This window comes from Ambystoma mexicanum, chromosome 8, assembly GCF_040938575.1.
Source record: "Ambystoma mexicanum isolate Mex_15411 chromosome 8, UKY_AmexF1_1, whole genome shotgun sequence".
NCBI classification, from domain to species: domain Eukaryota; kingdom Metazoa; phylum Chordata; class Amphibia; order Caudata; family Ambystomatidae; genus Ambystoma; species Ambystoma mexicanum.
The window spans coordinates 813356654-813428742 of NC_090929.1; positions in this window are offsets into that span (position 1 = coordinate 813356654).

Consider the following 72089-nt stretch of genomic DNA (forward strand, 5'->3'; position numbering starts at 1 on the left):
AAAATCAAGTAATTGATTTCATAAAAATCATTACGGCCAAGAAAATGGAGAACCTCATTAGAACTGCAGCTTCAGGAATGGCTGCTTAGGTGCTGAGCTCCTGTGCCAACTGTAGCTATTTGAATACTATCCATCTTCATTATGGCTGAGGAATCACTTGTGATTAAAACTGTTCAACCAGCCAAAAGGCAGAAAGGAGAGGAGGAGGGACGTGATGACAAGATCTTGGACATGCTTCACAGATTGATGGCTGAAATGTCTGACATCAAGGCAAAGCTGATCACCTCTGAAGAGAGATACTTGGACCTTACCTCAAAGGTAGTTTCTATGGAGAAACACCTTACAACAGTGGATGACCAGGTTACTCGTTTGGCAGATCGAGTCAGACATCTGGAAGAGGTGAATGAGAAATTGTCATCAAAACTTTCTGAGCAAGAAAATGTTTCAAGGCGCAACAATGTGAGGATTGCTGGTTTTCCTGAAAATGCTGAGCATGGTAATCCTATTGCATTCCTGGAGAAAGCACTTGTTTCCATGCTGAATTTGGACCTGAAGCAGCCATTGGAAATTGAGAGGGCACACAGGTCGCTTGGTCAGAAGCCCGCCCTGGGCCAGAGACCTAGACATTTTATTGTAAAGTTTCTGAGATACCCAACAAGAGAGCTCATTCTGAGAAAATCCCGTGAAAATGGTGATCTTGCCTGGGGAGGACACAAAATAATGATTTTTGCTGATTTGAGTAAAGACATTATTGCGAAAAGGAGATGCTTCCAAGTAGCTAAGGAGAAAGCAAGAAGCAAACATCTTAAATACTATATGATCTACCCTGCAATACTCCGTATTGTGGTTGAAGGCAGAGTACATTCATTTATGGATTGCAGGCAAGCTGAAGCCTTTTTAACTGACCTGGATGTGGAACCTATGGAAGCAAGTACTGCACCTACTTCTCAAAAATCTACGCAACAACAGAAAAAGAAAAGAGATAAATAATAGTACTGAATTGCGCTTGTTTGTTTTATTTATTGTTGTGTGGTATTTATTTTTATTTTTACTTATACTGTAATATTTCTCTCAGAAATCTATGGTTTTTTTTTAATGTCAAACTGTTGTAAATTCGGCATGGCCATGCGAATCTGTTAGAAGAAGGTACCTTCTGTGTTTACTTGTAAGCGTGCCGTACGTGATGCGGTGCATGGCGTACTATGCATTGCTTACGGAGGCCTGGCGAGTGGATTGCGAGGAAGGGTCGGTCTTCAGCAATTGGAAGTAATGTAATTGGCCGTGACGGTGATGGACAAAGGGATGTGAACTTGGATGATCTCTAGGGTACATGGTCAAGCGTATTTTTTTCCTGTGATGAGCGGCTCTGACGGAAACAGTGATTTTCGATGTCGGGAAAAAGGTATGACTGAGTCTCTCAATTGATATGTATATGGAGCTGTTTACCGGTCGTTGGGGGCTGCTCATATCGCACAGCACCATCGTCTCACTTGTGCTGACACTGAGTTTTTTTTTACTCATTTGTATCTCACGCAGCCTTCCCATGCGTGTTGGCGCTCTTGTTCTTCATCTTGGTGTATGTTTTCTCTCCCAAGCTTGTTTGTGATCAGCAACTTGAGACATGTATGCAGCCTTGTACATCTTTACGCACGGCCCGTTACATGATGTATGGTAATGTTAGGAACAACCAGCTCCTACCAGTCCTCCAACTATGCGCCATACCTGTCTGTGTGGCTCTTTCAAAATGGGCAATAACTTTCAAGTAGGGGGTAAACAGTGAAATGGTGTGGTGCTGCCACCTGCAATGCAACGTCGATGTGTTTCTGTCAGCGGCATGAGCAGTGCATTTCACAAAGAAGGCACACCATTTCTTTCACCGTCATTTGTGGCTCGTTCATTATCAGTGCCCCAGGCTTGAGATTTGATTTGTCGGGGCTTTTCAATTCATAAAGATTCTTCCTAATAATCCGAGAAACACAGGAGGTTACTGTGACATTTATACAACCTGCACATTCTATGACTTCCTTTTCTCTCTCTTTTGCAATATGAGGGTAAATGTATTATTAGATCTTGTGGGATTTTGGTATCATTTTTGAAAAATGCTCATAAGAATGACATGTGATACAACTGAACATTTACCTTGGTGTTAGTGGATTGGTGGGGAAGTATATGTTTTTGCTTACTACTTGACATGTGATGCTTTTATGTTGATAATGTATTCCGGGGCGCCTTTTCTCTGGGTCTTGTGTGTCACTGTTTGTGCACTAGTTTCGGGAGAACCCTTGTAGTAATACATATTGTGGTTGCTGGGGTTAGTGCAAGTAGTCTATGGCACTGTTGTTATGGCTAAGCGGTTTGGTGGTGTGTGTTTAATTTTCTCATGTGATCTAGCAATCTTGTGCTGATGTGTGTACTGTGATAAGGTTGTCTATGTGCTTTTGTGTAGGGCTAATGTGGAGTACTACTCTCTTTCCCTTTCGCTTCTATTCAATCGTTTGTGCACTTGTAGTCACTGTGCCACTAGGCACGGACGAGACATTGTTTTATATATTTCTTGATTTGGTCATAGGTCGCTTGTTTTGCGTGGCTGCTGATGGATAAATGTTTGTTTGCAGTGGTGAGTTTGTCTGAGACTATATACATAGTAGCGCCAGCATTTTTGGAGTGATGGGTCTTTTGGGGTTTTGTTGAGGCTTTCTCAGGTTCCTGTTTGGGGGGGAATATTACTCGTTGTTCACGACTTGTACTTGTTGCACTGTCTAGATGGATAGTTTATACCTTTTAAATTTGGGCACAGCTTTCTGGAGGGTGGTCATGAATAGGTCTAGTTTTGTATATATTGTAACTCATAGTGGGCCCAATCGCTGTTGGGCTCTTTTTTGTTCAATTTACTTGTATCTTTGTGTCTTTTGTTTTGTTTGTCTGTTTAGCAAGACGTGTGTTGTTTTTTGCTCTGACTCGATTATCCATTGTCAATTGCTTATTGTTCATCATTTTGATGTAATGCACTTTATTGAGGTCATGTGAATGGTGATTCTGCTGATTTTTGCTTTAGAGGGAACTAAAGTATGGGCTTATTGACTATTGGTACTTGGAATGTTAAAGGTATGAGGTGTCCTTCTAAAAGGAAAAAAATTCTATCCAGATTATGGAGGGAAAAGATTGATGTGGTTCTATTTCAAGAGACACACCTTGAGGATGGCACTGAGAACCTTCTTACTAATTCTAGATATACGAAGGTGTGGTTGAATGGTTATTCTACTAATTCACGAGGAGTTGGAATTTTGGTTAGAAGGGGGTTGGGTGTAAGTGTTGATAAGATAGTTATGGACAATGCAGGTCGGGTCATTTTAGTTGATTTGAAATTTGAAGATTGGCTGTTTACAATCGGCTCAGTTTATGGCCCATGTGCAGTGGGGGGTCTCTTTTTTGATACTGTAAATAAACGTCTGGCTGACATGAGGGGAGAAGTAATCATTTTAGGTGGGGATTTCAATTGTGTTATGGACTTCAAATTGGATAGATCTTCGGCGTGCTCCTTTACTGGCCACAGATCTAGTAGAGAATTTTGTGATTTTGTGGATACCTTTGATTTGATTGACTCTTGGAGAGTCTTGCATCCGAAGAGAGTAGAGTATTCATTTTGCTCTCTGGTTCATGATTCCTTTTCAAGGATTGACTATTTACTTATATCAGATCATATGGCTGAGACGATAATCAAAGCTAGAATGTGTGAGCGGCATCTTTTGGATCATTCTCTAGTTTTGGTTAGATTGTGTCTTGCTCTGCACTCTCCGGATTCTGCTAGGTGGAGGCTAAAACCATTTGTTCTGAAAGAGGAAAAAGCATTACAATCGCTTTCTGGTTTTGTGTCAGACTATTTTGCTGTAAATAAGGGTTCGGCTGATAGTTTAATGGTTTGGGATGCGTTTAAGGCCTCAGCTAGGTGTGAATTGATTACTTGGACATCTAGAGTGAGGAAGGAAGGGGAGGCAAAAATGAGAGATCTTGAGCTGGATCTGGGTAAATCACAATCGGCTTATGCTTGTACTGGATCAGTGAGGGATCGTTTAAAGATGGAAAGGTTGTATGAGCAGTTGCGTCTGGAGTCTGAGATTCAAGCAGACCGTGGGACTTTTTATTCTAAACAACACTTCTGGGAGAGAGGGGATTCTGGGGGTAAATTGCTTGCGAATAGGTTGAAGTGTTTGTGCGAGAGGTCTTTTGTCCAGAAAATAAAAGATGAGTCTGGTAGGATTATTGTGAAAAGGAAGGATATTGGTGAGTCTTTTCCCAATTATTATGAATTGTTATACTCTCAAGAGCATGTGCTGGTAAGTCACCTGGCCCAGATGGACTGCCGACTGAGTTTTACCAATCTTTTGCTGAGCAGCTAGCTCCAGAATTATGTGAACTCTATAATCGGTTTCTTATGGAGGGTGTTTTATGTCCTTCAATGAGGGAGGCAGTGATTACGGTAATCCCCAAGGAGGGGAAAGATGCATCGAATTGTTGTAATTATCGCCCCATTTCACTTTTGAATGTGGATGCAAAATTATTTACGAACATTTTGACTTCCAGGTTGGATAAATATATGGGTTTGTTAATTGGTAGGTCTCAAGTGGGTTTTATGAAGCAACTTTATGGATATGATAATATTAGGACTCTCTTGGATATTTTGAATTTGTCATCCTCAGGAATTGATGATTTGATTTTCATATTTCTTGACGCTGAGAAGGCATTTGATAATGTGGCCTGGGCTTTTTTTAATTTTACTTTGGATAAGATGGGTTTTGGTCCCCTATTTATAAATGCTGTTGGGGCATTACAGTCGGGTATTAGTGCAAAGGTCTGGGTGAATGGGGTACTTTCATCTTCTTTTAGATTATTTAAAGGCACACGTCAAGGATGACCACTATCACCTTACCTTTTTAATTTGGCTCTTGAGCCATTTTTGTCATATATTCGGCAGTCGGATTGCCTAACCGGTTTTATAGTTGGTGAAGTTGAAGTTAAGGTTTTGGCGTATGCTGATGATTTAGTTATTGTTCTTAGTAATCCTGTAGAGGGGGGAAACATCTTGAAGAATATGATTTCTGAGTTTGGTGGGCTCTCAGGTTATAAAGTTAATTGGGAGAAGACGGTTGTGTTTCCAGCTCGAGACGCTCAGGTGTGTAGACGATTATTAGATTGGAATTGTAAATGGGAAAACTGTAGGGGGAAATATTTAGGTGTCTTTTTGTCTAGAGATGTGAAAGGTATGGCGGAGTTCAATATAGATAAGGTTCTGGAAAGCATGAGGACTATGCTCCGTAGGTGGAGTAGACTCTCTTTATCCATCTGGGTAAAGGTTAATGCTATTAAAATGGTGCTCCTACCTAAGGTTCTGTACATTATTCAATCGCTACCTTTAAGGTTTACGAAAAAAGTTTTGGGCCATGTGGATAGAGTCTTTCAGGGGTTTCTATGGGGAGTTTCAAGGAAACCAAGGATACCCAGGTATTTAATGGTTAGGAGTGTACATGAGGGGGGTTTTGGTTATCCTAACATTGAAAATTACTACAAAAGTTTTTTGATAAAAAAATGTGTATCCTATTTCTCGTTGAATGAATCAGACATTCCAGTTTGGGCTCACATAGAAGAGTTTAAGATGAGACCCTTCCGAATTGAATCACTGTACTCTCTTGGAAAGTTACCTAAATCGGTCAGTACATTGCAGGCTGTCCATGCTTCCAAAGATGCAGTCACATCATTGATTGTAAGTGGAGGGCAGGGACTTCATTTCTATGGGGAGGCCTCCATTTGGCAGAATCCGGGGTTGCAGATCAATGATAAGATGATAAGATGCTACGCTGGAGGAGTTGGATGAACAAGGGTATATTACTTATTAGAGACATATGGGATGATGACGGTATGATATCTTTTGAGTCTCTGAAGCGGAAGTTTATGCTACATAATAGGGAAATGGGGAGATATAGATTGTTGAGAGATTTGATTTCTGAGAGAGTATTAATGCTTACTGACCCGTTGTTACAAAGACCAGAAAGGTGTAGTTTTATTGTAGTTGCGCCTCGTGCAGTGTCTAGTTATTTGAGGTTGTTCCCGGAAGAAGAGAAATTTAGATCTTCATGGAATGCTCTTCGACTTATGTGGTGTGCTGACTGGGTGGAGATATTTCTATGCAGGATTGGGAGGTTCTATGGAAGGTTCCAGTTAGGATGAAAATTGATCTAAATTTACGATATATTCAACAGAGGATTTTGGGGCGTCTGTTTTGGACTCCAGTTAAAATGCACAGATTTGGCTTAAGGGAGGATAGTATGTGTTGGAGTTGTTCTACGGAGGAAGGCACTTTGCTTCACATGTTATGTAATTGTTCGAGGTTTAAAGGTTTTTGGAGTGAGGTTTTGGATAGAGTTGATTTGGTCGGGAACATCTCTTTTCCAAGGACACCATCATCAGTTCTTTTGAAATCACCATTGGGCACTCGTCACTTTAGGTATGCGACTCTGTGTTGGGCTAATACGGTGTTTTTGGTGGCGACTCGTCAAATTTTACGCCTCTGGAAGACGAGAAAGAAACCAAGTATTGATGAATGGTTATCGCAGGTGCAGTTGCTCTCAAGATTTGAGAGGATTAAGTATTATGCTTTACATAAAGAAGAATTTTATAAGGAACAGTGGGAGGCTTTTAATGAACTCTATGTGTGAATTAAGTGCTGATGGGCGATGGTTTTTGTTTCAGAGTGGTTAATTTACTATTGTGATCTTTTTATTGTGTTTGTCTTGTGTTGTGTGGTTGTGTGTTTGTGTTTTTTTTAAAACATTTTTTTTCTCTTGTTTTCCTCTGATTTTTGGCTAGTTATCATTTCAAATTAGGTTTGTTGCGATTAGTAGAGATAATTGATAGGTTTTTCTTATTTATTCTGTACTATTTGTATCAACTTGTATAATGCTTTTTTCGTTTTATTTGTCGTTTTCTTGTTATCATAATTGTTGTTTTGGAATGATATGTATTTCTTTTGATAAATCTTTAAATAAAGTTGTCGAAAAAATGTTTTCAAGAGAGACGGCATACCCTTATTTAAAGGCGGACTACCAGGGCCCAGTGAACTGGAGAGATCCAGATGACAGTACAGTGGGGGTACCCACTCGCAAAAAAGTGATAGTTATCAAAAAAATAAGAGAGGTAACCAACAAAGCTACAGCAAAGAAACAGAGGTTCTCAAAGAGGAGGGAGAAGAGGGAGACAAAATATGTTTTTCCAGTATCCACCATATTTTTACCCTCAAGGGTTTGCACCTCCAGGACAGATGCAACCGTAACCTCCACAGGAACTCCCTTTTCCGCCCTAGTAAATAGGCCCACCGCCATTAGGGAATGTATTTGAGACCAGGAGAAGGGCATACAGAAGATAAGCACCCCCTCTGCCATCTATAATTTGTCAGAAAAAGTATTGACACCCAAGGAGACTTATATACTTGAAAGGGGTTTCTCATTCATACCCATGAAGGATCCTAGCAAAATGGATGTGGAAGTAGAATTGAGAAATTTCTTTCATAAAATTAGACTTAAGGATTTTTTTGGTAATATAGAGAAGGACTCTGTTCACTTAGGGCCAATACTCCTTTTAAACCCCCGTCTAAGTTTACTCCCTCTTTGAATATGATATCAAAAGAAACAGCTATATTTGAAAAGGCTGTGCTCAGAGACTTCAATGCTATCTATGACAGTAAAAACAAAAACAAAGACAAAAATTGCTTTCATTTTTTGAAAGAAGACTGGGCAGGCCTTAAAAACTTACAATCAGACAAGTCCATTGTGATTAAAAAAGCAGACAAGGGAGGTGGAGTGGTAGTGTGGGATGCCTGCAAATAAGACCTCGAAGTTATGAGACAACTTAATAATCGTGAAGTGTATGTCAAATTGCAGGGAGACCCCACTCAGAGTATTTTGAAAGAAATTGAAAGACTGGGGAAGCATGCTTTAGAAAAGGAAATTATTAGTTCAAAAGAACTTTGTTTCTTGGTCCCTAGTAACACCAGGATTCCCCTAATCTACATGTTACCCAAAATACATAAAAGCTTGACGCCACCGGGCAGGCCTATAGTGTCTCTAAGTGGTTCCATTTTGGAACCCGTGGGCCAATACTTGAACTTTTTTCTGAAGCCCTTGGCTAAAAACACTCCTACTTATCTTTCGGATTCCTCAGACGTCATTAGGTTAGTTGAATCTTTTCCATTTAATAAGGACCAGGACCTGCTTATCACTTTGGATGTGGAGTCGCTATACTCCAACATTCCACAGGCAGACTCTTTGGGCATTATGAAAACATTTCTACAAACCAGGACAGACACCATCTCTGTTCCCAGTGATTTTCTGGTAGAGTTATTAGAAATTGCACTTACAAAAAATGTCTTCAGGTTCAAGAACACTTATTATATGCAAATTAAGGGGACGGCCATGGGGGCCTCTTTCGCTCCTAATTACGCCACCCTATATATGTGGAATTTTGAAGAATCTAACATTATGACAGACTCGAATCCCTTTAAAACTGCTCTCAAACTTTATAAGAGGTACATAGACGACATCCTCATTATTTGGGACAGCTCTAAGGGGGATCCCAACGCTTTCTTCCTATGGATCAATAATTTGAATCCCAATTTGCGATTTACAATTCAGACCAGCAATAAGGAAATTGCATTTTTGGATCTGTTAATCAAGGTGGACAAAAACGCCTTGGTAGTGGACCTCTATCGAAAAGAGTCTGATAGGAACACGATATTGCACCACCAGAGTTTTCATGCCCAATCCTTAAAATCTAACATTCCATATGGACAGTTCCTAAGGGCCCGGAGAAACTGTACCAAAATGGAAGATTTCATTAAGCAAGCATCGGCCATAGAAGAAAGACTAACTGAAAGAGGTTACCCCAGAAAACTGCTGAAACACTCAAAAAAACAAGCTCGGTATCAGCATAGGGAAGTCCTATGGAGAAAGGAAACCAAAGAAAGAAAGCTGGGGGATGACCAATTGGTTTGTGCTCTGACTTATAATACTCTACATAATAAGATCAAGAAGGTTATATCTAATTATTGGCATCTGTTACAGCTAAATATGGTTGATCTACCTAAACCTATTTATGCATTCAAAAGAGGCAGGAACATTAAAAATTGGGTTTCTAAGGTAGACAGAAACCATGTGAAAGACAATCAACCGACCTTACCTGCGACGTGGGCCATGGCCCCCATTGTGGGACATTACCCCTGTGGGAATTGCTCTAATTGTGCAAGTACCATGGCGATTTCTACCACCAAAATCCATGAAAGGGACTGGAAGCAGAGGCATCATACCCCCTGCCTCAGCCTTAATGTAATATATGCAATAATATGCCCTTGTAAAAAAGTGTACATTGGTAAAACATCTAGAGCAATTAAATTGCGCATAAGTGAGCATAAATCCAAAATTAGGACTGGTCAGTTGAATGCTCCTTTGACTATGCACTTTTTGGAGTTGAAACATTGCCCAGAAAATCTTAAATGGTGGGCGATTGAACAAGTGCTTGGCACTGATGCAGCAAATACGGCTGCACGCCTGTCCCAGAAGAAACAATGGTGGATATACCACACTAATAGTCTAAACAAGGGACTGAATCAGCAAGAAGAGTGGAAATGATGGCTGAATTTATGAAACTTCCTTTGTTTTGGGTGTATTCGCTTAACGGGATACAGAATGCGGGTTTCGTCCCCTTTCTCCCTTTCTCTCTTTCTTCCTTTCTTTTCCGCTATCAGTGGATTAGTCCCCTGTTTGCTTTTACCATGCTGCTCCTCCAGCTGTTGGACCAGCGTTGAGTAATTAAGCGAGTAGTCTAAGGGTCCGTCCTTTGTGTTCACTATTCTCTTAAGTGAAATAAAAGACGGCCTCTATTTCCCAGAATCCCTTGGCCGCCACCATCTGAACGCCGACGCGACCACGGTCGAGTTCCAGATCGATTTATGCACGCTGTTCGAAAGGTAAGCCTTGTTTAGATCAAGCGGGCTTGTACGTCCTCTGAGTGAAAGCGTAGCGTATTGACGTTAGCTTTTTCTATTGCTTGTTTTCACACAGTGTATGCGCGACGACTCATGAAGAGCCCAGCGCTCCCTTCTCGCTCAGTACGAATAGTTCCGCTGTTTGTAGAGGCAGTGTGCCTAACAAAATAAAGACTCTTCTCTGATGAGGATCAGTGGTTACAAACAAAGGTATTTGTTAGCCTCTAACTAACTCTATGCGGTTTTTCATGTAAAACTTTGGCGGCATTTTTACCATTGAAATTATCGCTTGCTTTCCTATTAGCCCATTTTTCCGAAGAGTGAACAACTTTGATAAACATTAGATGTGAATGGAGCTCAAGTTACCAGGCCATCGGAACACAAGTTACTATGCGAACCCAATGGGGTTTGTAGGTATGCATACAATTTTCTTTATTATTTTGTATTTCTGTTTTTCACTGAGTCACGACAGTTTTGGAACAGGGATAATCATAAAGTTTGAAATATGGCACTGAATAAAATGAATTCAAGATTCTGTGCGTCATATCTTTAACCTTTAAATAAATAAAGGGCCCACGTGGATTGCCTACAGGTTGCCTGCAGTTTTGAGGCACGTGTATGAGATATTTGCCTACATGGAGGTACTTAGCCAATATTTGGACCCTAACCAGGGGACACCAGATATAATTGATGGGTAGAGAGATAGATTAGTTTTATCTCTTTGTTAATATAATTGCGAGTACTACTGAGTAAAGGGAGACAGTAAGCTATTTTAATTATTTTTAATATGTGTATTTGTTTTACTTTTAAAATCTGTTAATATTCATCCGATCCTGATGAAGACTTATATATTTTGTCAAGTCGAAACTATTTACCAACTGGAAAGCCCGTGTTCTAAAAAAGATCTGCATTTATGGGCACCAATAGTCGATACTTTATTTGGAATGAACTATTGTTAGATGTATATGTGAAGAGATTGTGAAATGAATTGTACATTTCTCTGTTGTATCTTAAAATAATTGACATTTTTTTTAGGGATTTATTTAGACCAGTGGTCTTCAAACTTTTTTGGCTCGGGCCCCCCCTGAGCCAAGTTTGGGCAGGCCGGGCCCCCCTAAAAGTGCCGGATGGACAGTATATAGAAATCGCTATGAACTTTTGCGTGCCATCACCGCACCCTACTCCCAGTACAGACCCTGGGCTCTCCCCACCATACTCCCACCACTATCCCAGTTCTGCCGCCCATCCTGCTCCCACCACAGTCCCATAACACAAGCATACACACATCCATACACATTTAAATAAAAAATAAATCGCCATGAACTTGCCTTCTGCAGGGGCCTGCGCATGGTTGCTAAAATGCCCCGCTCCAGGTTGCTCTGCCCATATGTGCGAGGAGGCGCAGGAGCACCCCCTCGCACATACATACATGCAGTGCCCCAGCCAGCATTTCCAATGAGCTATGCAAGGCTGGCGAAGCAAAACACCCCCAACGTTGCATGGCTCAGTGATCATGTGCGGCTGGGGAAATGAACTGTCAAAGGCAAGCAGTGTTTCCCTTTAACAGTTCAGCCAGCCAGGAGCACTCACTCAGCTGGAAAAAGCAGCCGAGGGAGTGCTCAGTGTTTCACTGGGCTGGCTCCTCGGTTCCTCCATAATGGGTGAGGTGGCCAGTGGGTGAAGGCCCCCTCACCCATTAGGGATGAGTCGGCTGGCTTGGACTGGCCTATAGGGCAATAGGGCGATGACTGTACCAAAAATGCAAAATGCTATTGTAGGCCAATCAAAATGGGCCACTTTTTTGGCCAATGTGGGCCAGTTTGAGGAGTTGCTTCACTATGCAGCTAGTAGTTTTGACCATTGTTGCTGAATAAATATTCTTTAAATATCACAATTTGTTTACATTTGAATAAAAAACAACCCCTTGTGTACTATTCAAACAGTCTGTGACTAAAGGACTGAATATCCATTTGCAACTGCTGGCCATGTTTTCATTGGTGCCTAAGACCGTTGTATGGTCCAGTCTGACCATGTGAGCTGCCCCCTCCCATTTCCCCCAATCTAAAAAAAAAAAAAAATACATTTTTTTTTTTTTTTTACATTTCATGCTGGGCTCTGGCGCCCCCCCCTAGGGGCGCCCCACAGTTTGAAGACCTCTGATTTAGACTGAATGAATGAATGTTTGGATGCATGTTTTATAGAATGCTTTTATAACTAAATTGATTAAAATGTGTAATGTTTTTGCATTTAAATCAAAATAAAATGAAATAATGATTTGATTCGTTTAGCTTTCTGCCCTCCTTACCCTAGATAAAGCATTGATAGATATTGGGAACACAGTCTTTAAAGAAGGCATGAGCTAGTTAGCACTATCACGCTTACGTACACTTGACGGTCTATTTCTAATCAACTTTGATCAATATACACCCCATCTAAAAATCTATCCTGTTCCACAAAAAGCAAAACACTGTAAAAGAAAACTATTTCAAATAGAAATGCAACAGGATCTCACTGCAAATCCTCCAAAGAGAACAAAAGAAGCTAACACTTCATCAGTTACTACAACCAAAGAAGAATGTACTACTCAAAGTAACTCAGGTACTTCTTCAAAGAAGCAACACACACTCTTAACGAAATGACTTGGACACAGAACTATCTGGTCCATTCAAATTTTCAAAGATAACATGTGTAAATTGCTATGCAAATGTAGCAATAAATATTCTATTTCAATTGCCTCCAATTGTTGACAACATGTACTTGCACAATACAGACAAATTGTGTTTGCAAATGTTAGTCCTTCATAGAAATGCAAGCAACAATCCAGACAATACATATAGTGTTCATGGAATAAGACAAGAATTGGACTACTGTGCTGGAATGGTGAAATTTACTATAAACTCACAAGAAGATCCACAAGAATTTCTATTGTACTTACTACTAGTACTAGAAAACAAAAACATATCTATAAATGAAATCTTCCAGATTTCATACATGTGGAAACATACATGCACTCTGTGCAACAATATGGCACAGGAACAAATCCCTAATGAACGTTTTGTGTATGTATCCATACCTAACTGTGAATCCGTTCCATTTCAGCAGCTTGTACAAAATGCAAACCATGGCAGATTATATACTACCTGCAATTCAGATAATCGCTCCACCTTACAAATACAAACACATAGTAAATACGTAATACTAATGCTTTTACGTTACAATCCAGATGGTACCAAAAACAACTGCAAGCTGACTGGATTCACACATGGTCAAGTATCACTTTGTAAGAAAACCTTCACAACAATAGGTATAATCTACCATGCAGGAGCCACAACCAATGCAGGTCACTACACTGCATATATAAAAAAGAATTGTGGATGGTTCGAATTAATGATAGTACCATTACTCTAAAGCAAAGATTACCAACAAATCTTATAAACGCTTATTTAATATTCTTAAAACCAAAATGTAATAACTAATCTGTGCATAAACATTAATAAAACTTCAATTAGAAAACTATAAACAGAATGCGCCAACATGTATCTAACTGCCCCAAGATTCTGCAACAACCAAACAGATAAATCAATACCACTAAATTATAAGAAGAAATAAACAGTTAGAATACGCTAAAAGGTATCTAACTGCCTCAAGATTTTGCAACAACCAAGCAAATAAATCAATACCACCAATAATTAATCTGTGCATAAACATTAATAAAACTTCAATTAGAAAACTATAAACAGCTACAATACGCCAACAGGTATCTAACTGCCCCAAAATTCTGCAACAACCAAACAGATAAATCAATACCACTAAATTCTAAAAAAAAATAAACAGTTAGAATATGCCAACATGTATCTAACTGCCCCAAGAATCTGCAACAACCCAACAGATAGATTAGCAATTTGAGAATATAAATAAAAAACTATAACCAGTTACAATTCGACAACAGGTATCTAACAATCTGCAACAAGCCAACAGATAGAACATTAGCCAGAAACAACAAGTAAACACTGAAAACAAAGAAAGAAATTTACTGTACCATCACAAAAAAGTTTTTTTTTTTAATCCAACTTGGATTTTCTTCCCCATAGACCCAATGATTTAAGCAACAAAAACAGAAAATGAGCAAATTGCACAGTACACTGGTTTGTAAACTACTAAATAAGAGGGTCGAAATAAAGCAGAAATGTCTATTATTCAATGTAATATGTCATTATAAACTACCTACACTAACATGATCTTTTCTTTAATCACAGAAATTGAAAAAGAATATATCTGCTCCAGTTACCCACGTCATGAAAAAAATATATCCAATCACAAAAAATCAAACAGTAAGTATATTATAATAAATACAACTCATAAATACTGCTCCATAATGCAACCATTGAAACAAACTGTCAGGGTTCCATTTAGCTCTTCCTCATCATGTCTTGAACCAGGTACACACAAAAGGAAACATCCCCATGTCTCCAGCAAATCTACCTTAATTCCTGAGAATTTGAGATATCCTCGCTACGCTTCTCCTGCCTGTTGCCGACTTGGAACGCTTACTGGATTGTCACGGTTCTTCCTTCTGCATTTCCCTTGTCTGTTGCTGTCTTGGAACGCTTATTGGATTGTAAACGCTTATCCCTGCTACGCTTCTCCTGTCTGTTGCTGACTCGGATCGTTTACTGGATTGTCACGGTTCTTCCTGCTGCACTACTCCTGCCGGCTGCTGACTCGGAATGTTTACTGGACTGTCACGCTTATCCCTGCTACGCTTCCCTTACCTGTTGCCGACTCGGAGCGTTTATTGGATTATCACGCATTTGGAACATTCAACAGCTCATCACATCTAGACTCTGTTTCCGCTTGGGACCTTCAAAGAACACTGGGGTCATTGGCGCAACGGCGCAAAGATCAAGTACCTTTGTTTAGGCGTCCTCGTGCCGGCGGGAATAGATGAACATTGTTACCTCCGGAACTAACACTCCTATTGCTGCAACATTCCTTCAAGAACACCCCAAGGCACATAACACTCTTCTATAGGTAAGCAAACTGTATTGCATCAGTGTTTGCTCTTCATACTTTGCTTTCCCTCAGTAATTGCTACTTCCATTTTCTCAGGGTTACTCATCATACTAGTTTGGAATACATTAGTCAAACCACTCATTCCTTGATTGTGAGTAACAACTTCTATTACTGTTTAGTTTCATTGTCGCTCTGAACAATACATTAATCCTTGGTTTTTGTCTTTTGCAGCCAGCTGTGTGGGTACCAGGGTGTACCAAATATTTTCGGGCAATACTCACCTCAATCTGTCCTTTTGTACTCTTGAGGGGTATATTGTCAGAAAGACTCAATTGCTTCACGACGTGTCAAGCCACCACTTCTGATTTTAGCCCTTGGGCCTAACATATTCAGAAGCCTTATAAAATGGAAGAAGCCGCTGATCATCTGGCGGCTTTAACCCAAGTGGTGGCAGACCTTAGGGCCGACATGACAGCAGCACGATGCTACACAACGTCGTATCAATGAGTTACATGCTGGCTTGCAGTCAGGGGCTGGAGCATCAACCTCCGGTTCGGATTCTGCTGCAGGAAGGGCTCAACCTAGAAGTGAGTCAGGCCCTGTCTACATGGCAGCACAATTTCCGTTGGCCCCTCCAGAGAGATTCTTAGGGGATCCTAAGACCTTTTGAACCTTTATCAATCAGTGTCGGTTACATTTCTTGTTTAGACCCACGTCTTTTCCGAATGCTACCATGAAGGCTGCATTTGTTTTGTCAAACCTAGGCGGCACTGCTGCAGTATGGGCCAATCTCCTACTGCAACAAAGCAGTCCGTTACTTTATGACAGTGAAGCACTGATTACAGCCATGACACGTGTCTTTAATACTAGATATAAGTCACAGGCTAGGGATTTAGAATTACTTTCCTTGCAACAAGGAGGATCTTCACTTTTGGGTTATCTGGCAAAGTTCAATCAGCTAGTCGCTGAGACTGACTGGCCGGATGAAAAGAAAGTGGCATTGTTCTACAAAGGCCTTTTGGAAAGTATGAAAGACGTCTTAGCAACGGTACCTGTTGTGCCTACTGGGTTTCCAGAGCTGGGTGACCTTGTACTGCAAATAGACGCCCGCAAGGCAGAACAAAAAGGGGAAAAGAGAACACCTGCAGCTGTTCCTCCTGTAATAACCCCTGCCTCGACATCAGAACCGATGCAAATCGGTGCCATAAGAGGCCCGCTGACCCCCACAGAAAGGGAACACCGAAGGACAAACCATTTATGCTTCTATTGTGGGTCATCAGAACACTTTTTGAAACTTTGTCCCAAGAAACCTAAGGCGGGAAATGCCAAAGCTCGACAATAGAAGGGGTGCCTTTGTCGAGTCAGGTTGTTATGGACCCTAGAGCTTCGGTTCCCTTCTCTGTTTTGGCTACCTTGTCCTATCCTTCAAAGGAACCCTGGTCAGTTGAGCTCATTCTTGATTCGGGTGCCACAGGAAATTATGTGGATGCCCAATTTGTTCTTGACCATTCCATGCCACTGCTTTCAAAAAACATGCCAGAATTAGTCAATGCAGTGGACGGTACTTTTCTGATCTCTGGTCTGGTGACTGAACAAACCATTGATCTCGTACTATCATTCGGTGCCATGCATTCCAAGATCATCAGTTTTGACGTCATTACTCTCCACAGTTTAGGCTTATACTGGGTCTCCCTTGGTTGACTAAACACAACCCGATCATCATTGGGTATCGCTCTCTGTGGAATTTGCCTCAGTTTATTGTCAAGAGTCTTGTGATACCACTAATGCTGAACAAAGGAATCCCAATTCCATGATCCTAGATGCAGCCTCAATTATCGGGGCTACCACGACAATGGCACTCCCTAAGGAGTATGATTCTTTTAGGGATGTTTTTGACAAGAAGGCGGCAGAAAAATTACCTCTGTATCGTCCCTACAATTTCCAGATCGAGTTAGTGGCAGAAGCCAACATTCCTTCTGGCATAGTCTACTCGCTTACGCAAAAAGAGGATGTAATTCTCAAGGAGTATTTGGATCAGGCACTAAGTACGGGATTCATTTGTCCTTCCAGGTCTCCGGCAGCGTTACCTCTTTTCTTTGTTCCTAAAAAGGAGGGAGATTTATGCCCCTGTATTGATTACAGGGACTGAATGCCATCACAGTCCGGAATCAGTATCCCATTCCTTTGATTTCAGTTCTGTTGGATCAACTTGGTTCATCCAAGTATTTCACCAAGCTGGACTTAAGGAGAGCCTATAACCTGGTGAGAATCAGAAAAGGTGACGAATGGAAGACGGCCTTCAAGACTAAATATGGTCTTTTTGAATATTTGGTCATGCCGTTTGGCCTATGTAACGCCCCAGCTACTTTCCAGTATTTCATTAATGATGTGTTCAAGGACTTACTGGATCAATTCATGGTTGTCTATCTTGATGACATTCTCATTTATTCCCCTACCTACAAAGAACATGTCCAGCATGTCTCCACTGTTTTACAGAGATTGGTGAAAACAATCTCTATGCTAAGTTGGAAAAATGTGTATTTCACGCTGATCGGGTGGTGTTCTTGGGTTACAACATCACCAATGAGGGTGTCAAAAGGTGCAATACAAAGGTGTGAGCGAGCGATTCCGGATTGGCCTGTCCCTACGTCTGTGAAATCCCTTCAATCCTTTTTGGGGTTTGCGAACTTCTACAGGCGGTTCATCCGTTCCTTTTCAGCTACCGCAGCTCCTTTGACGACTCTAACTAGCTCCAAGAATAATTTTATTTGGACTGATCAGTCTTAAGAGGCATTTGACACACTTAAATCAGCCTTAACATCAGCCCCGGTGCTCCAGCATCCTGACCCATCATGACCATTTGTTGTAGAAGCCGATGCTTCTGATGAAGCTGTTGGGGCTATTCTTTCCCAGTTATGTGAGGACACAGGTCTTCCCCATCCGGTGGCCTATCATTCAAGAAAACTTACCAAGTATGAGATGAACTATACTATCACTGAACGTGAGCTGCTAGCAGTGCGTGATGCTTTCCTGGTTTGGAGACATCACTTGCTGGGCACTGCTGTCTTGGTACAGGTATATACTGACCACCGTAATCTTCTTGCTCTCAAGTCTGTACGCTGTACCACCGCTCGTCATGTACGTTGGCAAGAATTCTTCAGAATGTACAATTTCCAAATCAACTACCGTCCCAGAAGTTTGCATTCCGAGGCGGATGCCTTGTCCAGACTGAACGGAGATGGTCTGTCACGTACCTGGGAAGGGAAGGTATTACAACCCTCTCATGTCATCTGTTCTTGTACATTCGATTCATCCTTGAAAACCCTGATCCAAAACTGGGTGGCTGCTAATACTCCTGAAATCCACGATTATGATATGGAAGTCCTATATTTTTTACCGTATGTACAAGGGCGACTTTACCTCCCTACACCCGAGACCCAATTATTAGCCCTCCAGTGGAGTCGTGCCTTAATGGCAGCACATCCTGGTAGGCACAAAACCCTTGAGCAATTAAAACGATGGGCATTTTGGCCTTCTATGACTAAGGATGTGTCGGATTACATCAGGAACTGCTCGATTTGTGCCCAGTGCAAGGGTACTACTTCCAAGCCTATGTGTTTGATGCAACCCATGCCTATCCCGAAGAAACCTTGGGCTATGATATCTATGGACTTTGTGGTTGAATTACCTCTTGTCAGGATTGTGATACCATATGGGTAGTCGTAGACTACTTTTCTAAAATGACTTTGTTCATACCTTGTCAAGGCCTACCTTCTGCTCCAGTCCTAGCGGACTTGTTCTTGCATCACGTGTTCCGATGCTTTGGCTTGCCAGAAATCATCATCACAGATCGAGGTTCACAGTTCACCTCAAGTTTCTGGCGCCATCTCGTCACTGCTTTGGGTATTGATGGACGTTATTCCACTACTTATCACCCTGAAACTGATGGGCAAACAGAGACGGCAAATGCCACTATGGAACAATACTTACGCTGTCTAATTGCCCAACATCAAGAATCTTGGTTGGAAGTATTGGGAGCAGCAGAATGTGCGTATAACAATTCCATCCATTCCTCCACTAATACCACTCCTTTCTTTGCTCTGTAGGGTCTACACCCTAGGCCTATTCCATTGGATGTAATACCTTCAGTAGACAATCCGGCAGTTCAGGAATGCATAGGTGAATTTATTACGTTAAGGGAGAAAATCACTAACCATCTGGAGACCGCTCAACAGCACGCCAAATTCTACGCTGACAAACACCGGGTTGCTGCCCCGGAATACTGACCTGGAAATTTGGTGTGGTTGGCTTCCAAGAATCTCCATATACCAGGTCGCAGGTGCTTGTTGCCTTGTTTTGTTGGACCATTCCCTATTAAGGAAGTGCTCAACCCTTTGGTGGTTCGTTTGGTGCTACCTTCCCAGTGGAAGATACATCCTGTCTTTCACATTTCTCTTCTGAAACCATGCCCTGCGGGGACTTGTCTTGTTGCTCATCCGGCTCCTGTTATGGTCCAAGGGGTCGAGGAGTATGAGGTTAAGGCCATTCTTAACACTAAAATGGTACGTGGGGTTTGCTATTTTCTCATTGACTGGAAGGGTTATGGTCCTGAAGATCATACTTGGGAGCCTGAATCAAATGTGCATGCTCCTGTTCTCATGTCCAAGTTCCTTGCTTCCCGATCCGGGATCTTACTTTAGAGGAGGTCAGGGTTCCGTTTAGCTCTTCCTCATCATGTCTTGAACCTGGTACACACAAAAGGAAACATCCCCATGTCTCCAGCAAATCTACCTTAATTCCTGAGAATTTGGGATTCAAATGCCAATTAAAAAGCCCTCAGATAACACGTTCATCCAGAAGCTTTCGTTCCTTCAGAGAACGCTATGGGTTGCCGTGGAAATGCTGGCTTCCATTGCATAGACGTATGCCCCCTGGATTACGACGGCACATTGTGTGTGTAGTCAGCTGTTCCTAATATAAACCCTGCCCACTCTGCACAGTGCTGCTTCTGAATTTGTTCTGAAAGCTTTGTTACGTCTTTGGTTACCTTGTTTCCTGGTCTTCAATTCCTGGTCTGTATTTCGGCTACCCTTGCTTTGTCTCCTGATTCTGCTCAGCATTGTTTATCGGGCCGACTCGGAACACTTACTGGATTGTCACGGTTCTCCCTGCTGTACTTTCCTTGCCTGTTGCCGACTCAGAAAGCTTACTGGACTGTAACAGTTCTTCCTTCTGCACTTCCCTTGTCTGTTACCAACTCGGAACGCTTACTGGATTGTAAACGCTTATCCCTGCTACGCTTCTCCTGTCTGTTGCCAACTCAGATCACTTACTGGATTGTCACGGTTCTTCCTGCTGCACATCCCCTGCCTGCTGCTGACTCGGAACGTTTACTGGACTGCCACGCTTATCCCTGCTACGCTTCCCTTACCTGTTTGGAACATTCAACAGCTCATCACATTTAGACTCTGATTGTTTGCGCTTGGGACCTTCAAAGAACACTGGGGTCATTGGCGCAATGCCGCAAGGATCAAGTACTTTTGTTTAGGCATCCTCGTGCCGGCGGGAATAGATGAACATTGTTACTTCCGGAACTAACACTCCTATTGCTGCAACATTCCTTCAAGAACACCCCAAGGCACATTACACTCTTCTATAGGTAAGCAAACTGTAGTGCATCAGTATTTGCTCTTCATACTTTGTTTTCCCTCAGTAATTGCTACTTCCATTTTCTCAGGGTTACTCATCATACTAGTTTGGAATACATTAGTCAAACCACTCATTTCTTGATTGTGAGTAACAACTTCTATTGCTGTTTAGTTTCATTGTCGCTCTGAACAATACATTAATCCTTGGTTTTTCTTTTGCAGCCAGCTGTGTGGGTACCAGGGTGTACCAAATATTTTTGGGCAATACTCACCTCAATCTGTCCTTTTGTACTCTTGAGGGGTATATTGTCAGAAAGACTCAATTGCTTCATGACGTGTCAAGCCACCACTTCTGATTTTAGCCCTTGGCCCTAACACAAACATCTAACCATACACCACAATACCAAATGTTTACTTCCATGGATATGTTATACTGCAGTTCTTGTTACCACACTCTACAATTTTAATGACATGACGTAGCCAAAACATCACATACAAACTATACAAATCAAACAGTACACAAACTGTAGATTTGGAAATATTTGATAGATATTCGATTGTATAGGCGTGATCTATGGGTTTGATATGCTGCAGTGGTTGTGGCCAGGGCCTAGAGTCTTGGGTGTATGGCTACATGGGCTAATGCATTGCATTTTTTATGTCTGCGGACAGCCGTGGTGACCGCGAACATGGAGAACACATCAGGGGTGCCTGCCACCTAAACAAATACAGCATTTGACCCATCTCTTACTCCCCTACACTCCCCAAGCACTCTTACACACCAACACACTTACCAAAGTTGTATTTCTCCCCCGTTCGTCGCCGCGCTAATCCAAGATGGTGGGCGCATCGAAACAGTACGACGCACCTCACGCTTCATTCCAGCCGATCAGCGAACACGTCACATGTCCGCAGACATGACGCAAGCCGATTAGCCAATCAGTGTCTTGTCCGCGGAGCAAACAGGGAAGTGTGTCCACGGAGTGGACATAGATATCACTAATTTTTTGTGACCTACTTTTTGGTCTTTTTTTAAAAAACGACGGGACGGATTTTCACCAAATTTACAAATGCACGCTTTCGGGATCAAGCCGCCGCTCCTGGCGCAAATCTTGTGAAAATCCGTCCAGTGGTTTGAGCTGTAGGCGTGAGCAAAGTTTTTTCCCCATTCAGTATATAGGAAAAAAAGAAATTTTGGGACCCCCCTATAACTTTGCCCCCCCTGGACCAAACCTCACCAAACTTTGCAAAGAATTTCAGAGTGGGCCACATACTTTGCAAAGTTTGGTGAGGATTCGTCCAGGGAGAGCAAAGTTATAAGCCACCCAAAAAGTAATCTTCCTATGGGATTAGCAATTTAGCCATAACTACACAGCCACTAGCGTGGCTATGGAATATATTTCTGATATTCTGTGTGGAGTATGGTCCATAGTTTGAAACCGCCATTTCCTCTCTTCTGGAGTGACCTTCGAAAGCTGCAAGAGGGATTGGGCTTTAGGAAGCAAAAAACAAGGTTATAAAACGTAAAGTACGTAACACCACTGGCCAGGGAGACATTGTGCTAGTAGTTACTGCTCTCCCGACATCATCACCAGCAGGCCAGAGCAGCTGATAGATGTCGCTAGAATTCTGGGACATTACTTTTATTTGTTAGCATTGCTCAATCTCCTCTCCCGCAGGAAACCCGTTGGTGGAGTTATATGTTTAGGGTGTTGAAGGACATGTTAAAAAAAAGAGTTTCATGTTAGAGCAAAAATTAAAAGAAAGAGTTCATGGCTTGAATCTGCAATAAATGTCACTCTGTACTAATTTGGCAAGTTGGCAACAGTGGATGTATTCCAACAGTGCATGCACAATGTTGTAGGGCATTGTAAAGGTTCTAATCTTAAATATTAAAAGGATCAATTGCCTGCTTCTGTTATGTATCTGTGCACTTCAGGGTCTCTAGAATATAACACAATCATGTAAAGGAAGGATATGGCTTGAGGGGTACATTCTTTTTCTTTGCTGCACTTGTACAATTGGCTAAGCATAATCTGTCCAGTCCCAGATATAATGGAGGCTTTTGCATTTTTTTCATTCTGAAGATAATCAGTTTAGGTAACTTTCCATCAGGCTCGGACTGACCTACAGGGCAGTCTGTCACAAAAGGAATTCATTGCCATTTGCAACTGCGGGCCACTTTTTCATTGGTGCCCGAGACAATTTTATGCCCCAATCCAAACCTGCTTTCAATAGATAGATACACACCCACAATCGTTGCGACAATGAGTGTGCTCAAAATTAAATCTTCTAACACCTAAAAACACGTGCCAACAGTGCTGTAAAACGACTTGGAACAGACACGTTTAGCCTGCCATAAAATACCTCCTTGAATTCCTTCCTCATACGCTTCCCCCATCTAGTGCTTTAACTGTACAGTCACCTGCATTCAGAGTCTTCCCTTCATAAAATATTAGCAGACCTTTGTTTTGCATACATAAATACATCACAGATTAAATGACGCTAGAAAAGTAAGTTCACGGACCCAGCCAGCAAAGGATGTTAAACTCACTGCACTTACTTTATATCGCGCAGTCACCCTCCAAGAATGAAGCAGAGGGGGAGCAACAGCACAGAGGATGACTGCCTGCATCCTGTCTTGAAGCTGAATACACCAACGCTGTATATAACGTGAGTACGTGGAATCTTCTCTGACAACATAATATGTACTGAAAAGTGTGGCGGCACTTGTGTGAAGTGGGCACACATTTCCAAAAATGGTGCAGGCTGGAGCACAGCATCAGTGCCTTGTCATGTGTCACCTTTTACACCAGCTTGGCTGACCTTGCTCACTCCTTGCTTTGTAGTGCCTGCAAAGACATTCCAAGAAATGCTTTCTCATATTTCTTATTTGAAATGCACACTGAAATATGCAGCTCCATGAAAAAATGCTGCCCTCGGTCTGGGCCTAGAAGGCCTAATTGGAAATACGTCTCTGCTTCTGTTGGTACGTTGTTAGCATACCGGGTATTAGTTCATGTTGTTCCTGCTTTCTATGGCATCTTGTGTCTGTAGGTTATGTTGCTTATGTTGGGCTTGCATGGTGGCTCTTGGTCTGTGGACTTCCTTCCGGCAGTGGTGCTAGCCGCTCCATGTCCATCCAGTCTTGTGAGTCTTCGGGATTTCATAGAAGAGGGACCTGTTTTTGTAAATGACTTTCAGCCGTGCCGGGTATAGCAGTATATATTTGAGGTTGGCTTTGCAGAGTCTATTTTTTACTGCTGTGAATTGCATTGTGTGCCGTTGTACTAGTAGGTGTAGTCTGGGTATGCTGTTATTTTGGCTGTTGCTCTTTGGATAGTTTCCCCTGTTCGAAAATATGCCAATATCTTTTCTCTGCCCCTCTAATTCAGTATTTTGGCTATTATCAGTCGTGGGGTTGCTCCCGGTCGAGGCTTCTTGGTTAGTGACCTGTGTGCTCCTTCCGCAAGGCCTATAATCCTTATATTGTTCCTTCTGGCTCTTCCTTCAGCATCATCAACTCTGTCTTCTAGGTTCTTAACTTGGTGTAGCAGGGTTCTGGTATCTGCTGCCGTTGATTTTATGCACGTCATGTTATCTGCCACTTTTTTTGCAGTACCCCAGTTTTTTCTGCTAACGAGCACACATCTTGTCTCAGAAGCCCGACATCAATGATGACAGCGTCCATCTTGGCTTCTAATGAGGATTTCAGCGCTGCTATGGTTGTTAGTATCTGTTGCTCTCCGACCTTTTGTTCTTCTGGTAACCCTTGCGTACCTGGGGTCTTACCTGTGTCCGGTACTGCCGCTTCCATTTTCATGAATGCCTCTATTGTAGGTGGTTTCAACTTGTTCTTGTTTGACTTTGAAGGCATGTGCGAAGTATTCTTGCTTGATTCAGTAATCGAGCACCAGTGTGCTGTGCAGTTTGGTCACTGTTTATTTGCTGTTGTGGCGTGTCACTGCAAGGTGTTTTCTTTTTGTTTCCCTTTGTGTTTAATTGGGCATCCTGCCTGCTGCGGTAGGGGCTGTGATGAGCATACAGCACTGTCTTGGTGCCTGGCCACTCAATCCAGTACCTGTCTGTGCGCTGGTGCTGTCCTCTTTAAGGGGGGGCCCTCCCGGGTGTGTCTCTGCGTGGCGTATTTCCCTGTTGCTCATTTGCTGCCTGTTTATTCTTGAGTTCACGCTCTTTTTTGTGGTGTGTCCCACCTTGGCTTATGCAGTGCGCGGTCCAGCCTGGTTTTAAGTTAGGGACTTGCCCTCCCCCTGGGCAGACGTGGCCCTCTGCTTAAATGCAGCAAAGGCATTTGCTTTAGTGAGTTCCGGTGTGGGGTGTGGTCTTGTGCGCTCTGTTTTTCTGTGCCGATGGTATTGCGCCGCCCAGCTGGTGTCTTCCTGCGGGAGGGACATGATTACCAGCGTGCTCGCACCTGAGTTGTTCCTGGCACCCCTCCACTGCAGTTGTGTTCCGGCCGGGGCTTCTAATCCAGTTCTGCTCCTCCATATCTTCCGGCACTGCTACTGAAGTTGGAAGTCCCACGTCGCACGATGCTGTTGGTAGTGTTGTGGCGCTGCATGTCTCACCTCTCCCCTGCTGGGAGAATATCTCAGATTACTTTTTGCGAGGGTCTTATTGGCCGCATGACTTTTACTCGCTTGTGCGTTGTCACTGTCTTGCTTCCGGGCCATCTTTGTTTTCGGGCTCTGCTCTCTCCGCAACTTGTGGGATGATTTAGCTTAATTTCTCGCAGCAGTTTTTATTATATTCCCACACCGTATGTGTTCCCACAGCTTTAGACACTGCTGTGCACTCGCAATTAGTTGTTAAACCACCTATTAGGGGCGTATCTTTCCGGATCAAGCAGGAGCGACAGAGAATGTGACTTCTCTACATGGCGGTTAGCCACGCCCCGATTACGAGGACATACTTGTTACCCAGTCTAGAGGTTTTGAACGGTCCAATGACATCCACCCCACTCCAGGACAAAGGGATTTCTATTACTGGTAAAGTGTTCAGAGGGGCAGGTAAGGGAATATGCGTACTGGTTTTATGACATATTTCACGTGTCTGAATGAAGTTCTTCATATAGCATGGATACCTGGCCAGTAAAACTTCCTACTGATGTGTGTCTGGGTGTTAGATTGTCCTACGTGTCCCCTTGTCAAATGAGAGTGTACAATTTCTAGCACGATTTTCTGATGGGTTTTAGGGATTACTAACTGAGTTTTACTTAGGCCTTCTGTGGAGGTTTCCTTTCTGTACAGCAATCCTTGTCTTAGGAAGAAAAAAGGACTTCCCTTCTGTAATCCTCCACCTTCAGGAATCGCCTGTAAGAAAGCCTCTGTGAGTACTGGATCATTTCGCTGGGTGAAGGCTAGGTCGGGAAGGATGGTAGGTTCTTCTTTCCTTTTTGCTTCCGTGATAGATGGTTCATCAGCTTCCCCAAAGCCCTCTCAGTTTCTTCTGGTTCACTCTCTATAAAATGGGGAAATAGAGCCCTTTCAAGAATTCCCTGTGCAATATTGTCCCGACGATGTACTTCAAATGGAATTTTGCCATTGTTCTGTAGGAGAACCTTTATGTCTCCCCGGAAGTCGTGATCTATGACGCCCGCAAAGACATCCAGACCGAACTTCCAGGCCAGGCCAGATTTCGGAGCCAGTCTTATATAACACCCAGGAGGAGGTATCAAGACTAAGTCTGTTGGAATAATGCCTCTTTTCCCGGGAGGGATAGTAGCTTCTCTACTGCTACAGATATCAAAGCCTATGGATTCTTTTGTGGCGATAGAGGGGTCTGTGGCTCTATGACTAAGCTTCTGGAATTGTAGGGTTCCCCAATTTGTCTCAATTGAGTTGCATCCCACTGCTAACACCATATGTAAGGAAGGCAAGGTATCAAACAGTAAGACAGACACAAGTGATCACAGTTCAAGGGTGTTTATTGAACTTCAACTGGGTTTGAAAAACACCTATCTAATCCTAAATCTAAAGATGGGCGCAAACTATAATGCAGTCCTAGTCGAGTATGCCAAAAAAGGCCTATATTAATGAACCTATTGCCAATCCTTACTTCCAAATACAAAATAGTGTAGGAAACAATGTTATGCAAAAGAAAAATGTTCAAGAAATGATATGTCAGGATATTCAAGCCTTTGGCCTCCCTTCCCCACGTTTTCAGCACGGGACAAGGTGGCACACTTGAGTTTAGCACAGTCTCTGGCTTCTCTAGCATGAGGATGCAGTTCGAATCTCAGTATCGGGGCCATCTATGTCAAAGTCTCTTTGCCATTTAAAGTCTCTTACATCAGAGGGCCTGATGCACCAAGCAAACATTCAAAAGTTCCTTTCTCCTCAGAATTCTCATTTACATCTTCTTGCGTGATTTTCAATTTACCCCAGGGATCCCTCCACCGGGCTCAGACCCACTTTAACACAAAGCTTTACACTGATCTCTCTCTGTAGGGCACAGACCAAATCCATGTGCTTTTCCAAACTTTCTCTAGTACATTGAAATTGAAGACTTTCGACTGTGCGCGGGATTTGACTTGACCCGTCACAGGACCACTTCGATTTACATTTATTTGTTCTCTTTCAATTGATCTCCCTCCACCGGGTTCAGACCAAATCTATCTACTGTTATTGCTTCTCAGCTGGATACCTTACAGAGACCTTCGATTTGTAAGTCCCAAAATGAGTTACTGCAAATAAATGAAGAACACCAGTCATAAAACAAATATATAACAAGAGTTTATTCTCACTTCAAGCGGTCTCAGGTTCAGCTATGTCTTCCAACAGTCATAGAGAAATGGAACAATTTTCAGGGCGGCCAGTTAGCCTCTTTATTCAGTTCAGATCTGCTTTGGATGTTGTAATCACTGATAGTTTATGACCTGCGTAACATGGGCATTATCCATGGCAACACATGGATCCTCGCTCTACGACATGTCTGTATAATTTACTGTCTCAGAGAAACACAGTTCACCCTGTTCCCAGTGCAAGGAGACATTCATGACATAGCTTATCTGTCTTTGTCTTTTACCAAAAGGGCACTTTTTTTTTTGGCTCAGTAGTTCAATTAAATCTTCCTTCCTAGAATGTGCATGGTACATTATGTTTTCTAAACATTGGTCGCGCAATTATCTTCGGAAAGCTTGGGTGATATGAATCTCTGGGATAACGATCTGACAGATGGAACTTCTACATCTCTTGATGAGTCCTTACATTCTATATACTTTGCCCAACATATCAAGGTTCCCACTCACACAGGTAGTAACACTTTAGACTGGGTTTTATCAAAATATCTTCCAATCACAAATATCCAGGTAGACAATTTTATATGGCGCATCATCATCTTGTCTCCTTTGAGATTAACCATCGTAATATGATCTCTGCTGATCAGCAGTCTTATATACCCTGTATGACTAGGAATGTATGAAAAGTTACTCAAGACACAATTCATGCCACGGTCCTTCCATTATTACCATCACTTGAAGAACCAATGCCTCTTGGAGCTTTTGTAGCCAGTATAAGATCAGCAGTAGATCAAGCATTTGAGATTCTTGCTCCTCTTAAATCCTCCTTTAAAAAAGGAACAACTACATCTTATATTCCTTTTTACGCCCATGGTAATTGGGGCTCACACCCAAAAACGCCAATTGGAACGCTTATGGCATAAGCATCCGTCAAACCTTACTACTTATAGGCTTGCTGTTAGACACTTTAAAACTCGTATCCATCAGGCCAAAGAGACACACCTAAATTCCCGGGTTTCAAAGGTAAAATCTAGGCCCAAGGAGCTTTTCGCAATACTACAAGAATTGAAAGGATGTGTCACGCCCGCTTACTCTCATGCAGACAACTCTTGGTGTCAAAATTTTCATAATAGTCTTACTAATAAAACTCTTATTCATAAAAACAACATTAATGCGCAGGCCAAATTACTATCCTGCCACACGACCCCTGTTATAAATGGGGCAGAATGCGTCATTGACTCTCCTGTTTTTTCGTTCAATACAGTCTCCACAGAAGAAGTCATTGAAGTAGTTTCAAAGCTTAAACCCACCTCCTGCAAAGGGGACATCTTCCCTGCAGCCCTATTTAAAGAATTTATTCTGACTCTTGCCCCATGGGTGACTACATTGATTAATCGATCCTTTCCAGAGTCATATGTCCCTGAAAGCATTAAGGAGGCGTGGGTAACACTTCTGCGGAAGAAGAAAAATCTAGATCCAGCAGTGGCTGGGAACTACCGACCGATCACAAATGTTCCCTTCATCCTAAACATATTAGATCAAATTGCCTACCTTCAGTATCAGGCTTTTGTTGAAGAACATGATATATTAGCTGCCCAGCAATCCGGATTTCGACCAAATTAAGGGACTTAGTCTGCATTGTTGGATTTAAAATCACATATTGCTGGTATTGTGGATTAAGGCAACACAGTGTTATTTATTGCTTTTGGATCTGTCCGCAGCTTTTGATCTTGTTCATCACCATCTTTTGGCGGACAGATTGATGTTGGTAAATGCACTAAAGAGGCAACTGCCTGGTTCACATATTTTCTGGGTCCCAGGAAAATGAGAGTAACCAAGGACAATGCTTTTTCTATTATCTCTATTTTAATATGCGGGTCGTGTCTCTCACCATTACTTTTTCATATCTACTTGCGACTTCTCTGTGATCTTCTGTCGGCTATGGGCATATACTTTGCCAATTATGCCGACGATACGTAGATTGTTATTAGGCTATCTGGCAAGTACTGTAAAGACCTGGAGCATATTAATTACATTTTTATGGAAATTCAGAATTGGATGTCTGTGAACTCCCTGGCACTTAACAGTGCCAAAACTGAGTTGCTTGCTTTGGGCACTCAGCATCAGCTCAAGAAAATGGACGTAAGCTACGAGAACATTTTGATTGGCCAACATACTATTCAAGTCTAAAAGACTGTTAAGACACTTGGAGTTTTTTTTATACCACCAACGGTCCTTCAGTCGGCAGTCTAGTTACCTAAAATCTCCTTGCCATCTTTACATTCAGCTTCTCTGGTAGATAGGCCTTATCTGGCTAAAGAAAATCATGCCTTCATTTCAGCAGCGATTGTGAATTGTAAGCTGGATTATTGCAACAGTCCTTTAATTGGTACTTCCCAGGCCAATCTTAAATCCTTGCAGGTGGTCCAGAATAGTGCTGTGCGTGCTGTGCATGGTCTCAAATGTAACATGCACGTTTCTGAGGCCAGGCGCAGCCTGCACTGGCTGCCAGTTCAACAGCGGCTGCAGCACAAGGGTCTATCCATTGTGTTCAAATGCCTTCGGGGAGATGCTCCATTGTACTTTACTGCCAGGCTTAAAAAAGAAACCCATTGGACGTTTATTATGATCCAACTGTAATATTTCTTTGGTTCAACCCTTGTCCTCATTGAAGAGAATTGTTGGCACCAGTTTTAATCTCTGGGCTCCTGCTTTATGGAATTCAATGCCCAAACATCTGGCTGAAAGCAGTTCATTAACTGCTTTTAAGAAACATCTAAAAACGTTCCTATTTGATGTAGGAAATGGGTAATATTTTTTAAATTGTCTTGACACTCATCCTTTATTGCCATCTTTGTAACATCTACTGACATTTCCTGCTGGCATGTAGGATGATGTTGGTTTTCTTCTCTGCTTGTTTGGATTGTTTGTTGTTGTTTGTTTTTCCTCTCTCTTGTGTGCACCCTGAGGTCTCTGGGTTAGTGGCGCAATACAAGAACTCAGGTAGATGGATAGCTAGATAGACAGGAAGACACACAAACTACCCTTTATCTCTGTCCGTGCCAGCATGTTCAAGGCTCGAAGCTGGTGAATTCCATTAGCTAAGCATTCCTCGCAAAAACACGCTCGCCAGCCCTTCAGGCTGCAATCATTTTCTGCATGCGACATGAAAACCCAGCAAGTGAGCAAAGAAACCAAAATGGAGTCTGAAGGGCGCACATCAATGTGTGCCCTTAGGCTAACACAGAATAACACAGAATGGATGCATTTTCACAAACCCTACTTTTAGCCTAAGCTAACACATTGAAGTCATTGAAGTCACACATCATCATCATCACGTATATCGATAGCCAGAAATTGTCTAATCTCTACATCCTGCATGATCAAGGCATTAGTCACATCAACAGGAGGATAAGGTACAGGTTTAAATTTCTCAAGAGCCCTAGAAGAGCAGTTACCTAGTATAGAACCTAAAACTGGTAAACATTGTGTACAGCAGCAACAAAACAAAATTACTTCAACGAAAATGTCAAGTGCAGAAAATGTCTTCCAACCCCAGGTTCTAAACAGATTTCAAGCCCATGTCCCAATGTCCAAATCACCTTCATCAACATGGATTTCAGAAACCAGTTTATGTAATCTTTGATAGCCTGAAACAGAGTAGGGGAGGAGTCAGGTATATATTCGCAACACGCTGACACGCCCATTTTGCAAACTCCTCCACGTTCAGCTAAAAGGACATCTAAGACCATTCTATTCTGAAGAGCAACTAGTCTAATAGTTCTTTGTTCTAACGTCATATTAAACATTATGTCAGTATTTTCATTAATGGTTTTCTCCAATGCTCTGGCCAACCTTCTAATATCTTGAGATTTTATTACTTGTCCCCAAAAGGGAACCATGGATTTTGCTACATCCCCTAATATCTGGAGTGGTGTGCCATCATTGACCCCTGTTACGCTCACCTGATATCCATGGGGACGCCTGTATGCCCTGGTTGCCGGATTGCCCCCAGATGTACTCAATTCGGGATGATGTCTTCTATGGCAGGTGGGCCTGAAAACACAGGAGGACTGGGCTTAGGCTCAGATTTCGTTTCCTCCGACCAGCCCCTTGGACTCGACCTGAAGACCACCCTCCTCACCTTGTTATGATGTCTGGCGTGCTCTCCGTCCTGCTTTCTGCGCAGGGGCGCGTAGTTTCTGCGGGTTGAAGCGACCGAGTTAACTTCACTGATGCCAACCCATTCAAGTGTCTTTAAAGAGGTAAGTTCGATTATAGTAGTATTTGAGGGCCTTTGCTTTCTATTGGGCTATTAATGTCTTTCCCTGATTGTTTCCCCCTTAGGTATGCAGAGGTTCGCTGGGTGCGCTGCTTGCGTTTGGCTCCTGCCGGGATTTATGGACGTGGAGCGTATGAAGAAAGGTAGGTTCAGCGCGAAGTGCGGCGTGCAACTGTCTTTTTGGGCTATCCTGTATTCTTTATTCCTTTTCCGGTTACAATGGTCTTTCTAGGCGTGCTGTGATTTCCGGAGCGGAAACGGCCAAGGTATACCTAGCCAGTTCAGGAGATTTTGGTTGCTGGTGTGATTGCCGTGAGTAACCTGTTTAACGTTGTCCCTTTTTCTCTCCTCCCCAGGTGCTTCGTTCCGGTGAGAGCGCGATGTCCTGAAGATGCTGCCAACGGGATGGAAGACCGCGAGCAGCTGGGATTGAAGGATGGAAGACTGCAGGTAAGCTGGAACTGCTAATGATGTTCTTTTGTCTCCTCTGCAGGTCCGTGATTCCAGGAACGCTGGGTGCTGGTCTCTGAACACAGTGAGTGTTACGCTTCTGGCTGCAGAGTAATGCGATGCACGTTCTTTAGCTTGGGTTGGTTTATATAGCCTACCCTGTAAAGTAGTCCAGGTAAAGTAGTTCCGGGCTACTACACCCTAAAACACTGCACCGCACAGTCTGGTTCTTAGGGACTAGACTGTGTGGGTGCTTCCATGTTGGCTGCAGGCTTCCACATAAAAAGTAGTCCCTTCAAGTCCCATTCCAAATATGAGCCTGGCGCCAAAGGCGCCAGGACTGACTCCAGGAGAGACCCCGGTGAAAATGCAAGGCCCTTGGGGCCCCAAATGATCCCCGAGCCCTAACCCTATCTGGCATGTGACCATGCCAGTGGGGTTCTGGGTCACGGGTGGTGACAGCACTCCCCCCCCAAGGCCTCTCCTAAGGTGATTCTCCTGCCTGGTCCAGACTTGTCTGGAAGGTTTCGATGAAACGTTCTAATTAGACGTGGTGCATGAATGTTCTCACTAGGTTCCCATGATATGATGAGGGCCCTAACCCTTCCAATCAACTAGATAGTATAGTTTGGATCTGGTATATTTGGAATCTAGGATTTCTTTCACTTCATATTCGGGTTCTCCATCGATCATGATGGGTTCAGGTGGTGGTTTAACTTGTGTACCGGGTTGTACTGGTTTTAGCAGTGAAACGTGGAACACTGGATGAATTTGCATGTTAGCTGGCAATGTTAGTTTAACTGCTGCCGGGTTGATGATGGCTTGAACAGGATAAGGCCCCAAATAGTGAGGACGAAAAGTTTGGGTTCCCTTTGGTGGTATGTATTTTGTTGCTAGCCAAACTTTGTCTCCTATCTGATAGTCAGGAGCCTTTTTTCGATGTTGGTCTGCAAACTTTTTTTTTTTTGCTTACTTTTGGCTTGGATTAATTGTTCTGTTGACCTTTTAAAAGCCTGAGTGATGTTTGCATTAAGCGTCTTTACAGTCGGCATTTCGAGGCTGGGAGGGCTGTCAAGTTCGGAAGAATGCGGATGTCTGCCGTAGAGGGTGAAAAAGGGTGTTTGCCCAGTACTAGAATGTACAGAATTGTTATAAGCATATTCGGCTATCCATAATAGATCTCTCCAGGTTCCCTCAACTTGATGCAGCATGCATCGCAGTTATTGTTCGAGGGTCTTGTTGGTCCTCTCTGTTTGACCATCCATTTAGGGGTGATGGCTGGTGGATAGCTGTATGTCGATGTGAGCTATAGTGCAGCACTTTTTCCAGAAGTTTGATACAAATTGGCTCCCTCGATCAGAGACCAGGACTGAAGGGAATCCATGCAGTTTGATAATGTTTTCTAAAAACACCTTTGCTAGCTGGGCTATTTTAGAAAATAGGTCCACTACAACTAAAATGGTATTGAACCCTTGGCTGGGAGCTAAATCAGAAATGAAATCAAGAGAGAGTGTGTGCCATGGTGCCAGAGGTATTTCTAATGGTTGCAGGAGGCCAGCTGGTCTTTGCTTCAATGACTTGTTTTGTGCACACACTCCACATGACTGAACGTATCGGATGACGTCTTGACGCCAAGTGGGTCACCAATAATTGCATTTTACTTTGGCTAAGGTTTTGGCGATTCTGGGATGACCTTCCATCAAAGAGTCGTGATATTCTGAAATTATTTGTTGTTGTAGCTCGGTCTTAGGTACGTACAGGCGTTCGCCAAAATATGGCAGTTGATTTTTCACAACGTATTGTTTTCCTTTGGTATGCCATTCCAGTAACTCGTGTGGGGTTATTTCCTGTTGGATCACATTTCTAAGTTCAGTTTGTGTTATAGCTGTGGGGAGGCCTAAAAGCTTGTCCTCAGGTACAATGGCCACTGGATCTGGAGTTGCATATTCTCTTTCATCGATGCCCATGCGAGATTGTGCGTCAGCTTTCCCATTTCTTACGCCTGACCGATAAGTGATTATATAGTCATATTCGGCGAAGAAAAGGGCCAATCGTAATTGGCGCGAGGATTGCACCTTTGCTGTTTTTAAATATTGTAAGCTCCGATGGTCCGTAATTACAGTGACCGTATGCCTGGCCCCTAAGATATAATCCTGCCATGCCTTGAAGGCGGATTTTATAGCAAGCAGTACCTTATCGGTAATGGCATAATTGAGTTCAGGAGGTGTATATTTTCGTGACCAGAAGGCCACAGGGTGCAATTGGCAGTTTCAGGGTCTTTTTGGGAACGAACCGCCCCCATCGCCATACTGGAAGCATCTGTTTCCACAATGTAAGGTAAATCTGGACGAGGATGTCATAGGATCGGGGCTCAGGTGAATTTTTCCTTTTGTTTTTGGAAGGCCTTTTCAGCATCTTCTGACCATATGAATTTTTTATTGTTTTTTTGTAGAAGTAACGTGATTGGATGCACAATCTGAGAAAAGTCTGGGATGAATCGATGGTAGAAATGTGCAAAACCCAGCATACTCTGGATCCCTTTTACTGAGGTCGGGGAGGGCCATTTTAGAATGGCATCCACTTTGTGTGCATCCATTCGAATGCCCTTCAGAGTAAGAACAAAACCAAGAAATTTAACTTCGGTTACATAGAAAGAACATTTTTCAAGTTTTGCGTATAGTCGATGTTGGCACAGTTTGGCAAGGACAGCACGGACATGCTTAACATGGTCTTGTTCTGAGGTTGAATACACTAGGATGTCATCTATGTAGACCAGGGCGCAATCATCGATCAGCTCCCTTAGGACGTCGTTCATAAAAATTGGAACGCCGTCGGGGCATTGCACAGCCCGAAAGGCATAACATGGTATTCAAACAACCCATATTTAGTACGAAAGGCCGTTTTCCATTCATCTCCCTTTTTGACTCGGACCAGGTGGTACACTCCTCTGAGGTCTAACTTCGTATAAATCTGGGCATGTTTGACTTGATCTAGCATCTTGGGAATAAGGGGCAGTGGGTAACGTTTTTTCACAGTGATCTGGTTCAGGGCGCGATAGTCAATACAGGTTCTTAAGTCCCCTTCCTTTTTTGGTACGAAGAACAGGGGACTGGCTGCCAGAGATTTGGATGGGCGAATGAACCCATTTGCCAAGTACTGGTCCAGATAGGACTTTAGATGTGTCATGATCTCTGCTTCCAAAAGATCAGGACTTGCCCGACTCCCTTGGAAGCAGACCCATAACCCCGGTTCCGAGTGCCAGCCAGTCCCAATTGGGACCTTTTGGACCCTGTCCTGGCGCCAGTGGCGCCAGGCTCATAAAGATGCCCAGTCCCAGCGCTGGAAGCGCCGGGCTCATAATGCTTGGGTGGACTTACCTGCAGCAGACCATGCTGCTTACTTACCTGCCAGTTGAATCCCTGATCCTCTTCTGTTTGGGACTACTTTTCCTGTTGGGTGGGGCAGGAGCCACTCCCTAGGTTCAGAACACTGGAACTCTTCTGGAAAGCAGGAACTCTTTTCTTACCTAGGCGTGGCTGTGGAAGGAGACACTTAAGCAATACAGGAGGCTATTTAAACCACACCCGATGGATGAATCTTGCTTTGCGTTATTCTGCATTCTCTGCAGCAGAATGCTCATCGTGTCTTCTGCTTCTGATCCTGGGCCTAAGGGAACAAAGGCTTACCATCCTGGAATCCAGTATTCAGCAGCACCTGTAAAGACAAAGAAAGAACAGGTTAGCACTACGGTCTTCAGTGGCAGCGCATCTCTTACCTGGTCCATCGGCTGTCACCAACGCCTCGCGCTGCATTCCGGCATCTGAAAGACAAAGGCTTAACTACTCTTCGCATGCTCCGGAGGTCTTTGCACTGCATTCCGGCATCTGAAAGACAAAAGCTTACCAGCTCTTCGCACACTCCTTAGGCCTTCGGCGCTGCATCCCGCATCTGAAAGACAAAAGAAGGTGCGTTTAAAGACATTGGGCAACTTATTACTCACGTGCCATTACTCCTTCCCACGCCGAATCCAGTGGGTATTCCAGCACCCTTCAGCTTCTCTAAAGCTCCGAACTTGTACCTGCAAGATAAAAGGGACAGTTAGTGCGCATCGTGAAGCAGGCTACAAGCGCTTACTTACGTGCTTCCAGGCGCTTCTATTCCTCACGCGGGTTCGATCCTCAACTCTCATCAGCCCGCCATCCGCCATCGCCGGAACCCTGCAAAACAAGAGATATCATTACAAAAGACTTTTAAGACATTTGAAGTGCCAAGAACTTACCGTTCGTGCAGTTAACGGCGGACAGCAGTCCTCTGAGGTCAAGAGGCCTGCACCCTTATCCAGTGAAGAAACTGGTTAGGGCACCCTGCCCCGAGGCAGATGGAGAGCTCGGCGTTCACTTACCTAAGACATCTTACTCTTCGAGTCAGAGGTCCAGCCCAAAGAGCCAACCGTGTGTTACACATCACCTTTGAAGATACGGCATTCACCCAGTCAAGACTGGCGCCTCTGCGGGAATCAGGTGAGCGTTACAAGATGCTGGTTTTCTGATTCGGTGAGCGCGTAGATTCTACCGCAAGGGATCTGTGCACCAGGTATGAGGTCAATCTGACAATCATAGGACCTGTGCGGTGGTAGCGTATTAGCTTGTTCCTTCTGGAACGCATCCTGGAAATCTTGATATTCTTCAGGCAGAGTACTGGTTGCGTCAAGTGTAGATATACCGACTCTTGGACTCATAGAAACCTTGAAACTGGGCTCATTTTCTTGGAGATAGCAGGTGGAGGCGCAATCATGAGGAAAAGTCAGTTTTCTTGCACGCCAATCTATCAGAGGGTTATGAGCAACTAACCATGGCATCCCTAAAATTAGCTGAAACTGAGGTGCCTTGATGGGATCGAAGGAAATCGATTCCTGGTGTCCATCCTGGCATACAGGGTTATTCCTGCCATACATCGGGTTACTGGTCCAGAAGCAATTTCAGTCCCATCTACTGTGGTCACCTTTTCTGTGTTTGACTTAAAACTTAAGGGAAGCCCCATCCGTGTGGCCAGATCTTGATCAATATAATTCCCAACTGCCCCGCTGTCTATGTAAGCTTCAACGGAATGCATCCTTGAAGGTTGTTGGTGATTGATTAGGATTACTGGTATTGCAAAATATGAGGTCGGTGGCTCATTCTTCTCACTCGACAAACTGACCTCTACTTTTGTCGAGCTAGGCAGTTTTCCGACTCCTTACTCTCATCCTTTTCTGTAGCTCCTACAATTTGCTTGGGATGTTTAATTGGACAGTCTTTGCCCCGATTGTCTGCAGTACAAACATAACTGCTGTTGTCTTCTCTTCTCTCTTTCGGCTTTTGTTAACGGTGGTCGTATGCCTCCAATTTGCATTGGCTCTGTGGTATTCTCTGACGTGCGCAGAGTAGCATCTTTGGTTCGTAGATACACGACCCGTGTGTCAGATTTGGACCGATCCGCTTTCCGATCTTGTAATCGATGATCTAATTGCACCACCAGATTGATGAATTCACCACAGTCTCTAGGTGGATCAACTACCTGAGCCAAGACGTCCTTTAATTCCCCTCGAAGGCCTCTGTAAAACAATGTGGTTCTCTTGTCTTCAGGCCACCTGGTTTCGGCCACCAACCTATTGAAGGTTGCTATGTATGTTCGCAAGTCCTGATTCCCCTGCCGGAGTGACAAGAGTTCATTGTCTACAGCTTGTTCATGGGTGTGTCGGGCAAATAGTTTTTCCATTTCCCTTTGGAAGACCCCAAAGTCACGTAGTAACGGATCATCATAGCTCACAAGCGGCACTGACCAGTCTGCTGCACTACCACTTAGATATGATAAAATAAATGCTGCACGTGCTTGATCGTTAGGGAATGCAGCCGGTCAGCAGAGGAAATGAAGGCACCATTGATTCATGAAAGCTGCATATTTTCTTGGATCTCCTGAAAATCTTTCTGGCGGTGCTAAGGGTATTGTTCCGGGTACATTTATTTGCACTGGAGCGGTAGACGATGTGGTTGACTGTGCCGGTGTAGTTGTTCCTGGTAATGGAGCTTGCCCGGCCTGTGATTGCAGTAGTTGCCTGCTGATTTCTTCAGTGCGATCCTTGGTGACGACAAGATCCCTTCGCAGGGTATTAGTCTCTTGCCTAGCCGAAAGCACTTTGGCGTGTAATTGCCCTAATAACTGGGCAAGTTGGTCCATTTCTGAAGTCTCCATGGCGCCCAGGTGGATTTTGTTATGAGGCTACACGTTCTGTAATGCTCACCTGATATCCACGGCCTGTATGCCCTGGTTGCCGGATTCCCCCCAGATGTACTCAATTCGGGATGATGTCTTCTATGGCAGGTGGGCCTGAAAACACAGGAGGACTGGGCTTAGGCTCAGATTTCATTTCCTCCCACCATCCCCTTGGACTCGACCTGAAGGCCCCCCTCCTCACCTTGTTATGATGTCTGGCGTGCTCTTCTTCTTGCTTTTTGCGCAGGGGCTCGTAGTTTCTGCGGGTTGAAGTGACCGAGTTAACTTCACTGATGCCAACCCATTCAAGTGTCTTTAAAGAGGTAAGTTCGATTATAGTAGTCTTTGAGGGCCTTTGCTTTCTTTCGGACTATTAATGTCTTTCCCTGATTGTTTCCCCCTTAGGTTTGTAGAGGTTCGCTGGGTGCGCTGCTTGGGTTTGGCTCCTGCCGGGATTTATGGACGTGGAGCGTTTGAAGAAAGGAAGGTTCAGCGCGAAGTGCGGCGCGCTACTGTCTTTTTGGGCTAACCTGTATTCTTTATTCCTTTTTAGGTTACGATGGTCTTTCTGGGCGTGCGGTGATTTCCGGAGTGGAACCAGCCAAGATATGCCCAGCCAGGTGAGGAGATTTTGGTTGCTGCTGTGATTGCCGTGAGTAACCTGTTTAACGTTGTCCCTTTTTCTCTCCTCCCCAGGTGCGAGCACGATGTCTTGAAGATGCTGCCAACGGGATGGAAGACCGCGAGCAGCTGGGATCGGAGGATGGAAGACTGCTGGTAAGCTGGAACTGCTAATGATGTTCTTTTGTCTCCTCTGCAGGTCAGCGATTCCAGGAACGCCGGGTGCTGGTCTCTGAACACAGTGAGCGTTGCGCTGCTGGCTGCAGAATAACACGAAGCACGTTCTTTAGCTTTGGTGTGGTTTATATAGCCTACCCTGTAAAGTAGTCCAGGTAAAGTAGTCTGGGCTACCACACCCTAAAACACTGCACCGCACAGTCTGGTTCTTAGGGACTACGCTGTGTGGGTTCCTCCATGTTGGCTGCAAGCCTCCACATAAAAAGTAGTCCCTTCAAGTCCCATTCCAAATATGAGCCTGGCGCCAAAGGCCATGGTGTTAGGGAGAATTCTCCAGAATGGCTAATTTCCCTTACCTACTGAGTCTCTCAGCACCTTTGCTGGATTTCTAAGATTTATTTTTCCAACTCTTACATGTGTTTTGCTGTGTGTGTTTTAACATTCTTGTGTTCATAGCCTGTGGAGCCTCACCTACTCCATAGGCATCATTGTTTTACTGTGTGTTACACAGCACCTTCAGTGCAGTGACACAGGGTTGTCTTTTAGACTTCCCAGCTCAGACTCCATTTTCTGGGACTGGCTACTGTCTCCCAGAACATGTAAAGTTGCCATTGACTTTATTAGTCTCTTTAAAATCCATAGGCCCAGTGAAAACTATCTTACATAGAGTACTGGAAAGGCTTAATACTTATCCCTTTTTTTCTGTTTCTATTGGAGCATTGTTTCGCTCCCTTTTCATCAAGACTTGGCTGGTGGCAGTGGTAACTACCCTATTGTTCCATAAATAACCTTGGTATTGTTTTAGGCTATCTTGGTAGCCTCGAACTTAAACCCATGGACCATAGACATTTTTATACGGTTCCGGCTGGGTTTATTCGCCATTTCTTTTTGAAAATGTATTTCTCGTGTTTTACTCCGCGTGCCAAACCAGGTTTGGTTCCTTTCTTCACCGTCTTTTTGCGGGCTTCTCCGCAGAAGCCCTCCTTAGGCGCCTGAAAGTCTGGGTAGGCAGGATGTGAGGGAGGGGTTTTAGGACCCATGCCATGGGTTCCCTTGTTAACCCAAGTCACACTCCTGTTTGATTGGCTAGGTGACTGTCCCGCCAGGACAGCCACCCTGCTGTGTGATTGACAGCCAGGCTGTGTGAATGGGTGGAAACTGCATAAAAAGCAGGTCTCTGGGATTGGAAAGGCAGAGTCACCACTGGAACAAAAGAACCGATGAGGAGCTGACAGAAGAGGACCCCTACAATGACTGATCTGCCCGGTGAAGTCCTGCTGCTGGTCCGAATCTTCAGACGCCAATGACAGAGAAGATTTACCACAACTCTTCTTCCCCTGAGCTGGTGGGACCAACCAGTTTGCCCAAACTGCAAGCCAGGACTACCTCCTCTAGTCGAATTTGCTGTACAGAGCTACAGTGAACCGGATAGCCAGGAAGGTCGGACCCTGCTTGGGTTTTAAGGAGCGCACCTTTTATTTGTTGCTTTGCTCTGCTGCTGATTTCTTCCCTGGGCACTGCAGGACCCTCCAGTCTTCCTACTTCATGTCAGTCCGACAGTTGCTTCAGGAACCGTGAGCCTGCAGGACCTGCCAGAAACGTCTGTCTCAGCTACCGATGGTTCAACACTTCACCTACATGAAACATGGGCATGAGAACTTCACATGGACAATCCTGCAGACTGTCAAAGGGGGTTCAAGTACTACTAATGACCCCAAACTGTTAAAATTAGAGCAGGAGATGATAGATGATATTCAGAATGAGAAGTGACCTACACGGGCTGAACAAGTCAATAGAATGGAACAAGATAAGAAACTGATTCCTTCTAGTCTGAAGTTTCCGTTTCTGTATATCAAAGAACTGAACTACATTTCTATCTAATGAACGCCTTTTCTAGTATTACACGCAATGCACCCACCCACCCAGATTTACTGGGTATCATAAAGAATGAGAGGAAACAGCAGTTCGGAATCTAAACTCATAGCCTACATTCGCCCCTCTGAGAGTTAGTGAGCAGCACATGCAATGCATCCACATAGACCCATAGGGTGTGAGAGTGAAATTGTGGGGTCCCCTTTTCCAATAATCTCAGCCCTGTTCTCTCCTTTTTACAGTCATGTGTGAGATTAGATGGGGGTAAAAAAATCTACCCGTGCACTCAGGCCTTATTACCGACCTAATATGATGCACTGGAAGGTCGTGGTTTATGGATGTTTTCCACCAGTGTATGTAACATGCCAACATGTAGCGAGACTGTGAAACAAAGGGGAACTATAGCTTGGTTCTTTAACTGGCTGACGGGCACGGAGAGTTTCTCTAGAATCTTGAAAAACATTGTTTGCATACATTTTGTAAAATTTTGTGAAATTGACACAAAAGAAAACGTTGTCTACAACTGCTGTCCGCAACATTGATGTTTGTATCTGGATATCATTATGTTCTCTGGGGTGACAATATGTAACTACACTCTGTAACAAAGTCCTGTAACTTGTTAACATGCGAGATTGGAATGGGTTGGAAGTTCAGGAATTTTTGTCTCTGTGCGAGTTCATTACACTATCCAAAATGTTTTGGATGTAAACAGACTCTGTTATGAAATGTAATCGACTGTTTAAAATTAAGGAAATAATTTGGGCCTGGGGCACAGTAACCATCTATAGGTCCGATTGGATTAATTTATCTGGGTGACTTTTACCAAAGGCATCTAATCACTGAGGGTAAGATGAGTCATACTTAGAGAGCCACTTAACTGCCGTACAAGATCGGAATGGAGACCCCATTCCAACATGGCGCCCATGAATAAGCTCCCCGGTATAGGTGACGGTACTACTAATAGACAGCGGGAAAGGACTACAGGTTACCATAGTAACGCGTATGCCGGCACTGCGGTGTTCCTTTACCTGGGTAGTCCACACTCACTCGCGGACGAGACTGACACTTGAGAAGGGGCGAGTAGGAGAGACAGAGGATCGATGTAGCCTGCACCAAGAACTCATTCGAGGTAAGCGGGCCGCGAGAACAACTACCCCCTCCCGCCCCCAGGAGCATACACATTTCTATGTATATGCATCACTACATGGAGGCTGTCCCATCTACACTATGGACTTTTTTAGTCTATTGATGCCTCACGACCCGGAGGATGGCCCATCTATATATAGGGCATTGATACTTGGTGTACGCCTTGGCCCATCAAACTATGGGACATCTACATTCTGTGATTTTTTACCCACTACAGGAGGACCTGCAGTCTTTTGGTCTCCACTAAGAAGTCCCGAACGGCGACCTCGCTACCTCTACCTGGCTGGCTATTTCAAGACACCGCCAAGGTAAACACAAATGCATTTAAGCATAGACCCCTTTTTTGTTTACTAGCACTGGGAGAAAGTGACTTTGATTAATTTTTGGGAATGCACAGTAGTTAAGCCCCTAGAAGGGCAATGGATACATATACCTTTTTTTTACCAGCCCAGGTAACCTCATGTGTATTCCATTTATAGATGACTGCAGTACTTTTTAGTACTGACACAGATGAATGGTGAAGACGGACCACACCGTGATTCAACATCGATCTCTGTGTCCAAGCTGGGTTATTTTTCCCCTTTCTACACAGCAAGACCTATTTATACCCACCACAGGTGAGTGATTTTAGATTTTTCAATTTCAACTACACACACTGGTGCCCCGACCACAATATGTTTGTTTCATGAGAGCCACACACTCGTACTGTGTATGGCTAATCATACCTTTGCTTATTTTTGCAGCCACAAAGTCGGGAAACTGTTGTTTCCTACCTCAATTCAACGAAAGGATTGTAGGCCCCCGCAAGAACCTCCCAGAGGTAATTGGTTTATCTTTGGGTTTATGGTTCAAAGTTCATTAGTGAACATTTAAAGACTGACCGTAGCAGTAACAGTTCACAGATTCTCTTTCTCTTTTAAACCTGGACAGGTCGTGTATTGTTTGTTTTACCTTCACTCAAGCTGGATGCAGACTAGGAATTTGATGTACTCTATTTCCTCCTGATGAAAGTGCTGTACAAATGACATCCTGGAACTGAAACATGTTGAGAGACTAGTTATCTCTGTAGAATAACAGAGTGATAATTTGTACATCAATTGTGAAGTTACTAATGATTGCAAAATATGATTTATCATCTCTTGCCTTTTTTCTATGCTCCAATTTGAGGGTTAGCCTGTGAATGGCTATGTGTCAGAAACATTCATTCTGATGACATTTGATTTAATGCTTGTTTTATGAATGTTTTTGAATAATTAAAATACTGATTGTTAAAATACTTTCTCACTGACCTGTCCTTTTGAGTTTACTCAAGACCAGCTTGTATTAGTTATGGTGCCAACAAGGCAGAGGGCCTTGCAGGACAAATGGATAGGACCCTTCAAGGTGGTGGGCAAACCTGGAGAGGTGAACTATTTGGTGGACATAGGCACACCTAAGGAGGCTCCCAGAGTCTTTCACACCAACCGTTTGAAGGCATATGTGTCGAGACCAGAAGTGGGAGCTTTGCTTCTAGCTTCAGCTGAAGAGGAGGAGGAGAGTGAACCTCTACCTGACCTCCTCAGAGGCCAACCTTTGGATGAGAAAATAGGAGTCAATCTCTCTTCTCAACTGACATCTGAACAACAAGAGGAGTGCAAAGTTCTGGTAAATCAGTTTGTCTCCCTGTTTTCACTTTCACCAGGCTTGACCCCTTGGGGCCAGCATGATATTCTCATTGGTGACTGTTTACCTGTAAAAAGCAGCGGTTACAGAATGTCAAAACATGCGAGATCCCACATCAAAGGAGAGGTCAACAAGATGATTGATCTCAGTGTTATAGAGCCTTCTACAAGTCCATGGTCTAGTCCAGTTGTTCTAGTACCAAAAACAGGATCCAAGGAGTTAAGATTGTGTGTGGACAATAGAGCTCTAAATGCAGTCACTAAGACTGATGCCCATCCTTTGCCAAGGACAGATGAACTGGTGGATAGACTTGGTCAGCCAAGTACCTCAGTACATTTGATCTGATGTCCGGCTATTGGCAAATAGCCCTGACAGACCATGCAAAGGAGAAAACTGCATTCTCAACCCCAGCAGGCCTCTACCAGTTCAAGGTTATGCCTTTTGGATTAAAGAATGCACCTGCTACATTCCAAAGGATGGTCAATCAAGTTCTGAATGGGATGGAGGACTTCTGCATGGCATACTTGGGTGACATTGCAGTGTTCAGCCCTACATAGAAAGAACATATTGAGCACTTAGGATATGTTTAACAGGCTCTTCAGCAGGCCCATCTGACCATAAAGGCAAGAAAATGTCAAATTGGTCAGAGCAAAGTGGTCTACCTTGGTCATGAGGTAGGAGGAGGTAAAATAAGGCCATGGCCTAGCAAAGTACAAGATGTACAAAACTGGGCCACCCCTACTACTGAAACCCAAATGAGAGCTTTTCTAGGTCTCACTGGGTATTACAGGAATTTCATAGAGAACTATGGGACCATAGCTTCTCCCTTGAATGTGATCTCCTCTCCAAAATTCCCTAAAAAGGTTAGCTGGAATGAGGAGTGCACTCAAGCCTTTGAAAACCTGAAGAAAGCCCTTTGTCAAGCTCCAGTCCTAAGAGCTCCTGATTATCACCAACCCTTCATTGTGCAGACAGATGCCTCCAATACAGGTATAGGTGCAGACCTTAGTCAACTGGATGAGAAAGGTAGGGAGCACCACATTTGCTTCATCAGTAGGAAACTGAAGGAACCAGACACAAGGTGGGCAACCATAGAGCGTGAATGCTTTGCCATTGTGTGGTCTCTGAAGAAGTTTAGACCATACTCGTATGGATCTACTTTTGTGATTCAGACAGACCACCAACCCTTCAGATGGTTAATGCAAATGAAAGGGGAAACCCAAAACTTCTGAGATGGTCAATCTGCCTGCAAGGGTTTGATTTCACCCTTGAGCACAAAGCAGGATGTCACCACCAAAATGCTGATGGTCTCTCTAGGATGTTTTTAACCGACTAGAGGTAGAGATTCATCCAGGAGTGGATTAAATCCTCCTGTCCCTTAGTCTGGGGGGTGGAGGAGGCGGCGAGTGTTAGGGAGAATTCTCAGAATGGCTAATTTCCCTTACCTACTGAGTCCCTCAGCAGATTTGCTGGATTTCTAGGATTTATTTTTCCCACTCTTACATGTGTTTTGCTGTGTGTGTTTTAACATTCTTGTGTTCATAGCCTGTGGAGCCTCACCTGCTCCATAGGCATCATCTTTTTACTGTGTGTTACACAGCACCTTCAGTGCAGTGACACAGGGTTGTGTTTAGACTTCCTAACTCAGACTCCATTTTCTGGGACTGACTACTGTCTCCCAGAACTTGTAAAGTGTCCATTGACTTTATTAGTCTCTTTGAAATCCACAGACCCATTGCAAACTATCTTACATAGAGTACTGCAAAGGGTTAATACTTATCCCTTTTTGCCTGTTTCTCTTGGAGCATTTTTCTGCTACTGTTTCATCAAGATGTGGCTGGTGGCAGTAGTAACTACCCTATTTTTCCTACCACGGTTATCTTAAATAACCTTAGTATTGTTTTAGGCTATCTTGGTAGCCTCGATTTTAAACCCGCTGGACCATAGACGTTTTTATACGGTTCCGGCTGGGTTTATTCGCCATTTCTTTTTGAAAATGTCTTTCTCGTGTTTTACTCTGCACGCCAAACCAGGTTTGGTTCCTTTGTTCACCGTCTTTTCGCAGGCTTCTCCGCAGAAGCCCTCCTTAGGCTCCTCAAAGTCTCGGTAGGCAGGATGTGATGGAGGGGTTTTAAGACCCCTGCCATGGGTTCCCTTGGTAACCAAAGTCGCACTCCTGTTTGATTGGCTAGGTGACTGTCCCGCCAGAACAGCCACCCTGCTGTGTGATTGAGAGCCAGGCTGTTTGGATGGGGGAAAACTGCATAAAAAGCAGGTCTCTGGGATTGGAAAGGCACTGGAATGAAAGAACAGACGACGAGCTGACAGAAGAGGACCCTTACAATGACTGAACTGCCCGGTGAAGCCCTGCTGCAGGTCTAAATCTTTAGACGCCAACGACAGAGAAGATCTACCAGGAATCTGCTTCCCCTGAGCTGGTGGGACCAACCATTTCGCCCAAACTGCAAGCCAGGACTCCCTCCTCTGGTCGAATTTGCTGTACAGAGCCACAGTGAACTGGATAGCCAGGAAGGTCGGACCCTGCTTGGATTTTAAGGAGCGCACCTTTTATTTTTTGCTTTGCTCTGCTGCTGGTTTGTTCCCTGTGCAGTGCAGGACTCTCCAGTCTTCCTACTTCATGTCAGTCCAACAGTCGCTTCAGGAACCGTGAGCCTGCACGACCTGCCAGGAACGTCCGCCTCAGCTACAGCTTCTTCTCCATTTAAAGGTACTGTGCAAATCCGGTTGTTCATTTCGTCCAGCTGCGGTGAAGGTGCGTGAAACCTTTCGCAAATCCGAGAGCTTGTCCTTCTCTACTCTTTAAACTAACTTTTCAGCCAACCAACTTCGTTCGGAACTCTTGGCAAAGACTTAACCGCAAACTACCCTGAATTGTGTGATCTTGAGCAAAAGACTTTTGTCCTATTGACTTTGGCACTAAGCCTTTTTGATTTGATTCCATCACTGTGGTTCCTCTTTTTTAGATTGCCCTGCTTACTTACCTGTTGGTGCTGCTCAATTTGTATTAAACTTTGTCCTTCCCTCACTTTTTAAATTGTTGGAGTGCCATTTTGCTCACATTTCATTTTTTAGCTTAACTTGTCCAGAACCTATTGGGAGTGGTGTGGTGTATTAAGAGTGTGATTTTTCAACTGCTTTACTTTAGTGAGATGTTATACAACTGATGTGTAAATAAATGTATATTCTTTTACTCAGAAACCTTGAGTCAGTGTTTATTTGAATCATAGTAATTGCTGTCCTTTGTGTAACTATTGATACTGCTCACTTGCTCTTGAGATAAGTCTGGCTGCTCAGCCATTGCTACCACTGTACTGTGTAGTACAGGCTTGTACCAAAGGTGAATTTGTACTGTCACTTGTAGTCTTAATTGTGTGTGGTGTTCCCAAAGGGTACTGCATATAATTCTACCTAACACATGGATATGCTTGTTTCCCACAGACAAAGTAAATGGACCCCCTGATGTATAAGGGCCTTGTTTCATTTACCAAAACCGCAGTGTCCATAGATTTGTCATATATACCCATATACCAAGAACCTTCTTTACTTAAACAAAATGGCACTGTATCAGGATTATGGTTGATGGTGTAGGATGGGGGACTTGCTTCCCTATTCCCTACTGGTGACATTCAGAAGGAGATCATCGATTGGTAGGGTCTAGATCTTTTATCTGCATGTTTGGTAGAGGCGACATTGGTAGTGCTTTTATTAACAAGGACAGAGCATCCTATAGGCAACAATACCTTTTGATCAAATTCATTGATGTTGGTCCCATCAAAGTTACAAGTGGTACTATCATTCCATTTACCAAAAAACAAATCCCTAAAGGAAACATAGCAAGCAGTTGATAATCAGAGTGGATATATGTACCAACCTAAACCTTTCTCACTGTGTTGTGGGAGGTGAGAACATACCCAGCAATTTGTTTTGCTTAGGATAGCATGAGTGTCATTCATCATTCGAGATCAAGGGGGCGAAGGGTATGTGAGTGCATCTAAAGAGGAGACAAGGTAGTGGAGCTAACCATAGGCAACAGTATGCTGAGGGGGTGAGAGCTTTCTAAGACCCATAAAACAGGTATCAGTATGAGCATAATACATGCTACAATAATTATGATTATGCATTTGTCCCTAGTGGACCATAGCGCTTTAGACCTGGGCTCTCCAGTGGCAATACTTTCCATGTCCTCACTTCTACGTGCCCTAAATAGAGGCATAGTCTTTCAGTGTCCGTTAAGAAGCATCACAGTGCAGGACTCTCCAGTCTTCCTACTTCATGTCAGTCCGACAGTTGCTTCAGGAACCGTGAGCCTGCAGGACCTGCCAGAAACGTCTGTCTCAGCTACCGATGGTTCAACACTTCACCTACATGAAACATGGGCATGAGGACTTCACATGCACAATCCTGCAGACTGTCAAAGGGGGTTCAAGTACTACTAATGACCCCAAACTGTTTAAATTAGAGCAGGAGATGATATTCATAATGAGAAGTGACCTACACGAGCTGAACAAGTCAATAGAATGGAACAAGATAAGAAACTGATTCCTTCTAGTCTGAAGTTTCCGTTTTCTGCATATCAAAGACTGACCTACATTTCTATCTAATGAACGCCTTTTCTAGTATTACACGCAATGCACCCACCCACCCAGATTTACTGGGTATTATAAAGAATGAGAGGAAACAGCAGTTCGGAATCTAAACTCATAGCCTACATTCGCCCCTCTGAGAGTTAGTGAGCAGCACATGCAATGCATCCACATAGACCCATAGGGTGTGAGAGTGAAATTGTGGGGTCCCCTTTTCCAATAATCTCAGCCCTGTTCTCTCCTTTTTACAGTTATGTGTGAGATTAGATGGGGCTAAATAAATCTACCCGTGCACTCAGGCCTTATTACCGACCTAATATGATGCACTGGAAGGTCGTGGTTTATGGATGTTTTCCACCAGTGTATGTAACATGCTAACATGTAGCGAGACTGTGAAACAAAGGGGAACTATAGCTTGGTTCTTTAACTGGCTGACGGGCACGGAGAGTTTCTCTAGAATCTTGAAAAACATTGTTTGCATACATTTTGTAAAATTTTGTGAAATTGACACAAAAGAAAACGTTGTCTACAACTGCTGTCCGCAACATTGATGTTTGTATCTGGATATCATTATGTTCTCTGGGGTGACAATATGTAACTACACTCTGTAACAAAGTCCTGTAACTTGTTAACATGCAAGATTGGAATGGGTTGGAAGTTCAGGAATTTTTGTCTCTGTGCGAGTTCATTACACTATCCAAAATCTTTTGGATGTAAACAGACTCTGTTATGAAATGTAATTGACTGTTTAAAATTAAGGAAATAATTTGGGCCTGGGGCACAGTAACCATCTATAGGTCCGATTGAATTAATTTATCTGGGTGACTTTTACCAAAGGCATCTAATCACTGAGGGTAAGACGAGTCATACTTAGAGAGCCACTTAACTGCCCTACAAGATCGGAATGGAGACCCCATTCCAACATGACGCCCATGAATAAGCTCCCCGGTATAGGTGACGGTACTACTAATAGACAGCGGGAAAGGACTACAGGTTACCATAGTAACGCGTATGCCGGCACTGCGGTGTTCCTTTACCTGGGTAGTCCACACTCACTCGCGGACGAGACTGACACTTGAGAAGGGGCGAGTAGGAGAGACAGAGGATCGACGTAGCCTGCACCAAGAACACATTCGAGGTAAGCGGGCCGCGAGAACAACTACCCCTCCCGCCCCCAGGAGCATACACATTTCTATGTATATGCCTCACTACATGGAGGCTGTCCCATCTACACTATGGACTTTTTTAGTCTATTGATGCCTCACGACCCGGAGGATGGCCCAGCTATATATAGGGCATTGATACTTAGCGTACGCCTTGGCCCATCAAATTATGGGACATCTACATTCTGTGATTTTTTACCCACTACAGAAGGACCTGAAGTCTTTTGGTCTCCACTAAGAAGTCCCGAACGGCGACCTCGCTACCTCTACCTGGCTGGCTATTTCAAGACACCGCCAAGGTAAACACCAATGTATTTAAGCATAGACCCCTTTTTTGTTTACTAGCACTGGGAGAAAGTGACTTTGATTAATTTTTGGGAATGAACAGTAGTTAAGCCCCTAGAAGGGCAATGGATACATATACCTTTTTTACCAGCCCAGGTAACCTCATGTGTATTCTATTTATAGATGACTGCAGTACTTTTTAGTACTGACACAGATGAATGGTGAAGACGGACCACACCGTGATTCAACATCGATCTCTGTGTCCAAGCTGGGTAATTTTTCCCCTTTCTACACAGCAAGACCTATTTATATCCACCACAGGTGAGTGATTTTAGATTTTTCAATTTCAACTACACACACTGGTGCCCCGACCACAATATGTTTGTTTCATGAGAGCCACACACTCGTACTGTGTATGGCTAATCATACCTTTGCTTATTTCTGCAGCCACAAAGTCGGGAAACTGTTGTTTCCTACCTCAATTCAACGAAAGGATTGTAGGCCCCCGCAAGAACCTCCCAGAGGTAATTGGTTTATCTTTGGGTTTATGGTTCAAAGTTCATTAGTGAACATTTAAAGACTGACCGTAGCAGTAACAGTTCACAGATTCTCTTTCTCTTTTAAACCTGGACAGGTCGTGTATTGTTTGTTTTACCTTCACTCAAGCTGGATGCAGACTAGGAATTTGATGTACTCTATTTCCTCCTGATGAAAGTGCTGTACAAATGACATCCTGGAACTGAAACATGTTGAGAGACTAGTTATCTCTGTAGAATAACAGAGTGATAATTTGTACATCAATTGTGAAGTTACTAATGATTGCAAAATATGATTTATCATCTCTTGCCTTTTTTCTATGCTCCAATTTGAGTGTTAGCCTGTGAATGGCTATGTGTCAGAAAAATTCATTGTGATGACATTTGATTTAATGCTTGTTTTATGAATGTTTTTGAATAATTAAAATACTGATTGTTAAAATACTTTCTCACTGACCTGTCCTTTTGATTTTACTCAAGACCAGCTTGTATTAGTTATGGTGCCAACAAGGCAGAGGGCCTTGCAGGACAAATGGATAGGACCCTTCAAGGTGGTGGGCAAACCTGTAGAGGTGAACTATTTGGTGGACTTAGGCACACCTAAGGAGGCTCCCAGAGTCTTTCACAACAACCGTTTGAAGGCATATGTGTCGAGACCAGAAGTGGGAGCTTTGCTTCTAGCTTCAGCTGAAGAGGAGGAGGAGAGTGAACCTCTACCTGACCTCCTCAGAGGCCAACCTTTGGATGAGAAAATAGGAGTCAATCTCTCTTCTCAACTGACATCTGAACAACAAGAGGAGTGCAAAGTTCTGGTAAATCAGTTTGCCTCCCTGTTTTCACTTTCACCAGGCTTGACCCCTTGGGGCCAGCATGATATTCTCACTGGTGACTGTTTACCTGTAAAAAGCAGCGGTTACAGAATGTCAAAACATGCGAGATCCCACATCAAAGGAGAGGTCAACAAGATGATTGATCTCAGTGTTATAGAGCCCTCTACAAGTCCATGGTCTAGTCCAGTTGTTCTAGTACCAAAAGCAGGATCCAAGAAGTTAAGATTGTGTGTGGACTATAGAGCTCTAAATGCAGTCACTAAGACTGATGCCCATCCTTTGCCAAGGACAGATGAACTGGTGGATAGACTTGGTCAGCCAAGTACCTCAGTACATTTGATCTGATGTCCGGCTATTGGCAAATAACCCTGACAGACCATGCAAAGGAGAAAACTGCATTTTCAACCCCAGCAGGCCTCTACCAGTTCAAGGTTATGCCTTTTGGATTAAAGAATGCACCTGCTACATTCCAAAGGATGGTCAATCAAGTTCTGAATGGGATGGAGGACTTCTGCATGGCATTCTTGGGTGACATTGCAGTGTTCAGCCCTACACAGAAAGAACATATTGAGCACTTAGGATATGTTTAATAGGCTCTTCAGCAGGCCCATCTGACCATAAAGGCAAGCAAATGTCGAATTGGTCAGAGCAAAGTGGTCTACCTTGGTCATGAGGTAGGAGGAGGTAAAATAAGGCCATGGCCTAGCAAAGTACAAGATGTACAAAACTGAGCCACCCCTACTACTGAAACCCAAATGAGAGCTTTTCTAGGTCTCACTGGGTACTACAGAAATTTCATAGAGAACTATGGGACCATAGCTTCTCCCTTCAATGTGATCTCCTCTCCAAAATTCCCTAAAAAGGTTAGCTGGAATGAGGAGTGCACTCAAGCCTTTGAAAACCTGAAGAAAGCCCTTTGTCAAGCTACAGTCCTAAGAGCTCCTGATTATCACCAACCCTTCATTGTGCAGACAGATGCCTCCAATACAGGTATAGATGCAGACCTTAGTCAACTGGATGAGAAAGGTAGGGAGCACCACATTTGCTTCATCAGTAGGAAACTGAAGGAACCAGACACAAGGTGGGCAACCATAGTGCGTGAATGCTTTGCCATTGTGTGGTCTCTGAAGAAGTTTAGACCATACTCGTATGGATCTACTTTTGTGATTCAGACAGACCACCAACCCTTCAGATGGTTAATGCAAATGAAAGGGGAAACCCAAAACTTCTGAGATGGTCAATCTGCCTGCAAGGGTTTGATTTCACCCTTGAGCACAAAGCAGGATGTCACCACCAAAATGCTGATGGTCTCTCTAGGATGTTTTTAACCGACTAGAGGTAGAGATTCATCCAGGAGTGGATTAAATCCTCCTGTCCCTTAGTCTGGGGGGTGGAGGGGGCGGCGAGTGTTAGGGAGAATTCTCAGAATGGCTAATTTCCCTTACCTACTGAGTCCCTCAGCAGATTTGCTGGATTTCTAGGATTTATTTTTCCCACTCTTACATGTGTTTTGCTGTGCGTGTTTTAACATTCTTGTGTTCATAGCCTGTGGAGCCTCACCTACTCCATAGGCATCATCTTTTTACTGTGTGTTACACAGCACCTTCAGTGCAGTGACACAGGGTTGTGTTTAGACTTCCTAACTCAGACTCCATTTTCTGGGACTGACTACTGTCTCCCAGAACTTGTAAAGTTTCCATTGACTTTATTAGTCTCTTTAAAATCCACAGACCCATTGCAAACTATCTTACATAGAGTACTGGAAAGGGTTAATACTTATCCCTTTTTGTCTGTTTCTCTTGGAGCATTTTTATGCTCCCGTTTCATCAAGATTTGGCTGGTGGCAGTAGTAACTACCCTATTTTTCCTACCACGGTTATCTTAAATAACCTTAGTATTGTTTTAGGCTATCTTGGTAGCCTCGAACTTAAACCCGCTGGACCATAGACGTTTTTATACGGTTCCGGCCGGGTTTATTCGCCATTTCTTTTTGAAAATGTCTTTCTCGTGTTTTACTCTGCACGCCAAACCAGGTTTGGTTCCTTTGTTCACCGTCTTTTCGCAGGCTTCTCCGCAGAAGCCCTCCTTAGGCTCCTCAAAGTCTGGGTAGGCAGGATGTGATGGAGGGGTTTTAAGACCCCTGCCATGGGTTCCCTTAGTAACCCAAGTCGCACTCCTGTTTGATTGGCTAGGTGACTGTCCCGCCAGAACAGCCACCCTGCTGTGTGATTGAGAGCCAGGCTGTGTGGATGGGGGAAAACTGCATAAAAAGCAGGTCTCTGGGATTGGAAAGGCACTGGAATGAAAGAACAGACGACGAGCTGACAGAAGAGGACCCCTACAATGACTGAACTGCCCGGTGAAGCCCTGCTGCTGGTCCGAATCTTTAGACGCCAACGACAGAGAAGATCTACCAGGAATCTGCTTCCCCTGAGCTGGTGGGACCAACCATTTCACCCAAACTGCAAGCCAGGACTCCCTCCTCTGGTCGAATTTGCTGTACAGAGCCACAGTGAACTGGATAGCCAGGAAGGTCGGACCCTGCTTGGATTTTAAGGAGCGCACCTTTTATTTTTTGCTTTGCTCTGCTGCTGGTTTCTTCCCTGTGCAGTGCAGGACTCTCCAGTCTTCCTACTTCATGTCAGTCCAACAGTCGCTTCAGGAACCGTGAGCCTGCACGACCTGCCAGGAACGTCCGCCTCAGCTACAGCTTCTCCTCCATTTAAAGGTACTGTGCAAATCCGGTTGTTCATTTCGTCCAGCTGCGGTGAAGGTGTGTGAAACCTTTCGCAAATCCGAGAGCTTGTCCTTCTCTACTCTTTAAACTAACTTTTCAGCCAACCAACTTCGTTCGGAACTCTTGGCAAAGACTTAACCGCAAACTACCCTGAATTGTGTGATCTTGAGCAAAAGACTTTTGTCCTATTGACTTTGGCACTAAGCCTTTTTGATTTGATTCCATCACTGTGGTTCCTCTTTCTAGATTGCCCTGCTTACTTACCTGTTGGTGCTGCTCAATTTGTATTAAACTTTGTCCTTCCCTCACTTTTTAAATTGTTGGAGTGCCATTTTGCTCACATTTCATTTTTTAGCTTAACTTGTCCAGAATCTATTGGGAGTGGTGTGGTGTATTAAGAGTGTGATTTTTCAACTGCTTTACTTTAGTGAGATGTTATACAACTGATGTGTAAATAAATGTATATTCTTTTACTCAGAAACCTTGAGTCAGTGTTTGTTTGAATCATAGTAATTGCTGTCCTTTGTGTAACTATTGATACTGCTCACTTGCTCTTGAGATAAGTCTGGCTGCTCAGCCATTGCTACCACTGTACTGTGTAGTACAGGCTTGTACCAAAGGTGAATTTGTACTGTCACTTGTAGTCTTAATTGTGTGTGGTGTTCACAAAGGGTACTGTATATAATTCTACCTAACACATGGATATGCTTGTTTCCCACAGACAAAGTAAATGGACCCCCTTATGTATAAGGGCCTTGTTTCATTTACCAAAACCGCAGTGTGCATAGATTTGTCATATATACATATATACCAAGAACCTTCTTTACTTAAACAAAATGGCACTGTATCAGGATTATGGTTGATGGTGTAGGATGGGGGACTTGCTTCCCTATTCCCTACTGGTGACATTCAGAAGGAGATCATCGATTGGTAGGGTCTAGATCTTTTATCTGCATGTTTGGTAGAGGCGACATTGGTAGTGCTTTTATTAGCAAGGACAGAGCATCCTATAGGCAGTAATACCTGTTGATCAAATTCATTGATGTTGGTCCCATCAAAGTTACAAGTGGTACTATCATTCCATTTACCAAAAAACAAATCCCTAAAGGAAACATAGCAAGCAGTTGATAATTGGAGTGGATATATGTACCAACCTAAACCTTTCTCACTGTGTTGTGGGAGGTGAGAACATACCCAGCAATTTGTTTTGCTTAGGATAGCATGAGTGTCATTCATCATTCGAGATCAAGGGGGCGAAGGGTATGTGAGTGCATCTAAAAAGGAGACAAGGTAGTGGAGCTAACCATAGGCAACTGTATGCTGAGGGGATGAGAGCTTTCTAAGAACCATAAAACAGGTATCAGTATGAGCATAATACATGCTACAATAATTATGATTATGCATTTGTCCCTAGTGGACCATAGCGCTTTAGACCTGGGCTCTCCAGTGGCAATACTTTCCATGTCCTCACTTCTACGTGCCCTAAATAGAGGCATAGTCTTTCAGTGTCCGTTAAGAAGCCTCACTGAAACAGGCTCTATAAATTAATCCCTAGGTGGCATCTGACCATGTGGCCAATCTTGCTTACAGTGTAGTCTTCCTTTCCCAGCCCCCCTCTACCTCCAGGCATCTTTGGGGGAAACAAGGGAATACCGTTGGTTTCTCGTGGGTGCAGTATTCTTACCACACTTCCCTACCTACAAAATGTAATTCCCTAGCTAATTCCGAGGTCGAAGGTTATACCTGGTCACTCCAGGCACAGAGTGATCCGTTAACAACGGATCAGTATCCGAAGAAAGTGGTGAATAATCAGGCTGCTTAGGGTCAGGACCAGAACATGTGCCATCACCGAAAGGTACCCACTTGGTTTCAGGATATTCTATCCCCTCATTTTCCTACTTGTCGTAGGGTAAAGGCAAGGGCACTCATTTCAGGTGTGCTGCATGAATCCAGTGCTTCTTTCCGTCCACTTGAACAGCCATCTGAGTGGCCAGTAGCACCAGATAGGGTCCTTTCCAGCAAGCAGCAAGACAGGACTTTGCTCAAAAACCTTCACAAGGACATAGTCTCCCGGTCGAAAGTGATGACCAGGACCCCCATATTTATTGGGCAGTGCATCACGGACCTGTTGGTGAATCAAACGCAAGTTTTGAGTCAACTGGACACAGTAATCAATCAATAACGGGTATTCGATGTCAGACAATCTTTTAGGTCTAGGTGCTTTCCATATATTAGTAGGTCTTCCCATTACTATCTCATAGGGAGAAAGTCCTATTTTCGCCTGAGCAGTGGTTCTCATGGATAACAAAGTTAGTGGTAGGGCATCAGGCCATTTCAGTTTGCTGTGTGCATACACCTTTGCTATCTTGTTCTTTGGGATGTCATTATGGCATTCAATTAACCCAGCACTCTGAGGATGTCTTGTAGAGTAGAATCTCTTCTTAATCTGTAGCCCCTCACATACCTGTAGCATGATAGCAGCAATATAATAAGGTCCATTGTCGGACCATATTACTCTGGGTAATCCAAATCTAGGGAATTATTCTTTTAGCATAACTTTTGCAGTGGACATGGCAGTATTATCCTTTAAAGGGAAAGCCACAACCCATTTGCTGAATTACACATATCACTACTAACACATATTTTACATTTTGGCATCGCTCCATCTCAATGAAATCAAAATGAATCACTTCAAATGGCATGGAAGGAGGTCCAAAACTACCCTTAGGTGCTGATGTTCCCTTCCCAATGTTGTTTTGTAGACAGATCATACAGTTCTGAACTATTCGCTCTGCAATTTTGGGGATGTTGTCATTTTTCCATACTGGGTCTAAGGGCCTCATTACATGGAAGGCGGTAATCCAGGGTGCTATTAGCACCCTGGACCATGCCGGTAAATTACCGGCACCACCTTGGTGGAAAGGGGAATTACCGCCCTATTCCAAGGTTGGCGGGGCGGTAATTCCCCCTTCCACCATTGCCCTTCCCCATTCCCATTTTTGCCCCATAGGGTATAATGGGAATGGGGAAGGAGCTAATTACGGCACCGCAATTTTGCGGTGCCGTAATTAGCACCAAGGTCCCTTAGCGGGATGGTTTTTAACGCCTGCAAAAAGCAGGCGGTAAAGCACCAACCCGCTAAGGGACCTCGTAGTAAGGCGGTAATGGTTAACGGTCACCGTTACCATTAACGGTGGCCATTAACCATTACCGCCTTCCGTGTAATGAGGCCCTAAATGTTTACAAATACCTTTGTGAGCTGGCCCATGTTCAATAGTAACTCCAGTTGTTACATAAGTGTTGGGCAGCATCCATCTCTGTTTATCATGCTCAACACAACATCCTTCATTATCCAACCCTGCAGGTCCAGAACCCCATTGTTCTATTTCTTCTGCTGTGGCTTCAGCCTGAATTTCATTTACCCTACTAATGCCTTCTTCCATTATCCCAGTCTCAGCAACCCACCTAGCAGAATCCAACACATACATTCTTGATTGTGTGTCTGTGGCAGTTTGCTTGACTATTTTGTCTGCAAATGCGTTCCCTCTCCCAATATCGTTAGTTACTCTCAGGTGGGCTGCACATTTCATAATAGCTAATTGTTTAGGGAGAGCCAAAGCTGATAATAGTTGTACTATCAAAAGGCCATGTTGAATCTTAGTACCATGAGATGTTAACCATCCCCTCTCAGCCCATAGTCTCCCAAAGTTATGAGCTACTCCAAAGGCGTACTGACTATCAGTATAAACATTTACTCTAAGCCCCTGGGACATCTCACAAGCTCTAGTCAAAGCAATTATTTCTGCAGCCTGGGTTGAATTGTGAGTAATTCTCTTGCTTTCGATAATGATGTCTAAGGTGGTGATGTTAGGAGTGGTACTCTATTAAGAGTGGCACAGGACACCCAGAAAGGGTTTGGGTGGTTGTGCCAAATAAAGTGGACAGATAAGAACACACACAGCGGAAAGGAAAGAGAACGAAGAGTAAGCAAGAGTAGCAAGGGAAAAGATACAGAATGAATACCCTCTTGGGGTGTATGCAGATATAGGAAAAGAGTATTCCACGAACCTTGGAAATACTCTAGCCTTCTGCACAGTTTGCTATAACAGAGGCCCACGCTGATTGCTCATGACTTGGAACAGCAGCTCTGGGTGTCTGTAATGTAGAAACAGGACAAGGGAAGGGGCAGAGGTTGACTGATGGGAACCAACAGACAAGCTCTGTACAAAAGGGTCTACAAACAGTACAAGAGAAGATACTACAGACAAATCCAGTAAATGAGGTGATAGCAAACTAGCAGAAGGAAATGAAAGGAAAGTCGTGTAACAGGATAGGATAGCAGAGGACAGTAAGGAACAAGGTAGAGAGCTCAGAGGAGCAGGAAAGCAATGAGTAAGCCCACAGGGGTAGGACTGTAAGGTAGAACGCCCAGAGGAAAAGGGCTTAGGGCAGCAGAGTAAAGCAGACTGCACGGCAAGGATCCCGTAAGGGCCGGGCAGTAAGGAGTGAACCCTGAGGGACAAGGCCGATGAACGTAGAAGGTAGCAGAGGACTGTAGAGAGCTGCTAGGCCGAGAACCCAGCGGAAAAGGTAGGTAGTAGGCAGCGAAGCGGGATAAGCTGCAAAGTAGGAAGGCCCAGAGGACAAGGGCTGTAGGTTGCCAGAGAGAGGGAGGCTGCAGAGCAGGGAGCCCCAGAGGACAAGGGCTGAAGGCAGCCAGAGTGAGGCAGGCTGCAGGGCAGGAAGCCCAGAGGACAAGGGCTGAGGCAGGAAAGCAGCAGAGCGTGATCAGCTGCAATGTAGAGGGTACGCAGGGCAAGGGTGGAGGCTGGAAGGCAGCAGAGCGTGATCGGCTGCAATGTGGAGAGCACGACAGGGCAAGGGCGAAGGCTGGAAGGCAGCAGAGCGTGATCCGCTGTAATGTGGAGAGCCCGGCAGGGCAAGGGCGAAGGCTGGAAGGCAGCAGAGCGTGATCCGCTGTAATGTGGAGAGCCCGGCAGGGCAAGGGCGAAGGCTGGAAGGCAGCAGAGCGTGATCCGCTGCAGTGTGGAGAGCCCGGCAGGGCAAGGGCGAAGACTGGAAGGCAGCAGAGCGTGATCGGCTGCAATGTGGAGAGCCCGGCAGGGCAAGGGCGAAGGCTGGAAGGCAGCAGAGCGTGATCCGCTGTAATGTGGAGAGCCCGGCAGGGCAAGGGCGGAGACTGGAAGACAGCAGAGCGTGATCCGCTGTAATGTGGAGAGCCCGGCAGGGCAAGGGCGAAGGCTGGAAGGCAGCAGAGCGTGATCCGCTGCAGTGTGGAGAGCCCGGCAGGGCAAGGGCGAAGACTGGAAGGCAGCAGAGCGTGATCAGCTGCAGTGTGGAGAGCCCAGAGGAGCAGGGCTGTGAGGCAGGGAGCCTGGAAGGCTATGGCTGGAGGCAGCAGGGTGGAGCAAGCAACAAGGCAGGGTCCAAGCAGGAGTGAAGGTAAGCAGCATACAAGATCCGTAGAAAGAAGCAAAAGGTGGAGGAAGAACTCTCAGATGCAAGAGGCTGAGCCACTGCAGGCAGCAGCCTTTATACTGCCTAGCCCAGCACAGAGGCAGGCTAATTGGTTGCACCTGGCTAAACACACCTGCAGGCAATCGGCCACCTCCCTTTCTGTTCCTGGGCTGGTGGAAGCAGGGCAAGTCTCTAGGGCTTCTGGGTGGTGTAGTTCCATTGATAACCAATAGGAACAGCCAGGAATCAATGCTTGTAGCCAGGTGCATTATGGTATGCGTAGTTTGTTGGAAATAATAATTAAGCAGCAAAGTCTCGCAAATGGGAAATAAAGTTTCCAAAGTAAATATAGATAGATCCAAGAGTCTGTTGTAAATAAATGATAAACATATAGTCAAAATTGAGCGTAAATGGATGCGCCCACGGCGCAGGTATGACAGGTGATTGCATATGCAGTGGTAGACGTGCCGTCTGGGATTTTAAAACAAGAATCATCACAAAATATTTCCCCGTCCGGGTATGGCAGGGGAATGTTGCTCAAATCAATCTTCCCTTTTATGTCTTGTTCAGTGACATAGAGACAATCATCATTAGTACTGTCCTCATTTAGAGGAGGCAAAAGTTTGGCCGGATTCAAAGAACTGCATCTCTTCATTTTGATGTGGGGTGCAAATAGAATAAGCTTGTATCTCGTGAGCCGGGCAGATGTGAGATGCTGAGTTTGCATTCTATTCAGTAGCACGTCTACCGAGTGAGGCACCATCACGGTTAAGGAGTGACCCAACAACATGCCTTCACTTTGTTTTACTGTGGTAGCGGCAGCAGCCGCAGCCTTAAGACATTTCGGCAAAGCGCATGCAACAGGGTTTAATGTGGAGGAAAAATAGCTGCATGACCTGTTCTTTCCTCCATATTCTTTCCTCCATATTCCTGTGTCGAAACAGCCAAGGCACATCTATCTCTTTCATGCACAAATAACACAAATTCCTTTGACATTTCTTTAAAGAGGCTTTATGACCATTATCAGCTAGATGCTTCAGTAACAAAATAGTACTCTCCTTACAAGCGTTTTCTGAATCTGCAGCGATAAACAGGTCATCAATATATTGTATGAGTGTGCAAGGGGAAGGTAATTCCAGCGTATCTAGTTGTTCCTTGAGGGCTCTACTGTAAATGCTAGGACTCTCAGTGTACCCTTGCGGTATTCGGGTGAAAATAAAGGCACGTCCCCCAAGGGAAAAAGCAAACAAATATCTGGTATCTGGGTGAATGGGGATGCTAAAAAATGCATTTTTCAAGTCAATGACTGAAAAATGCATAGCCGTTGCAGGAATCATAGTCAGAATGGTAGGGATGTCGGGATAAATGGGAAACTGTGGTGCTAATACCTTGTTAATCGCTTGAAGATCAATAACAAAATGGTAGGTTCATGCATTGTCACCTTTCTTATAAACAGGCAAAACAGGTCTATGACATGTGTTACCAGAGATTTCCTCAGTCACACCTTGATGCATTAAGTCAGAGACAATACTTTTAAGTGCTTGTTCGCCATCAACTGAAACTTTATACTGTGGAATGCGAGGCAATGTAACACTGAATTTTAAAACTATGCCCACTGGTTCAACATCTAGAATTCCAACATCATTGTCATTCATCGCCCATAGATGTGTAGGTACCTGGTGCAACTTCACTGGGTAAAGGCAAAGCCATAAATTGTGAGGTGGAATTCTGTTGGTGAGAAATGGTCAAGTATACTCCATCCGGAGAGCAGTAAATCAATGCGTGAAATTTTTTCAATAAATTCAGTCCCAGTAGATTTTCACCGCAGTTGGTTGTTAGCAAAAATGGACATGAGTCAGTGAAAGGTCCTTAAGAAATTGGCACCAGTTTAGAGACCGGGCTTACCACTGAGGTACCAGAGAACCCTACTGATAATTATTTTTGCCCTGACAGGGGAATATCTGGACCCTTAAGTGGTCAATAGAGCATTTTTGAGCTCCGTGTCCACCAGAAAAGTGTACGCGCTATCCCCTACTTTCATTTCTATGTAGAGTCCTTTTTGGTCTACGGGGATAGGGGTAGGCTCCAGATCCTGCTTCGGGCTGTCCTAGCGAAACAAAATGTTGTCGGATGTAAAGTCTTCCGAAAAATATGTGCATGTAGGGTTCTTGAAAATGTTTGTGCTCCTAGTATTCTGTTGCACATCCTGATTTCCTGTATTACTATCATACTGCTGATTCTGAGAGAACTGATTTCTATTCAGCCCTTGCATGCCATTGCTACGTGCTCTCAACCTTCTACGGGGCATTCCGTTTGCCTTCTGTTGGAGGATCGGACATTGTGCCCTCCAGTGGCCCTCCTGCTTACAATAGGCACAATGGTGTACATTCACAGTCCCCATTTGTGGGGTAAACTGTCCCCTTGGTTGAACATTCCCTCTTTGTGGTCCTCTTACAATTTGCTGCAAGAACACCCTAGTTTTTAAGTCAATCTTTTTCTTTTCAATCTTTTCCTTCCCATTATTGACTATATTCTCATAATACTGAGCCGTATGTAGAATATCGGATCGCGACTTAGTCTGCCATGCACTTTCAGAGGCAGTGATTTGAGACTGAATGTCGGGAAATAGCCCACGTACAAATTTATCAACAAACAATCTCTTCCCTGGTCCAGAACTCAAATCCTGGCCACTTAAATCCAAAAACACTTGCTCAAACCTGTTAACATACTCTGTGGCTCCCTCTGTCTTTCCTTGCATGCATGCAGTTAATGTATCCCAAATAATGCTCTTCTCAAGCACCAGGGACTTAAGTTTGTTTACAATGTGGTTCAGTAATATCAATATGTTCTGTGGAGGTTCCTCGCCAGCTTTTCTTGACGGATCAGCTAGTTCGAGTGCAGCCCAGATATCGCCCATAACGGGTGCATAGTTTACAGTCCTAACCTGTTTCCAAAAATCTGCCGGCAAGATGACAGGGGACAACAAATCTATGTCTCCTAAAGTTAAAACTGACAAGTTCAAAACAGACTCTATTTCCTTGTAGAACCAAGTGGGATTCTTCCTGATGTCAGGGATAGACTGTTTAAGGGCCTCATTACACGGAATGCGGTAAGGGTTTACCGGTCCCGCTCTGACGGCCAACCGTCAGAGCGTGTGTCGGGAGCTAGTAATGGTGGTTGTGCTGGAGTAGGCGCTAGTACATAGGGAGGCGGTGTGGTAGCAGGTGTTCGCCTTTCATTCAATAGTTTGTTTATTAATTCATCAGATGCATGCAATTCTTTTGATGGGTATATTTTCTGTGTCTCCAATTGGACCCCCTATCCATACCTCTAATAGCCTCATCCTGTTTCTGTTGATCGTGTGCTAAAACCTTTTCAGCTTGGGTAATATGTCTGTGTGCAATTTCTCCCTACTTTTGAGGTATTGGGTGGCTTCTTTGCGCCAGTCCCTAACTGCATCAAATGCGGCAGGCATAGCCTTCTTCCTTAATAGTACTGACTCTTAGTTCCGTATCCTAGTAAGTTCAAAACTTCCTAACGAAGGCCATTGAAGGTCCGCTTCATGTCTAGTCTGGCAGTGCCAAATACTGTTAAAAACTATAGCTCCTTACCCGTACTTTACATATATTTCGTAGGCAGGTGATCTTTCCGGCGGTTCCGGCTGACTATGTTCTAAACCATTTGGTTGTCTTCTCTTGCAACAAAGCGTTGCCCAACAAGTCAACAACTTACTAAAATCAGGCATACATAAAAAAAAAACAAAAAAACTATTATTACCTGCCAAATATTCAAATATGATTAAAAACGGAGAAGTGCTGCACACTATATTGATGGTAAAAGCACCATCCACACATTTGCAGGAAGAATTGGGCAAAGTACCCAACCACATGTGGACCAGTAACCCACACGATGTAGGCTTACTAAAAAGCATAGGGGCAGTGCAAATAAAATTGAAACCAGGAGCAATACTACCATGTGCACGGCAGTACCCCATGTCCAGGGAAGCAGATGCAGAGATCTATGAAAAAATAATGGCATTATGGCAACAAGGCATCATAGCACCATCCGAGTCTCCATGTAACACGGCTGTGTACCCTGTCAAGAAAGCAAAGGGGTCAGGTTGGAGAATAATTTAAGATTTGCGCCCTCTGAATAATAGTGTAGAGGCAGAGTTCCCAGTAGTCCCCATTCCTGCAACCATTCTTTGGGCCTCATTACGGGTCTGGCGATAACAGTGCCGGTGCTACTGGTGGGTTGCCGCCGTACCCGTAAACATTTACAGGTAAAATGTAAGTCCCCATTCCCATAGAGTCCCATATGACTCTATGGGAGTGGGGACACAGAAGCACTGGCACCACTGCTAACGCTGCCTGTGTTTCCGTGACCAATCTGCCTACTGTGGCCGCTGTGCTCAGCAGGGTAAGACCTGTCGGGCACGGCGGCTCTGGCAGGTAGACCTGCAATATACCGGCCTGGAAACAATGGTGCCAGTAAGCTTACAAGCACCCTTGTTTCTGGACTGGCAGGGTCATAATGAGGCCCTTTGTAATATTCCCACGGGAGAGACACATTTTACAGTAATTGATCTAAAAAATGCGTTTGTCTCTGTTTCATTGCACCCATACTCTCAGTATCTTACAGTGTTTGCTTATCAAGGGAAAATATTCCAACACACCCGATTACCTCAGTGGTATTGTGAATCCCCCAGTATCTTTAACAGGCTGGTACAAATGGACTTATGGAATCTACAAGTACAAAGCATAGTGATCCAATATGTAGACAACCTTTTTGTTTGCAGCACAACAGAAGAGCAATGCAGGTAAGATTCAGTAACACTTTTGATACTACTCGCAGAATAGGGGTACAAGGTAGACATGGATAAGCTACAATACTGTCAGAAAGAGGTAGTGTACTTAGGGCAGATAATTTCATCAGAAGGGCGGAGAGTGACACCAGAAAAGGTGACTGCTGTGCTAAGCATTCCACAGCCAGTAGGGATATGCAGCAATTCCTGAGATTGTGTAATTATTGCAGGGCTTGGGTTTTTGACTACTGCAGTTATATCAAGCCCTTGCTACAAGGCCTCACGGAACCCATTAAGTGGACAGAAGAATTTACTAAATGTTTCCAAGAGTATAAAAAAGGAAATAAGCAATGCTCCTGTGTTAGCTACATCAGATTATACATTTCTTTTCCTGTTCTTACATTCTAATGGTGAAGTGATGACAGCTGTCCTCGCACAATTCCATGGGGCACAAGCCATTATCCTATTACAGTGGGCTCCTAAATCCAGTCATGCAAGGTCATTTCCCCTGTGAACAAGCTTTGACAGCAGCGCATTTACAATACAAAATTCATTTACTATCACTATGGGGTGTCCAGTAACATTATATGTTGAGCATGCAGCTTTTGCCATATTGGAAATGTCCAGATCAACGCTGACCACATAAAGAGCTTCAGGCTATGAGGTTATAGTGCCCAATTCCTCCATCCACACAGTCAGATGCCACACTGTTAACTCTACAACATTTATATCAGATCCTGTTAAGCCAGACAATGAAGTCCATGATTGTGTGACATATGAGGTAGATGCACACATTAATGTACAGTAAGATGCTTTTGAGGGAGGAGAAATATTGTTTGTCGATGGGTTATCAACGATTGATCAGAACTCAGGAGAGAGACACACTGGTGCAGCAGTTGTAACACCTGTTTATGGGGAGTACAAGGTCATTGTAAAGAAGAGATTACCCTCAAAAGCAGCAGAATTAGTGTCACTACTAAAAGCACTGGAATCAAGAAAAGGGACACTTTCACCATATATTCTGATGCAGCTCATGTCACATCCACGGTACACTCGGGCATGTCATGATGGCACGATGATGCAGAAGGGGGTTCAGGAAGTCTGATGGTGCCCCTGTACAGCATGCAGCACTACTCTCTAGATTGCTTGATGCCCTAGAAATTCCAACAATGATAGCAGTGTTGAAGTGTGTGGCACATACTAACAACACAGATCCCATAGCTTGTGGTAATGGCACAGCAAATAGAGCAACAAAGGAAGCCCCATATCTCCCAGTGCCTCCTGAGCTAGTGTTGCAACAAATACAAATGCCAGTCCTATATAATTATGTACCATTGGTGGCAGTAATTGAAGTACAAGGAAGGCCAAGCCCCTGAGTAAGAGAAAGAGTTATGGCGTGAAAGAGGGTGTTCTTTATCCTCCATGGATTTCCTTTGGAGACAAAACATAACAGGGGTAGTAATGCCACAAGAATTGCTTGAAGTTGCTCGTGAGCAACTGCATTATCCTGTGCATACCGCCAAACAGTATTTTGCTGCAGATCTTCAGGAGGACTGGTGTGTCCCCAATCTGCAGGACCCTGTAGATAAGTTTATTTTTTCAAATTGCACAACCTGTCCTTTGTACAGTACAGATTCATAAGACACAAGTGAGCAAGGTTATAGAACCCAAATAAACACTTACTCCTGACTGTCAAGGATGTCAAATGGTGACAATGACTGCTATTTTTACAAAATTTAGTACATAAAAAGCATATGTCCTCAATACATCAACAATCATAGGACACTCGACAGGTTACATATAACGTAGACAACATGGTACACAAAATGCTAATTCAAAAAGTGTCATTTGGATAGAAAATTCACAACAAATACATTCTCTATGGTCATTTACACATGATGATCATGAGAAACAAATGTGCATTTGCAATATAAAGTGCAATAGTCACTGGAATGAACAATGCATCAGTGAGTTACTAGGACAAGATAGTGGGCCTCATTATGACTTTGGAGGTAGCCATGGCGCTATTGGGTGCCATGGCTGCCTCCAAAATCGTGTCCGGGTTCCCTGAATGGGGAATTACCGGGCCATTCCGAGTTTGAAGGGCCCGGTAATTCCTCCTTCAGGGAACCCGGGCCCGCTCCTTCCCTGTTCCCATTTGAGCCCTCATAGGGCTCAATGGGAATGGGGAGGGAGCTAACAACGGGCCCACTCATAATGGGCCCATTGTTAGCTCCCAGGTTCCCTCGAGGAACCCGCTATGGACTTCTGGATAAACCAGACGTCCACAGTGGGTCCTGTGAAGGAACCTCGTAATAGTGCTGAGTGGGTTTAACTGCACCGGCACCATTACCTGTGCCGTTAAACCCATTCCGAACATCTCATAATGAGGCCCACTGTCAACACAACTGTGTTTCGGCCTAAAAAAACTAAACTGTTGTAGCTGTTGTTTGGATTGCCCTTCATCAGGACGGGATAACTATATGTGCAGAGTATCCCGTGGGGCTCAATGGGAATGGGAAGGATGGTAACAACGGACCCGTTCGTAACCCATCCTGTTCTGCTAGCGGTTGCCGCTCTGCACGTCTGGTCTGACCAGCCGTGAAGAGCGGCCCCACAAGCAGAACTCGTAATGTGGCGATAGAGTGATAACGGTGCCAGCAGCACTACCGGCACCGTTTTTACTCTACTGCCAGGGTCATAATGAGGCCCATTGTCACCATTTGATATCCTTGACAGTCAGGAGTAAGTGTTTATTTGGGTTCTATAACCTTGCTCACTTGTGTTTTATGAATGTTTACCTACCTGGGTAGAGCAGGGCCTTAACCAGTTGCCCTTTTCTCAGACTTTGTACAGTATAGGACACACCCTTAAGACACTGAAAGGTATATTATTAGGAAATGGGGTGGGCACTGCTTTGTTTCTACTTATTCACTTTTCTGCAGTCAATTGTGGGGGCTCACCCTTGAGCCTAGGCACTAGGTTCTGAAACAATATCCATACAATAGGGCTGAACAACTTCCAACCCTGGGTGAGCTCGCTCTCACTCCCCTCAACGGGTTTCAATTCATTCTCATTAGTAATTTGTATTTCTTCATTAAGTAATCCACCATTTTTGTTATAATATTTCCAATATTTCAATTGTTTATTTATTCCTAACCAATCAGTGTTTCAAAATTATTGCCAATGCATTTCGGACATCCGTCCATCATCAGGGCTATCAACACTATTTGTTATCAATCAATGATATTTACAACACCATGACCCATTCCCAATGATTCACCCAAACGTGAAATCGTAAAGTAAATGCATGCACATACCAGGTTAAAGTTGTGTTCCATAATGGCGTTCACATCAATATAACAAGTCAAAAAAATACAAAAACATCCATTATAGATCATTGTTAAACCTCATTTCACAATATAATATCATAATATACTTAACGCTTTTCTACCTGTTTGGCTTTTCGTCCCCAGAGTATATATTCACCTCTGTTGCCGGTATCCTTATCTAGCGCGTATCCTCTGAAACAGATATTTATATATATGTGTATATAACTACTTCCTTATCTGTGGTCCCCCTCCTTCAGTATTCCCACTTAGCCTCCTCTTCCGTTGTGCTTACCTCTACTCTCCTGCTCTCCGTACGCGACGGCTATTCAAAAAGAGCTGCCGCCACTCGTACTAGCATTTATCAACACTACTCATTCCCGCGCATGCGCGCTGCTGCGTGCAATGCCGTGATGCGTTTCACTAATCTCCTCCGCGCATGCGCGAATGTGTTTTTTCAACACTTCAGAAATATTATACATATATCTGCTCGTATAACTGTCTGTTATTTCACTGAGCTCACTGTTAGGCAGCGATTAGCTGCCTTACGTCCCACAGGGAAATTAACCCCTGCGGGATATACTGTGAACTCCAACATTAGACACATTATTGCAATTGGCTCCATTATTAAGTAGTGTTAAACTACCTTAAGTTCCACAGGACATAAATTCCAGCATTTTTATCAGTCATGATTTTTCTTTGCATTTAACAAATCTTTCTTATGTAGCACACATATTTTTCATCATAGAAAACACATAAAATTCAACTCCTCATTAATGCCCCCTGGTCTCAGGGACTCAAGCCGGTCGATCCAAAACGATTCCTGTTGATTCAATCTTCTTCCCAAATCCTCATGTGCGTTGTTATATTGATGTGAACGCCATGATGGAACACAACTTTAACCTGGTATGTGCATGCATTTACTTTACGATTTCACGTTTGGGTGAATCATTGGGAATGGGTCATGGTGTTGTAAATATCATTGATTGATAACAAATAGTGTTGATAGCCCTGATGATGGACGGATGTCCGAAATGCATTGGCAATAATTTTGAAACACTGATTGGTTAGGAATAAATAAACAATTAAAATATTGGAAATATTATAACAAAAATGGTGGATTACTTAATGAAGAAATACAAATTACTAATGAGAATGAATTGAAACCCGTTGAGGGGAGTGAGAGCGAGCTCACCCAGGGTTGGAAGTTGTTCAGCCCTATTGTATGGATACTGAAAGGTATATTGCCACGTCCTTCATGGCCCTTCCGGGAGCTCCACATCGACTACATGGACATGGTAAACGGGTGCAGTAACTCTCGTAATTTAATTGTGGTTGTGTGCCCATTCTCTCGTTGGATTAAAGCAGGACCCACTCTCTATCCTGATGCCAAAGTAGCCACCACATTTCTTTTCCGCAATACCTTGCTGGGTAATATGTGATGTCATAAGGTCTGATAATGGGACCGACTCTTTTTTTTTTAAACTTATGTTTATTGATTTTACATAAATAACACTAAAGAGATAAACATTGCAACTTAAAACATCCCTACCCCCCCCTTCCCTGCCCTTGGATCGGATGAAGTCATATTGTCCCGGGTTCCCATTATGCGTTGAAAATATCTGAAACTTTAATGTTGTGGGGGCACCACTGTTCCATAAAGTCTGACTGGAGATATTGTAGGGTCCCTTCCCACTCTTTTACAAACTTGTCTCCAGTTCCTTGGATTTTGTGGGTGATTTTCTCCATTGTTATATGGGACCATACTTTCTGTAGCCAAGTAAATGTCATTGGGGTATTCTTATTTTTCCAATTTTGTGCTATGGTGGTCCATGCTGCTATAAGTAGTCCCGTGAAGCTTCTCCATTGTGATGTGCGATATTGTCTTGCTGTGTCATCTCTGATTCCGCAGATCCACACCTCCTCCCCCATCAACCCCACATCTGGGAAAATTTTGCCCATTTCGTTTTTCACTTCTTCCCAGAATGGTTGTATACCCCTACAGTCCCACCATATGTGTCTCCACATTCCCACTTCATCGCATCCTCTCCAGCATAAGTTAGGTGTGTTTGGGTACATCGAGTGGAGCTTCTCTGGGGTATAATGCCACTGTGTCATGATCTTGACCCACATCTCCCTGGTTTGTGCTGATCTGGTCATTCTGGGGATCTGTTTCCATAGGTCTGCCCATTGACTGTCCGATGGTTCATTCCCCAGTGTTCTGCCCCATTTTATTCTGTATGCCCATTTAATGTTTTCCCCATGTGAGTTTATGTATTTGTATAGAGTTGAAACCCACTTTTTTTCCCCTGTGTTGGAAATGATATGTGTCTCGAACCCTGTGAGATCCCTGGTTGCTGCCTCTGTGATCATCGGGGAGTTCAGCCAATGTTTTAGCTGCTCATATCTATATCTGTCCCTTCTGGGTATATTCTTGCCTGTAAAGCAGGATTCAAGGGATATGATTTCTTTATCTGCGAACATCTCCCCAATTTTAGTGATACCCACCTTCTCCCAGCTATCATATGCCCCCTGTTCCATCCCTTGTGGAAATAGTGGATTTCTGCAGATGGGTGTGAAGGGCCCTATCGCTGTGGACATTATGCCTTTTCTTGTTTGGGAATTCCATGCTTCCAGCGTGGTTTTCATAATTTCACTTATTCCTAGGTTCACATGTCTGTGCTGCCTCTGTTTCCAGAGGAGTTCTACCAGTGGGGTCCTCGCGACTGCTCTGTCTTGTTTGTCCCATATCTGCTGTGGGTTCTCCCCCACCCACTCCCTCAGGACTCTCAGCTGTGCTGCCTGATAGAATTTTTTTAAATGGGGGAGCGCCAACCCTCCTTCACTGGTTGGGGCTGTAAGGACCATCCTGGCTGTTCTAGGCGTTTTCCCCTTCCATACAAAGGACAATACAAGTTTTGTTAATGATTTAAAGAACGAGTCTGGGACACCCACCGGGAGAGACTGAAAATAATACAGTACCCTTGGGAGGACGGTCATCTTGACGGCTTGTATTCTACCCCACCAGGAAATCTGTAGTGGGTTTCATCTGCCTAGCTCCTTTCGGATGTTTATGAGAAGCGGTGGGTAGTTTTCCCCATAGAATTGCTCTATTTTTTGAGGTACAATCCCCAGATATTTTATACCTTTCAGTACAATCTTAAGGTCCAGAAATGTTGCTTCCCTTTCTATATTTGCTCTGTCCCCTGTCAGGATTAGTATCTCTGATTTTTTCCTATTTATTTTTAGGCTAGAAATGGCCCCATAATTTTCTAGTTCTCTCACTGCAGCTGATAACGTGGATTCTGGGTCCTCTAGGGTTATTAATATGTCATCCGCGTATGCGATCACTTTGTGTTGTTGACCTTCCATTTCTATCCCTTTTATGTGTACTGATTCCCGTATTTTAATTAGGAGGGGTTCTAAAAACAGAGCGTACAGCACAGGTGAAAGGGGGCATCCCTGCTTCGTTCCTCTCGATATCCTCACCGTGTTCGTAACCTCGCCATTAATGACTATTCTACTGGATGGGGAATTGTAGTTCGCTCTAATGCTCGCAATATACTGTTCCCCAAACCCCATGCGCTCCAGTATTTTGAACAGAATTGACCACTCCACCCTATCAAAAGCCTTTTCGGCGTCTACCGACAGCAATATCACTGGGGTGTGATTTATACCTATTTTTTCCACTAAGTGGGCTAGCCTCCTTGTGTTGTCATGAGTTTGTCTGCCGGGAATAAAGCCTGATTGATCTTCACTTATCAGTTTAGGGAGAAGCGGGGATAGCCTCGTTGCTAGGATCTTCGTATAGATTTTTGCATCTAGATTAATTAGGGAGATTTGCCTATATGATGCTGGGTTTTTAGGATCTTTACCTTGTTTGTGAAATAGCAGTACCTTCGCTTCATTTATAGTGGGGGTCAGATTACCGCTGTCCTTAAAGGAGTTTAGGAGCCTCGTTAAGATCGGGGTCAATATGTCTGCATATTTTTTATAGAATGAGGCCGTAAACCCATCTGGGCCTGGGGCTTTGTTACTTGGGAGTCCTTTTATGGATTTTCTGACTTCCTCCTCACTGATAGGTGTCTCTAATGACTGCTTGTCCTCTTCTGATATTTTCGGGAGGTTTATGGCTTCTAAGTATGAATCTTGGGCGTTTGTGTCAGGGAATTCAGTGGAGTAGAGAGTTTGGTAGTAATGCCTCAATGATTCCCCCATGTCTTGTGTGCATGTTTGGGGATCTCTGTTGGTGTCATATATGGCTTTAATCGTTGTTTCCTTCTGTTTTTCCCTCAGTTGTCTCGCCAGGAGCCGGTCTGCTTTGTTTGCTCTAATATAATATCTTTGCTTCAGATAGAGTAGGTTCTTCTCTGCGCCCTTCGTGCGGCGCATCTCTAGTTGGCCCTGTGT